Below are 72,089 nucleotides of genomic sequence, written 5' to 3' on the forward strand. Positions count from 1 at the left end.
TTGTCCTTACACCACCCGGCCAGGTCTCTGACCTCCTCCCTATAGGCTGTCTCATCGTTGTCGGTGATCAGGCCTACAACTGTTGTGTCATCAGCAAACTTAATGGTGTTGGAGTCATGCCTGGCCGTGCAGTCATGAGTGAACAGGGAGTACAGGAGGGGACTGAGCACGCACCCCTGAGAGACCCCCGTGTTGAGGATCAGTGTGGCGGATGTGATGCTAGTCCTTTTGATGCTAGTCCATGATACTAGTCCATGATACTAGTCCATATGATGCTAGTCCATGATGCTAGTCCTTTTGATGCTAGTCCATGATACTAGTCCATATGATGCTAGTCCATATGATGCTAGTCCTTTTAATGCTAGTCCATGATACTAGTCCATATGATGCTAGTCCTTTTGATGCTAGTCCATATGATGCTAGTCCATATGATGCTAGTCCTTTGGTTAGAAGAACAGAGAATAAACTGGTATCAGTGAATCTACAACAGAAGATACATGGAACTAATGGTCATTGAACTCGTGGTCATGGAACTAATGGTCATTGAACTAATTGTCATGGAACTAATGGTCATTGAACTAGTGGTCATGGAACTAGTGGTCATGGAACTAATGGTCATGGAACTAGTAATGGTCATGGAACTAGTGGTCATGGAACTAGTGGTCATGGAACTAATGGTCATGGAACTAGTGGTCATGGAACTAATGGTCATGGAACTAGTGGTCATGGAACTAGTGGTCATTGAACTAGTGGTCATGGAACTAGTGGTCATGGAACTAGTGGTCATGGAACTAGTGGTCATGGAACTAGTGGTCATGGAACTAATGGTCATGGAACTAGTGGTCATGGAACTAATGGTCATGGAACTAGTGGTCATGGAACTAGTAGTGGTCATGTAACTAGTGGTCATGGAACTAGTGGTCATTGAACTAGTGGTCATGGAACTACTGGTCTTGGAACTAGTGGTCATGGAACTAATGGTCATGGAACTAAAGGTCATGGAAATAATGGTCATTGAACTAGTGGTCATGGAACTAATGGTCATGGAACTAGTGGTCATTGAACTAGTGGTCATGAAACTAGTGGTCATTGAACTAGTGGTCATGGAACTAATGGTCATGGAACTAGTGGTCATGGAAATAATGGTCATGGAACTAGTGGTCATGGAACTAATGGTCATGGAACTAGTGGTCATTGAACTAGTGGTCATGGAACTAATGGTCATGGAACTAATGGTCATGGAACTAATGGTCATGGAACTAATGGTCATGGAACTAGTGGTCATGGAACTAATGGTCATGGAACTAGTGGTCATGGAACTAGTGGTCATGGAACTAGTGGTCATTGAGACTGTGAGAAACGTCACGACTTTCCTTGGTTAATGAAAGTCAAACCACAACTTCTAAAAAGGAAAGGCCTACTGGTCAGAAATGGCTCCTTGATTTGGATTAGTTAAATCATTCACAAATGTGTTTATTGATGGACAAAATGAAAAGTGGAAGATTCATTATAAATGGTCTATTTTGTTGATAACTTTTGTGTGCATCAAAATACATCAAATCTTATATTTGTCCTTGAACCAGCAGAAAGTTTTTGGTCTTCTCTGGTATCGTTGGCATATTTTCCAGTCTGCTCCCCCTCTCATTCCTAGAAGGGCTGACATAATGAGTCAGATGTTATTTTAGAACGACATGTTCTTTCAGAGCCTCAACATGTCAGGGCATGTTATTAAGCCTTATAACCTCCAATAAGTGTTATTAATCATTTATAACTTCTAATTAGTACAAATGGAATGACAAAGGCCATTAAGTCATTAAAGTTTACGATTAAAGTCAAGTTATCCACTTGCTTCAAAGAATGGGATGATTATAGACTTTGTAAAGTAATTTACATTGTGATTAGATTTACTTGATGGGTCTCTGGCGACTGGAAATAATTATATTATACTAAATCTTACATGATGCCGTCTCATCAGTCTCACAAGTCTCTCACCGGCTTCATTGACTTTGTAAATGAGCAGGGTAGGATAACGTTGAAGAGTTATAAATAGCCACGTAACCATTCAGTTCCAGTTTATACAGAAAGGGGAAGCCGTCTCTCAAATGGCATCCTATTCCCTTTATATTAGGGGACTACCTCCCCATGGGGCTCTTGTCAAAGGTAGTGCACTATATAGGGAGTAGGGTGGCATTTGGGACGTAGCCCCCGGGGACTGAAGTTCTGTGCTACCACAGATATGTCCTTGTTATTTGGCTCATGTGTTTTTGTTGGCCTCTGGTGGTTGGGTGTGTACACACTACACTGAGCCACAATGGCAGGCCTGTGAACCTAGAGGCTGAGCAGACAGCAGAACACTGAGGCCACTCTCTGAGACCAGGGAACTGCCTGTACCTTGTAGCACAGTCCCCACCTACCTAGATTTTTCTCGTCCACACCACCTCCCATCGCAGGTTCGTATTCACTAGACGCCAAACATAAGAAAACAGACTGAAACAGGGATGGAATAACTGAACTTGTCCAGTAAGAAACGCTTGTTTTGGTTTTCTGTTGCAAAACGTTTTGCTACAGTGTGCACTAATGAATACGACCCAACTCTTATTCCAATCCTGTATGATATCATGTTGACTAACTTGTAAAGGGCAAGCTCATGTGTAACTCTGTGTTGTTGTATGTGTCGAATTGCTATGCTTTATCTTGGCCAGGTCGCAGTTGTAAATGAGAACTTGTTCTCAACTGGCCTACCTGGTTAAATAAAGGTGAAATAAATAAAAAATAAATAAAAAGCTGTATGTAGTCTTGTTTCTCAGGACTGTCCCAGCAGCAATCAGAATGTTCAACAAACAATGTGATTTAGTCCTTTTTCCATGAAACAATCTGTAATTAGAAAGTATTTGAGATATGCATTACTTTTCACTTCATCAACCTTTGACATAAATAGGTTGTGAGCAGCACTATGAAAACAGAGTCCTTCCTTTTCTCTACGACCACAATGAGTGGTAGCCCTACCTAACCTCCATTCATACAGCTGTTAATGGGCCTCTCAATGCTCTGTGGCAGGTTCAGGTAACTTCCCCAAGCTTCCTAAATGAGACAAACTATCAATAAAATACCATTTATTGAAGATCACAGTATGAAAAAAAAAATCATTCAATAATGCAAAAGTATCTTCAGCATTTGGAAATTGTTAAGAGCAAGTTGTCCACTCTTTTATCGTTCCCGGCAAAAATACTGAAATATAAGACAGCATCTTGAGTAATGCAAAACCAATGTAAATACTAGGCTTGCTGACCTTCCACATCTTCCAATACAGTATACATTCCACTTCTTTAGCAGTGTATTATCATCATTATCTTACAAAACATGATCATTAGTGTTCCCTGACAGAACTATCTCACTGTTTGGCCAGTTCCCCTTTCACTCAACAATCACATTCCAACTATAGAATTCTAGTTCTATGATTCCAACCTCTAGTTCTATGATTCCAACCTGGCCCTTCCCTCAAACAATCCTAGGGAACCAGTGAGTTGTCAAGCAACCAATGAGAGCAGCAGCCTCTATGGATTGGCACTCCGGTGGGCCTATCATGGCCTCTGGACCAGCTTGCTCTTGCCCTCCTCCTGCTCTGCCAGCTTGAAGTGGGTGTAGGAGAGGATGCCAGCGAGGGTACAGAGGATGCCCAGGCCCTGGTTTAGAGACAGGGGGTCCTGGAAGAGAACATAGCCCCCCAACAGGGTGATGCAGAACTTGAAGTGGCCAAACATGTTGTAGCTGTAGGAGTTCACGGTTAAGGTCAAATTAAAAAAGAAGGCGCACACAGTGAATTTGAAATGTATCACATACACAACTTTGTAATATTGACCCCAGAGTTATACTAGTTGTCATGGTGATTCCTCACATCATATCTCCTCGCCTCCTTATCAACAATATTGGAGGAGAAGGTCAAAGGTCCCTCCACTCTGACATTCTTCAATGAGTTTTGAGAAGGAGAGATGATGTGAGGAATCGAGGACAGATGAATTGACATTTTTGAGACAGTCCTGTGGTTGACCCTTGACCTCCAGCCAGAACAAAAGGATACGTGACAGCAGAGGTGTTCCCTATGATCCAGTAGATTGACAGGTTGACTAGGAAGGCTATGAGGCCAGATAGCATCACCATGGCCTGGAGGAGAGATACAACAACATGTTAGCATCATCCTGGTCTGAAGGTAGAGATACAACATGTTAGCATCACCATGGTCTGAAGGTAGAGATACAACATGTTAGCATCACCATGGTCTGAAGGTAGAGATACAACATGTTAGCATCACCATGGTCTGAAGGTAGAGATACAACATGTTAGCATCACCATGGTCTGAAGGTAAGAGATACAACATGTTAGCATCACCATGGTCTGAAGGTAAGAGATACAACATGTTAGCATCACCATGGTCTGAAGGTAAGAGATACAACATGTTAGCATCACCATGGTCTGAAGGTAGAGATACAACATGTTAGCATCACCATGGTCTGAAGGTAGAGATACAACATGTTAGCATCACCATGGTCTGAAGGTAGAGATACAACATGTTAGCATCACCATGGCCTGGAGGAGAGATACAACATGTTAGCATCACCATGGTCTGAAGGTAGAGATACAACATGTTAGCATCACCATGGTCTGAAGGTAGAGATACAACATGTTAGCATCACCATGGTCTGAAGGTAAGAGATACAACATGTTAGCATCACCATGGTCTGAAGGTAGAGATACAACATGTTAGCATCACCATGGTCTGAAGGTAGAGATACAACATGTTAGCATCACCATGGTCTGAAGGTAGAGATACAACATGTTAGCATCACCATGGTCTGAAGGTAGAGATACAACATGTTAGCATCACCATGGTCTGAAGGTAGAGATACAACATGTTAGCATCACCATGGTCTGAAGGTAGAGATACAACATGTTAGCATCACCATGGTCTGAAGGTAGAGATACAACATGTTAGCATCACCATGGTCTGAAGGTAGAGATACAACATGTTAGCATCACCATGGTCTGAAGGTAGAGATACAACATGTTAGCATCACCATGGTCTGAAGGTAAGAGATACAACATGTTAGCATCACCATGGTCTGAAGGTAAGAGATACAACATGTTAGCATCACCATGGTCTGAAGGTAGAGATACAACATGTTAGCATCACCATGGTCTGAAGGTAGAGATACAACATGTTAGCATCACCATGACCTGGAGGAGAGATACAACAACATGTTAGCATCACCATGGCCTGGAGGAGAGATACAACATGTTAGCATCACCATGGCCTGGAGGAGAGATACAACATGTTAGCATCACCATGGCCTGGAGGAGAGATACAACATCATGTTAGCATCACCATGGCCTGGAGGAGAGATACAACATCATGTTAGCATCACCATGGCCTGGAGGAGAGATACAACATGTTAGCATCATCCTGGCCTGGAGGAGAGATACAACAACATGTTAGCATCACCATGGCCTGGAGGAGAGATACAACAACATGTTAGCATCACCATGGCCTGGAGGAGAGATACAACATGTTAGCATCACCATGGCCTGGAGGAGAGATACAACAACATGTTAGCATCATCCTGGCCTGGAGGAGAGATACAACATGTTAGCATCACCATGGCCTGGAGGAGAGATACAACAACATGTTAGCATCATCCTGGTCTGAAGGTAGAGATACAACATGTTAGCATCACCATGGTCTGAAGGTAGAGATACAACATGTTAGCATCACCATGGTCTGAAGGTAGAGATACAACATGTTACCATCACCATGGCCTGGAGGAGAGATACAACAACATGTTAGCATCACCATGGCCTGGAGGAGAGATACAACATGTTAGCATCACCATGGCCCGGAGGAGAGATACAACATGTTAGCATCACCATGGCCTGGAGGAGAGATACAACATCATGTTAGCATCATCCTGGTCTGAAGGTAAGAGATACAACATGTTAGCATCACCATGGCCTGGAGGAGAGATACAACATGTTAGCATCACCATGGTCTGAAGGTAAGAGATACAACATGTTAGCATCACCATGGTCTGAAGGTAGAGATACAACATGTTAGCATCACCATGGTCTGAAGGTAGAGATACAACATGTTAGCATCACCATGGTCTGAAGGTAGAGATACAACATGTTAGCATCACCATGGTCTGAAGGTAGAGATACAACATGTTAGCATCACCATGGTCTGAAGGTAGAGATACAACATGTTAGCATCACCATGGTCTGAAGGTAGAGATACAACATGTTAGCATCACCATGGTCTGAAGGTAGAGATACAACATGTTAGCATCACCATGGTCTGAAGGTAGAGATACAACATGTTAGCATCACCATGGTCTGAAGGTAGAGATACAACATGTTAGCATCACCATGGTCTGAAGGTAGAGATACAACATGTTAGCATCACCATGGTCTGAAGGTAGAGATACAACATGTTAGCATCACCATGGTCTGAAGGTAGAGATACAACATGTTAGCATCACCATGGTCTGAAGGTAGAGATACAACATGTTAGCATCACCATGGTCTGAAGGTAGAGATACATCATGTTAGCATCACCATGGTCTGAAGGTAAGAGATACAACATGTTACCATCACCATGGTCTGAAGGTAGAGATACAACATGTTAGCATCACCATGGTCTGAAGGTAGAGATACAACATGTTAGCATCACCATGGTCTGAAGGTAGAGATACAACATGTTAGCATCACCATGGTCTGAAGGTAGAGATACAACATGTTAGCATCACCATGGTCTGAAGGTAGAGATACATCATGTTAGCATCACCATGGTCTGAAGGTAGAGATACAACATGTTAGCATCACCATGGTCTGAAGGTAGAGATACAACATGTTAGCATCACCATGGTCTGAAGGTAGAGATACAACATGTTAGCATCACCATGACCTGGAGGAGAGATACAACAACATGTTAGCATCACCATGGCCTGGAGGAGAGATACAACATGTTAGCATCACCATGGCCTGGAGGAGAGATACAACATGTTAGCATCACCATGGCCTGGAGGAGAGATACAACATCATGTTAGCATCACCATGGCCTGGAGGAGAGATACAACATCATGTTAGCATCACCATGGCCTGGAGGAGAGATACAACATGTTAGCATCATCCTGGCCTGGAGGAGAGATACAACAACATGTTAGCATCACCATGGCCTGGAGGAGAGATACAACATGTTAGCATCACCATGGCCTGGAGGAGAGATACAACAACATGTTAGCATCATCCTGGCCTGGAGGAGAGATACAACATGTTAGCATCACCATGGCCTGGAGGAGAGATACAACAACATGTTAGCATCATCCTGGTCTGAAGGTAGAGATACAACATGTTAGCATCACCATGGTCTGAAGGTAGAGATACAACATGTTAGCATCACCATGGTCTGAAGGTAGAGATACAACATGTTACCATCACCATGGCCTGGAGGAGAGATACAACAACATGTTAGCATCACCATGGCCTGGAGGAGAGATACAACATGTTAGCATCACCATGGCCCGGAGGAGAGATACAACATGTTAGCATCACCATGGCCTGGAGGAGAGATACAACATCATGTTAGCATCATCCTGGTCTGAAGGTAAGAGATACAACATGTTAGCATCACCATGGTCTGAAGGTAGAGATACAACATGTTAGCATCACCATGGTCTGAAGGTAGAGATACAACATGTTAGCATCACCATGGCCTGGAGGAGAGATACAACATGTTAGCATCACCATGGTCTGAAGGTAAGAGATACAACATGTTAGCATCACCATGGTCTGAAGGTAGAGATACAACATGTTAGCATCACCATGGTCTGAAGGTAGAGATACAACATGTTAGCATCACCATGGTCTGGAGGTAGAGATACAACATGTTAGCATCACCATGGTCTGAAGGTAGAGATACAACATGTTAGCATCACCATGGTCTGAAGGTAGAGATACAACATGTTAGCATCACCATGGTCTGAAGGTAGAGATACAACATGTTAGCATCACCATGGCCTGAAGGTAGAGATACAACATGTTAGCATCACCATGGTCTGAAGGTAGAGATACAACATGTTAGCATCACCATGGTCTGAAGGTAGAGATACAACATGTTAGCATCACCATGGTCTGAAGGTAGAGATACAACATGTTAGCATCACCATGGTCTGAAGGTAGAGATACAACATGTTAGCATCACCATGGTCTGAAGGTAGAGATACAACATGTTAGCATCACCATGGTCTGAAGGTAGAGATACAACATGTTAGCATCACCATGGTCTGAAGGTAGAGATACAACATGTTAGCATCACCATGGTCTGAAGGTAGAGATACAACATGTTAGCATCACCATGGTCTGAAGGTAGAGATACAACATGTTAGCATCACCATGGTCTGAAGGTAGAGATACAACATGTTAGCATCACCATGGTCTGAAGGTAGAGATACAACATGTTAGCATCACCATGGTCTGAAGGTAGAGATACAACATGTTAGCATCACCATGGTCTGAAGGTAGAGATACAACATGTTAGCATCACCATGGTCTGAAGGTAGAGATACAACATGTTAGCATCACCATGGTCTGAAGGTAGAGATACAACATGTTAGCATCACCATGGTCTGAAGGTAGAGATACAACATGTTAGCATCACCATGGTCTGAAGGTAGAGATACAACATGTTACCATCACCATGGTCTGAAGGTAGAGATACAACATGTTAGCATCACCATGGTCTGAAGGTAGAGATACAACATGTTAGCATCACCATGGTCTGAAGGTAGAGATACAACATGTTAGCATCACCATGGTCTGAAGGTAGAGATACAACATGTTAGCATCACCATGGTCTGAAGGTAGAGATACAACATGTTAGCATCACCATGGTCTGAAGGTAGAGATACAACATGTTAGCATCACCATGGTCTGAAGGTAGAGATACAACATGTTAGCATCACCATGGTCTGAAGGTAGAGATACAACATGTTAGCATCACCATGGTCTGAAGGTAGAGATACAACATGTTAGCATCACCATGGTCTGAAGGTAGAGATACAACATGTTAGCATCACCATGGTCTGAAGGTAGAGATACAACATGTTAGCATCACCATGGTCTGAAGGTAGAGATACAACATGTTAGCATCACCATGGTCTGAAGGTAAGAGATACAGGTAACAACAGCACCGTAGCATGTTAGCAGCATTAGCAACATCAGTATTTTACCACTGTTTGTTATAACTAGTCTATCTCCAGGGGGTGGAAGTGGAGGGTTGTGGACCTTAGGGGTCAGTACAACAGTGTTGAAGTGAGCTCCTTTGACCTAGTGGCAGGTTTGGTTGCTGGGCAGACTACTGGCCACGCACAGCTGAACATGCTTTGACATGTCCGTAGAGAACTAGTGCTTGTGTGCCTTCAGTGACTCATCTCATATGAGTAATCCATCACAGGATGTAGTCTCTCACTCATTCTGAAGATAAACTGAAAGTATCAAACACCTCTCTCTCTCTCTCTCAAAATAATTTACATTAACAAAATAAACTATTTGAATATTTAGGCCAAGCCAGGAATTCCCCCAAAGTCTCCCCCTCCTTCTAACCTTGCATGCAAAAGAGCTGATGGTTTCTCTGGCCCATCTGCTTAGGTCTGGTCTTAAAGTATCTTACCCCAGTCATGCAGTATGAGTCAGGTAGTGGGATTACAACTTCACCATCCCTGAACCAACCAAGGCCACGGCATTCATCATGTTCTGAACAGACTCACAATGCTGAGCTCTTCCAAGTATGTTTCCCTGTGTGTCTCAGAGAGAGAGAGAGGAAACTGTAGAATAACTCTCAGTGACAGAGTTAATGCTGAGTTCTTCCAAGTATGTTTCCCTGTGTGTCTCAGAGAGAGAGAGGAAACTGTAGAATAACTCTCAGTGACAGAGTTAATGCTGAGTTCTTCCAAGTATGTTTCCCTGTGTGTCTCAGAGAGAGAGAGGAAACTGTAGAATAACTCTCAGTGACAGAGTTAATGCTGAGTTCTTCCAAGTATGTTTCCCTGTGTGTCTCAGAGAGAGAGAGAGAGGAAACTGTAGAATAACTCTCAGTGACAGAGTTAATGCTGAGTTCTTCCAAGTATGTTTCCCTGTGTGTCTCAGAGAGAGAGAGAGAGGAAACTGTAGAATAACTCTCAGTGACAGAGTTAATGCTGAGTTCTGATTAGGTGTACTATCCATTAGCTAACTGATCGGTGGTCTCTCTTTCCCTCCCCCCCTCTCTGTCTCTTACCAGTGCTGGGAAGGACCAGGGTCCGAAGATGCCCCCCTCCCCAGAGAGAGGTTCGAAGAAGGGCACGAGGGAGAGGAGGAAGGCAGAGGACATGGGGGCCTGGTAGTAGAGTAGCTGCATGGAGTTTACCTGGAGCTCATGCTGTTTCACACCTACCCACTGAGATAGAGGGAGAGAGAGAGGAAGGTGGGGAGGAAGGTGGGGGGAGAGAGGGAGGGAGGTGGGGGGAGTGAGGGAGGAAGGTGGGGGAAGAGGGGGAGGGAGGTGGGGGAAGAGGGGAGGATGTGGGAGGGAGGTAGGGGGAGAGAGATAGAGGGAGGGAGGTGGGGAGAGAGAGAGAGAGAGAGAGAGAGAGAGAGAGATGTATTATCAATCAATTATGAGGCCTGAGATAGTAGTACAATACACCTTGATAATAAGAGGTATGAATAAGGCAAGAAAGTCCACTAACGTGGCTGCATCCCAACTAGCACCCTATTTCTTTCAAGTGCTCTACTTTTGACCAGGACTCATAGGGAATAGGGTGTCATTTGGAAGACAGCCGGTTCACACATAGACTGTAGTGTTCGCCAGGTCCAAGTGCACTTCAAAGCATCACTACTTACCACCTGATAGAGGGAGGTGACGAACACTCCTAGTGTGGCAAAGACCATCCCCAGGAGGTTGAATCTCACATCATAGTAGGAGTTGAGGATCACACCTAACGTTATGGGTACCTAGTAGACAGACACACAGGAAGTCACATCACCTAACATTATGGGTACCTAGTAGACAGACACACAGGAAGTCACATCACCTAACATTATGGGTACCTAGTAGACAGACACACAGGAAGTCACATCACCTAACGTTATGGACACCTAGTAGACAGACACACAGGAAGTCACATCACCTAACGTTATGGGTACCTAGTAGACAGACACACATCACCTAACGTTATGGACACCTAGTAGACAGACACACAGGAAGTCACATCACCTAACGTTATGGACACCTAGTAGACAGACACACAGGAAGTCACATCACCTAACGTTATGGGTACCTAGTAGACAGACACACATCACCTAACATTATGGACACGTAGACAGAAAACTAAGACCTAGTAGACAGACACACAGGAAGTCACATCACCTAACATTATGGGTACCTAGTAGACAGACACACATCACCTAACATTATGGGCACGTAGTAGACAGACACACATGGAACAGTACACATCACCTAACATTATGGGTACCTAGTAGACAGACACACAGGAAGTCACATCACCTAACATTATGGGTACCTAGTAGACAGACACACATCACCTAACGTTATGGACACCTAGTAGACAGACACACATCACCTAACATTATGGGTACCTAGTAGACAGACACACAGGAAGTCACATCACCTAACATTATGGGTACCTAGTAGACAGACACACAGGAAGTCACATCACCTAACGTTATGGGTACCTAGTAGACAGACACACAGGAAGTAACATTACCTAACGTTATGGGTACCTAGTAGACAGACACACATCACCTAACGTTATGGACACCTAGTAGACAGACACACAGGAAGTCACATCACCTAACGTTATGGACACCTAGTAGACAGACACACATCACCTAACGTTATGGACACCTAGTAGACAGACACACATCACCTAACGTTATGGACACCTAGTAGACAGACACACAGGAAGTCACATCACCTAACGTTATGGACACCTAGTAGACAGACACACATCACCTAACGTTATGGACACCTAGTAGACAGACACACATCACCTAACGTTATGGACACCTAGTAGACAGACACACAGGAAGTCACATCACCTAACATTATGGGTACCTAGTAGACAGACACACAGGAAGTCACATCACCTAACATTATGGGTACCTAGTAGACAGACACACAGGAAGTCACATCACCTAACGTTATGGGTACCTAGTAGACAGACACACATCACCTAACATTATGGACACCTAGTAGACAGACACACATCACCTAACGTTATGGACACCTAGTAGACAGACACACAGGAAGTCACATCACCTAACATTATGGGTACCTAGTAGACAGACACACAGGAAGTCACATCACCTAACATTATGGGTACCTAGTAGACAGACACACATCACCTAACGTTATGGACACCTAGTAGACAGACACGCACATCACCTAACATTATGGGTACCTAGTAGACAGACGAGTCACATCACCTAACATTATGGGCACCTAGTAGACAGACACTCACATCACCTAACGTTATGGACACCTAGTAGACAGACACACATCACCTAACATTATGGGTACCTAGTAGACAGACGCACATCACCTAACATTATGGACACCTAGTAGACAGACACACAGGAAGTCACATCACCTAACATTATGGACACCTAGTAGACAGACACACATCACCTAACATTATGGGCACCTAGTAGACAGACACACATCACCTAACGATGGACACCTAGTAGACAGACACACATACCTAACGTTATGGACACCTAGTAGACAGACACACATCACCTAACGTTATGGACACCTAGTAGACAGACACACAGGAAGTCACATCACCTAACGTTATGGACACCTAGTAGACAGACACACGGAAGTCACATCACCTAACGTTATGGACACCTAGTAGACAGACACACATCACCTAACGTTATGGACACCTAGTAGACAGACACACATCACCTAACGTTATGGACACCTAGTAGACAGACACATCACCTAACGTTATGGACACCTAGTAGACAGACACAGAACATCACCTAACATTATGGACACCTAGTAGACAGACACACAGGAAGTCACATCACCTAACGTTATGGGTACCTAGTAGACAGACACACATCACCTAACGTTATGGACACCTAGTAGACAGACACACATCACCTAACGTTATGGACACCTAGTAGACAGACACACAGGAAGTCACATCACCTAACGTTATGGACACCTAGTAGACAGACACACAGGAAGTCACATCACCTAACGTTATGGACACCTAGTAGACAGACACACAGGAAGTAACATCACCTAACGTTATGGACACCTAGTAGACAGACACACAGGAAGTCACATCACCTAACATTATGGGTACCTAGTAGACAGACACACATCACCTAACATTATGGACACCTAGTAGACAGACACACATCACCTAACGTTATGGACACCTAGTAGACAGACACACATCACCTAACATTATGGACACCTAGTAGACAGACACACATCACCTAACATTATGGACATCTAAACTCAGCAAAAAAAGAAACGTCCTCTCACTGTCAACTGCGTTTATTTTCAGCAAACTTAACATGTGTAAATATTTGTATGAACCTAACAAGATTCAACAACTGAGACATAAACTGAACACATTCCACAGACATGTGACTAACAGAAATGGAATAATGTGTCCCTGAACAAAGGGGGGGTCAAAATCAAAAGTAACAGTCAGTATCTGGTGTGGCCACCAGCTGCATTAAGTACTGCAGTGCATCTCCTCCTCATGGACTGCACCAGATTTGCCAGTTCTTGCTGTGAGATGTTACCCCACTCTTCCACCAAGACACCTGCAAGTTCCTGGACATTTCTGGAGGGAATGGCCCTAGCCCTCACCCTCCGATCCAACAGGTCCCAAACGTGCTCATTGGGATTGAGATCCGGGCTCTTCGCTGGCCATGGCAGAACACTGACATTCCTGTCTTGCAGGAAATCACGCACAGAACGAGCAGTATGGCTGGTGACATTGTCATGCTGGAGGGTCATGTCAAGATGAGCCTGCAGGAAGGGTACCACGAGGGAGGAGGAAGTCTTCCTTGTAACGCACAGCGTTGAGATTGCCTGCAATGACAAGAAGCTTAGTCCGATGATGCTGTAACACACCGCCCCAGACCATGACGGACCCTCCACCTCCAAATCGATCCCGCTCCAGAGTACAGGCCTCGGTGTAACGCTCATTCCTTTGACGATAAATGCGAATCCGACCATCACCCCTGGTGAGACAAAACCACGACTCGTCAGTGAAGAGGTGGGTTTGTATGAACCCAGCGACGGTGGGTTCCAAAGTGATCCATTTTTCATTTGGAAGAGTCAGCTTTTTAAAGCAACATGGCTCAGTTTAAATCGTTTTTACATTGTAGTAAAACAATATCTCATTTGATATGCGTTTTGACATAAAATTACTACATTCTGTAGCAATGAATGTTTTTGTGCCCATAGGCGACGTTGTTGCCGGTGATGTCTGGTGAGGACCTGCCTAGCATTAGCGTAATGACTAGAAGTCTATGGATATCTGCTAGCATGCTAGTACGTGTAATGACTAGAAGTCTATGGATATCTGCTAGCAGGTGTAATGACTAGAAGTCTATGGATATCTGCTAGCAGGTGTAATGACTAGAAGTCTATGGATATCTGCTAGCATGTGTAACCGATGTGAAATGGCTAGTTAGTTAGCGGTGGTGCGCGCTAATAGCGTTTCAATCGGTGACGTCACTCGCTCTGAGACTTGAAGTAGGGTTGCCCCTTGCGTTGCAAGGGCCGCGGCTTTTGTGGCGCGATGGGTAACGATACTTCGTGGGGTGTCAGTTGTTGATGTGTGCAAGGGTCCCTGGTTCGAGCCCGGGTTGGGGCGAAGAGAGGGACGGAACCTACACTGTTACACATGCTAGTAGGTGTAATGACTAGAAGTCTATGGATATCTGCTAGCATGCTAGTAGGTGTAATGACTAGAAGTATATGGATATCTGCTAGCATGCTAGTAGGTGTAATGACTAGAAGTCTATGGATATCTGCTAGCATGCTAGTAGGTGTAATGACTAGAAGTCTATGGATATCTGCTAGCATGCTAGTAGGGGTAATGACTAGAAGTCTATGGATATCTGCTAGCATGCTAGTAGGTGTAATGACTAGAAGTCTATGGATATCTGCTAGCATGCTAGTAGAGTAGTAGGTGTAATGACTAGAAGTCTATGGATATCTGCTAGCATGCTAGTAGGTGTAATGACTAGAAGTCTATGGATATCTGCTAGCATGCTAGTAGGTGTAATGACTAGAAGTATATGGATATCTGCTTGTGAAAGTACCTCCAACGTCCTTCATACTGGACAGAGAGATTTTATGACTTTGCCAGCTAGTGACCACTCTGCAAAGCTGCCTCCAGTACATGAATCATCATGATTCAATGTAGAGCGTAATCACTGTACAGTTTTGTGGGAATGACATTGGAACTACGAAACATATTTTAATTTAGCTGTGATTATATTACCACTTTCTGGGTGGAGTTATATTTATTATTTTAAAAGAATATTAATATTGCCAATTTCACATATAATGACGTCAAATTTGGTTTATTCCAAGATGATAATGAATTCAATTTCCTGGTCAATAATTGAATTGTATTATTGAAATTCTGAAACTCACTACTACATTTGAAACATACATGATATGCATCATTTAATGTATATAAGACCTCTGAAAAAGTTAGTTTTTCTTAAAACTTGTGTGCTTGGTTGTGTATAATTCAACTTCGGTATGTTTGTACAATTAGAAAAGTATTTTATATTAAAAATAAAAAGGTATAATGCCAATCTGCCATTCTGTATGGAATGCTAGATACTTTGTAGCAGGCAGCAGCATTTGTACATTGCAAACCCCCTACCTCCTACCTACCAAAGTCAACTTGATCTTGGTGGAGAATGTCTTCTTGTAGTACATTGTCTGTATGACAATGATCACAGGAGTTGTCATCACTTTGGCCAGCTGGTAAGTACCGATGGTGTTGTTTTGTAAAGACAGATTGGTGAAAGCCACGAAGCCACAGAAGCTTAGAGCGAGCCAGATAATTTTGGTGGGTTGGAGACTCTTTGGCGCAAATATGTCCATCTTCTGGCATACCCATAGTCCAAGCCATGTCACAACGAAATGGATCAGAGTTAGAGTCATGTTTGGGAAGCCATAGTGAACATAGATCCATTTGTTGATGAAAACGATGCATATCGATGATAGCAAGTTGGCCAATAATCCAATGACGAGGCGGCTGTTCGAGAAAAGGTCTGACATTCGGTTAGCCATGGTCGCCTTGATAACTATCCTGTAAAATCTACATACAGGTTTCAGTAGTACTGTATAGCATGAAGCTAGCTAGCTAATGTAAACCAGCAAAAATGTCTACCCTCTGCCACACATCAGGGAAAGTTGCGGGGGTCTCTCCAGGCTTCGACACTACCGACTGACCGGGCAAACATCCCCTTCCGTAAACATTTACAGGTCCTATACAGTGGCATTACATTCTATAGTGTTCCGGTCCTGCATGTACAGTTGTACAACGCTTTCATACTTTTCATACCATCGCATGTGGCTCGTCCAGAAAAAGGAGCCTGGTTGCAACTTAACGGGAGTAGTGACGTCAGATGATGCGACCTTTACTTCCGTGTTCTGCAGAGAGAAGCAGCCACGTCAGAGTCCTACAGCGCCTACCCATGGACACCATGTCTTCTCCACCTATACAAGCTGTCTCAAACCTTCCTTATACTCTTCTAGAGTCAGATACATATTTGCATCCTGCCTGTGCAAGGCCCAAAGACAAACAATATTTCAGTCAAGTCACTTTTATTGTATACAAAATGCAGAAAATCATTCACTCCATTTCTTAAATTTGGCAACAAAAAAAACTAGATGATAAAAAATAAATGTCCGGTTGCGGTGTATTTATGGTTGGATCTCGTACCCCAGCGGGTCCAGACCCTTATCCAATAAGAGAAGAGACGACTCCCTCATCTTCTGAAGGAACTTCCTCAGCTCATCCTTGGAGAACACCTGAAAGAGAGCGAGAGACCGAGAGAGAGAACATAGTTAGCAAAAAGAAGAGGATGGGAAAGTAGAAGAGTGAAAGAGGAGAAAGCAACACAGTGACAGGGAGAGAGATGCTGTAAGATAGTGTGTTGAGCTCTAATGTTGAAGTGCTTCTACACCTGCATTGCTTGCTGTTTGGGGTTTTAGGCTGGGTTTCTGTACAGCACTTTGTGACATCAGCTGATGTAAGAAGGGCTTTATAAATACATTTGATTGAAGTCGTTAGGCCAGGCTCACACTCAACCTCCGTCTACCCAGAGATCCAGCTTGACTGGTGGTGCATTCCAATAGTCTAAAGTGGGCTCCTCTCCTCGTCTCATTGCCTTCATCAGTACTGATGTGAAAGAACTGGACACGTGCCAGATGAAGGAGGAGAGGAAGCCACACTAGACTATTAGGTGAAAGTCAATAGTGTTTCCTTAAAGCCACAATAGACTTGAGAAGCACCTCAGAGCAGAGTAGTCGCAGATCGTAGCAGACGAAGGACAGGAGAGAGAAGAGGATGCCCTCAGCCCAGGTCAGACTCCAGTACAGACCATGGAAATATCATTTCTAAACTCCAGACCATGGAAATATCATTTCTAAACTCCAGACCATGGAAATATCATTTCTAAACTCCAGACCATGGAAATATCATTTCTAAACTCCAGACCTCGTAGAGACGGTGTTGGTCTGAGGCGATGACATCAGCCAGTCTGAGACTCTCCTGGTGACGTTGTGTTCTCTGCAGTACTGTCTGCAACAGGAAGGACATCATGGGCAGACAGAGTCTACGGAGCAGCACCATCTGGTGACCTCTCTCTGGGTCCTCCTCCGTATCCTGGAATAGAAGGACAGTGGTAGAAGTAACTTGTACCTAGAAAGAACAGTGGTACTGGAGACAGAGAGCTAATACAGGCTCAAATGCTAACCTAGCGCCCTCATACCACCAACTGTCAGTTACTACCATTAATAGTCAGATACAGACAGACCTCTCGGACGTCGACCATCCAGCCCCCGTCCACAAACAGCAGGACGTTGTAGATTCTCTCCTTCACGTCTTCAGTCAGAGCCTCCAGACGGCCGGTCCAGCTGTCATGTTCCAGCTACAGGAGAGTTTACACACATTTTTACTTTTTCTGGTCAATTACGCTAAATAATAGCATTGTTGGCATTAGCGTTCTTCATCTGATCCAGGAACAGCTACACTAAACAAATTAAACACCTCACCTGTTCTACCATAACACAGAGACTGATCTAGGATCAGACTGTACTGTGTATCTGGTACCCTATCCCCTACATAGTAAACTCATTTTGACCTGGGCCTCCTATAGAGTACACTAGTTTTAACCATATCCCTATGGTGCACTACATAGGGAATAGGGTGTATTGGGTAACCCTATGGTGCACTACATAGGGAATAGGGTGTATTGGGTAACCCTATGGTGCACTACATAGGGAATAGGGTGTATTGGGTAACCCTATGGTGCACTACATAGGGAATAGGGTGTATTGGGTAACCCTATGGTGCACTACATAGGGAATAGGGTGTATTGGGTAACCCTATGGTGCACTACATAGGGAATAGGGTGTATTGGGTAACCCTATGGTGCACTACATAGGGAATAGGGTGTATTGGGTAACCCTATGGTGCACTACATAGGGAATAGGGTGTATTGGGTAACCCTATGGTGCACTACATAGGGAATAGGGTGTATTGGGTAACCCTATGGTGCACTACATAGGGAATAGGGTGTATTGGGTAACCCTATGGTGCACTACATAGGGAATAGGGTGTATTGGGTAACCCTATGGTGCACTACATAGGGAATAGGGTGTATTGGGTAACCCTATGGTGCACTACATAGGGAATAGGGTGTATTGGGTAACCCTATGGTGCACTACATAGGGAATAGGGTGTATTGGGTAACCCTATGGTGCACTACATAGGGAATAGGGTGTATTGGGTAACCCTATGGTGCACTACATAGGGAATAGGGTGTATTGGGTAACCCTATGGTGCACTACATAGGGAATAGGGTGTATTGGGTAACCCTATGGTGCACTACATAGGGAATAGGGTGTATTGGGTAACCCTATGGTGCACTACATAGGGAATAGGGTGTATTGGGTAACCCTATGGTGCACTACATAGGGAATAGGGTGTATTGGGTAACCCTATGGTGCACTACATAGGGAATAGGGTGTATTGGGTAACCCTATGGTGCACTACATAGGGAATAGTGTGTATTGGGTAACCCTATGGTGCACTACATAGGGAATAGGGTGTATTGGGTAACCCTATGGTGCACTACATAGGGAATAGGGTGTATTGGGTAACCCTATGGTGCACTACATAGGGAATAGGGTGTATTGGGTAACCCTATGGTGCACTACATAGGGAATAGGGTGTATTGGGTAACCCTATGGTGCACTACATAGGGAATAGGGTGTATTGGGTAACCCTATGGTGCACTACATAGGGAATAGGGTGTATTGGGTAACCCTATGGTGCACTACATAGGGAATAGGGTGTATTGGGTAACCCTATGGTGCACTACATAGGGAATAGGGTGTATTGGGTAACCCTATGGTGCACTACATAGGGAATAGGGTGTATTGGGTAACCCTATGGTGCACTACATAGGGAATAGGGTGTATTGGGTAACCCTATGGTGCACTACATAGGGAATAGGGTGTATTGGGTAACCCTATGGTGCACTACATAGGGAATAGGGTGTATTGGGTAACCCTATGGTGCACTACATAGGGAATAGGGTGTATTGGGTACCTGGTACTCGTTCTCCTTCATCTCGTAGGCCACCGTCTCAGTGAACTTGGCCTGGGCCGGCAGGCTGGGCTTCTGGGGGGGGGAGTTCATGTGATGGAACCACTCATTAAACGCCTCATGAGCTTCCTGGGGGGGAGGGGGAGGGAGGGGAGGGGGAGGGGAGAGGGAGAAGGGGGAGGGAGGGGGAGAGGGGGGAGAGGGGAGGAGGGGGAGAGGGGAGAGGGGAGGAGGGGGGAGAGAGACACACACACCACTTATACAACTACAGGAGACCTCTCTAAAAACATTCAATATACAGTGGAGCCAATCACAGCGCTGCGAGAGCTTGTCCCCTCACCAGGTAAGCGCGGACACACAGGTGTTCCCTGACGGCGTTCTCATCCTCCGCGGGAAGGGGCGTGTCCAGGCCTAGCTCCTCCCACTGGCGGTATATCTCCCTCATAGAGTCCTCGGGGACCTTAGCGAACACCACCTTGGCTGCATGGTGCTTCTTACAGGCTGGAGGAGACGGCAGAGAGGACAGAGAACAATGGATCAACAGCCTGGTTGAAAAACAAGGAGAGCCAATACAAGGTTTATGTGTGGGAGAACAACGATCTGTTTCAGAAGCTTGTGTGAAACGTACCCAGGAACTTCCTCATGATGGCGTTGCTCTGTTTGAGGGCCTCAGCTCTCTGGGCGGGGTCAAACACCAGCCAATCAATCACATCGATCTTCCTCTGGTCCTCCTGGGGGGTGGGGGGGGTGCAGGGTTAACATGACCACATGGTGTGTGTGTTTCTCCTTCGTACCGCTGAGGTGACGGTGTCCAGTGTGTGTGTGTGTTTCATACCGCTGAGGTGACGGTGTCCAGTGTGTGTGTGTGTTTCATACCGCTGAGGTGATGGTGTCCAGTGTGTGTGTGTGTACTGAGGTGCCAGTGTGTGTGTGTGTGTGTGTGTGTGGGGTGGTTCAGGGTCCAGTGTGTGTGTGTGTGTGTGTGTGTGTGTGTTAGCAGTGTGTTGTGTTGTTTCATACCGCAGGGCAGTGTCCAGTGTGTGTGTGTGTGTGTGTGTGTGTGTGTGTGTGTGTGTGTGTTTCATACCGCTGAGGTGCCAGTGTCCAGTGCAGGGGTGAGGTCATGATGAGCGAACTCCTCAGTGTCTCTCTCTCTGATGTTCTCCACCACCATCTTAGTGACCGCTGCCACGTCCAGACCTGACCACAACACAACAGTTAGATACCTGTACCTTTAAAAGACTGCTGCCACGTCCAGACCACAACACAACAGTTAGATACCTGTACCTTTAAAAGACTGCTGCCACATCCAGACCACAACACAACAGTTAGATACCTGTACCTTTAAAAGACTGCTGCCACGTCCAGACCTGACCACAACACAACAGTTAGATACCTGTACCTTTAAAAGACTGCTGCCACGTCCAGACCTGACCACAACACAACAGTTAGATACCTGGACCTTTAAAAGACTGCTGCCACGTCCAGACCACAACACAACAGTTAGATACCTGTACCTTTAAAAGACTGCTGCCACGTCCAGACCTGACCACAACACAACAGTTAGATACCTGGACCTTTAAAAGACTGCTGCCACGTCCAGACCACAACACAACAGTTAGATACCTGGACCTTTAAAAGACTGCTGCCACGTCCAGACCACAACACAACAGTTAGATACCTGTACCTTTAAAAGACTGCTGCCACGTCCAGACCACAACACAACAGTTAGATACCTGTACCTTTAAAAGACTGCTGCCACGTCCAGACCTGACCACAACACAACAGTTAGATACCTGGACCTTTAAAAGACTGCTGCCACGTCCAGACCACAACACAACAGTTAGATACCTGTACCTTTAAAAGACTGCTGCCACGTCCAGACCTGACCACAACACAACAGTTAGATACCTGTACCTTTAAAAGACTGCTGCCACGTCCAGACCACAACACAACAGTTAGATACCTGTACCTTTAAAAGACTGCTGCCACGTCCAGACCACAACACAACAGTTAGATACCTGGACCTTTAAAAGACTGCTGCCACGTCCAGACCACAACACAACAGTTAGATACCTGTACCTTTAAAAGACTGCTGCCACGTCCAGACCTGACCACAACACAACAGTTAGATACCTGTACCTTTAAAAGACTGCTGCCACGTCCAGACCACAACACAACAGTTAGATACCTGGGCCTTTAAAAGACTGCTGCCACGTCCAGACCACAACACAACAGTTAGATACCTGTACCTTTAAAAGACTGCTGCCACGTCCAGACCACAACACAACAGTTAGATACCTGTACCTTTAAAAGACTGCTGCCACGTCCAGACCACAACACAACAGTTAGATACCTGGGCCTTTAAAAGACTGCTGCCACGTCCAGACCACAACACAACACAACAGTTAGATACCTGGACCTTTAAAAGACTGCTGCCACGTCCAGACCACAACACAACAGTTAGATACCTGTACCTTTAAAAGACTGCTGCCACATCCAGACCTGACCACAACAGTTAGATACCTGTACCTTTAAAAGACTGCTGCCACGTCCAGACCTGACCACAACACAACAGTTAGATACCTGTACCTTTAAAAGACTGCTGCCACGTCCAGACCTGACCACAACACAACAGTTAGATACCTGTACCTTTAAAAGACTGCTGCCACGTCCAGACCACAACACAACAGTTAGATACCTGGACCTTTAAAAGACTGCTGCCACATCCAGACCACAACACAACACAACAGTTAGATACCTGTACCTTTAAAAGACTGCTGCCACGTCCAGACCACAACACAACAGTTAGATACCTGGACCTTTAAAAGACTGCTGCCACATCCAGACCACAACACAACACAGATACCTGTACCTTTAAAAGACTGCTGCCACATCCAGACCACAACACAACACAACAGTTAGATACCTGTACCTTTAAAAGACTGCTGCCACATCCAGACCTGACCACAACACAACAGTTAGATACCTGTACCTTTAAAAGACTGCTGCCACGTCCAGACCACAACACAACAGTTAGATACCTGTACCTTTAAAAGACTGCTGCCACGTCCAGACCACAACACAACAGTTAGATACCTGGACCTTTAAAAGACTGCTGCCACGTCCAGACCACAACACAACACAACAGTTAGATACCTGTACCTTTAAAAGACTGCTGCCACGTCCAGACCACAACACAACAGTTAGATACCTGGACCTTTAAAAGACTGCTGCCACGTCCAGACCACAACACAACAGTTAGATACCTGTACCTTTAAAAGACTGCTGCCACGTCCAGACCACAACACAACAGTTAGATACCTGTACCTTTAAAAGACTGCTGCCACGTTCAGACCACAACACAACAGTTAGATACCTGGACCTTTAAAAGACTGCTGCCACGTCCAGACCTGACCACAACACAACAGTTAGATACCTGTACCTTTAAAAGACTGCTGCCACGTCCAGACCACAACACAACAGTTAGATACCTGTACCTTTAAAAGACTGCAGCCACGTCCAGACCTGACCACAACACAACAGTTAGATACCTGGACCTTTAAAAGACTGCTGCCACGTCCCGAGACCACAACACAACAGTTAGATACCTGTACCTTTAAAAGACTGCTGCCACGTCCAGACCTGACCACAACACAACAGTTAGATACCTGTACCTTTAAAAGACTGCTGCCACGTCCAAGACCACAACACAACAGTTAGATACCTGGACCTTTAAAAGACTGCTGCCACGTCCAGACCTGACCACAACACAACAGTTAGATACCTGTACCTTTAAAAGACTGCTGCCACGTCCAACCTGACCACAACACAACAGTTAGATACCTGTACCTTTAAAAGACTGCTGCCACGTCCAGACCACAACACAACAGTTAGATACCTGTACCTTTAAACATTTGCAATATGCTCTGCCATTTCCTGGTTACTAAAATTAAAATAGTTCACCTAATTTCAGTTTATAGGACAAAATAAGCCAGTATACAGTAGAGAATCATTGTAGCATCTAAACCACTGAAATATATTATCAATAACCAAAAATATTGTATTTTCAGCTGTTTGAAACTGGTGCACAACACCTATAAAGACAAAGAAATTAAACTTAAGAACGGGAAGCATAGAAATAGCACACATAGACCATATATATATATATATATATATATAGACTGTAGGGTTTTCCCACCTTCCTACAGTCCATAGCTGCAGAAAAGAGAACGTCTGCATGGCCTATTTTAATATAGTTACAAACCTCATTGAATTGGCGGCTGTAGAATCTCAGAGGAATGTCAGACCGTGTGACTCTATAGCTTCACACCAAGGGGTGTCAAACATCTGGCCCACGAGCCCATTCAACCCTCGCTGGAGTATTTATCATGTGGTTTTGGTTTTTTATGGGGGTAGATATAAACGATCTTAAATCGACATTGAAATGACTAAAACCAAATATATATGTATTTTTTTTAAATGTAGAAATCTCGCGTCTTGTGACGGCCGGCCGCCCAACAACCTGCCCACTTGACCCTATCCCCTCCTCTCTTCTCCAGACCATTTCCGGAGACCTTCTCCCCTTCCTCACCTCGCTCATCAACTCATCCTTGACCGCTGGCTACGTCCCTTCCGTCTTCAAGAGAGCGAGAGTTGCACCCCTTCTGAAAAAACCTACACTCGATCCCTCCGATGTCAACAACTACAGACCAGTATCCCTTCTTTCTTTTCTCTCCAAAACTCTTGAACGTGCCGTCCTTGGCCAGCTCTCCTGCTATCTCTCTCAGAATGACCTTCTTGATCCTAAGTCAGGTTTCAAGACTGGGCATTCAACTGAGACTGCTCTTCTCTGTGTCACGGAGGCTCTCCGCACTGCTAAAGCTAACTCTCTCTCCTCTGCTCTCATCCTTCTAGACCTATCTGCTGCCTTTGATACTGTGAACCATCAGATCCTCCTCTCCACCCTCTCCGAGTTGGGCATCTCCGGCGCGGCCCACGCTTGGATTGCATCCTACCTGACAGGTCGCTCCTACCAGGTGGCGTGGCGAGAATCTGTCTCCGCACCATGCGCTCTCACCACTGGTGTCCCCCAGGGCTCTGTTCTAGGCCCTCTCCTATTCTCGCTATACACCAAGTCACTTGGCTCTGTCATATCCTCACATGGTCTCTCCTATCATTGCTATGCAGATGACACACAATTAATCTTCTCCTTTCCCCCTTCTGATAACCAGGCGGCGAATCGCATCTCTGCATGTCTGTCAGACATATCAGTGTGGATGACGGATCACCAGCTCAAGCTGAACCTCGGCAAGACGGAGCTGCTCTTCCTCCCGGGGAAGGACTGCCCGTTCCATGATCTCGCCATCACGGTTGACAACTCCCTTGTGTCCTCCTCCCAGAGTGCTAAGAACCTTGGCGTGATCCTGGACAACACCCTGTCATTCTCCACTAACATCAAGGCGGTGACCCGATCCTGTAGGTTCATGCTCTACAACATTCGCAGAGTACGACCCTGCCTCACACAGGAAGCGGCGCAGGTCCTAATCCAGGCACTTGTCATCTCCCGTCTGGATTACTGCAACTCGCTGTTGGCTGGGCTCCCTGCCTGTGCCATTAAACCCCTACAACTCATCCAGAACGCCGCAGCCCGTCTGGTGTTCAACCTTCCCAAGTTCTCTCACGTCACCCCGCTCCTCCGCTCTCTCCACTGGCTTCCAGTTGAAGCTCGCATCCGCTACAAGACCATGGTGATTGCCTACGGAGCTGTGAAGGGAACGGCACCTCCATACCTTCAGGCTCTGATCAGGCCCTACACCCAAACAAGGGCACTGCGTTCATCCACCACTGGCCTGCTGGCCCCCTACCTCTGAGGAAGCACAGTTCCCGCTCAGCCCAGTCAAAACTGTTCGCTGCTCTGGCACCCCAATGGTGGAACAAGCTCCCTCACGACGCCAGGACAGCGGAGTCAATCACCACCTTCCGGAGACACCTGAAACCCCACCTCTTTAAGGAATACCTAGGATAGGATAAAGTAATCCTTCTAACCCCCCCCTTAAAAGATTTAGATGCACTATTGTAAAGTGGTTGTTCCACTGGATATCATAAGGTGAATGCACCATTTTGTAAGTCGCTCTGGATAAGAGCGTCTGCTAAATGACTTAAATGTAAATGTAAATGTAGAAATGATAATGAACCTACATTTATAGTCTCTTCACTCTGTCCAGCTAGATAACAGTCATTAATAGTCTCTTCACTCTGACCAGCTAGATAACAGTCATTAATAGTCTCTTCACTCTGACCAGCTAGATAACAGTCATTAATAGTCTCTTCACTCTGACCAGCTAGATAACAGTCATTAATAGTCTCTTCACTCTGACCAGCTAGATAACAGTCATTAATAGTCTCTTCACTCTGTCCAGCTAGATAACAGTCATTAATAGTCTCTTCACTCTGTCCAGCTTGATAACAGTCATTTATAGTCTCTTCACTCTGTCCAGCTAGATAACAGTCATTTATAGTCTCTTCACTCTGTCCAGCTAGATAACAGTCATTTATAGTCTCTTCACTCTGTCCAGCTAGATAAGTCATCTATAGTCTCTTCACTCTGACCAGCTAGATAACAGTCATCTATAGTCTCTTCACTCTGACCAGCTAGATAACAGTCATTTATAGTCTCTTCACTCTGTCCAGCTAGATAACAGTCATTAATAGTCTCTTCACTCTGACCAGCTAGATAACAGTCATTTAGTCTCTTCACTCTGTCCAGCTAGATAACAGTCATTTAGTCTCTTCACTCTGACCAGCTTGATAACAGTCATTTATAGTCTCTTCACTCTGACCAGCTAGATAACAGTCATTAATAGTCTCTTCACTCTGACCAGCTAGATAACAGTCATTAATAGTCTCTTCACTCTGACCAGCTAGATAACAGTCATTAATAGTCTCTTCACTCTGTCCAGCTTGATAACAGTCATTTATAGTCTCTTCAATCTGACCAGCTTGATAATAGTCATTTATAGTCTCTTCACTCTGTCCAGCTAGATAAGTCATTAATAGTCTCTTCACTCTGTCCAGCTTGATAACAGTCATTTATAGTCTCTTCACTCTGACCAGCTAGATAAGTCATTTATAGTCTCTTCAATCTGACCAGCTTGATAATAGTCATTTATAGTCTCTTCACTCTGTCCAGCTAGATAACAGTCATTAATAGTCTCTTCACTCTGACCAGCTAGATAACAGTCATTTATAGTCTCTTCACTCTGTCCACTCTTCGAACCAAAAGTTAGCCCACAGGGAGAATAGTCCTCTATCCATCACTTTTGGAATTATTTTTAGGAAATTTCAAATGGCGAGGAAATCTAACACATTTTAAATCCGGTCCTCCAGACCTCAGTGAAGACCAAATGTGGCCCGGCAGGGAAAATTAGTTTGACCCCCCCCCCATCCCATCCCAGCAGCCTCTGTGTGAGACACTGACCTGCCTCCCTGGCCAGCTCCAGACAGCGTTGTCTCTGCTCAGCCTCGGTGACCTCCTCCAGGAAGAGAGCGTACTGGGCGGTAGCCAGGTCTGGAGGCAGGTGACTGACATAGAAGGCTATCAGATCAATGTGCTTCTCCTTCATCAACAGAGAGATGTAGGCCTTCAGGACATCCACTGATACCTCCTCCTGATTGGGTGAGGGGAAACACATGAGTGGAGGGATATGTGGATTGTGTGAGGAATGGTTGATGTTTATATTAGGTGTATAACAACAGAAGTGTGTTTCTCTCTGTGTGTGTGTGTGTTACTGTACCTTGAGCTGCATGCCCAGGCTGCAGTAGAACACCAGGTGTGTGTGTGTGTGTGTGTGTACTACTGTACCTTGAGCTGCATGCCCAGGCTGCGGTAGAACAACAGGTGTGTGTGTGTGTGTGTGTGTGTGTGTGTGTGTGTGTGTGTGTGTGTGTGTGTGTGTGTGTGTGTGTGTGTGTGCGTACGACTACTGTACCTTGAGCTGCATGCCCAGGCTGCGGTAGAACAACAGCAGGTGAGTCATGAAGCGCAGCAGGTGAGAGGGCAGAGCAGGACTCCTGGTTAACCAGTTACTGAACTCCTCCAACAGACCTGACACACACACACACAGTTTTATACTCTGACACTTTCATACAGCAGTAACATACCTGCATTAACCACAACCACAAAGTCACTCTGGATAGTGACTGACTACCTCATGTACCTGGTGACCAGAACCACAAAGTCACTCTGGATAGTGACTGACTACCTCATGTACCTGGTGACCAGAACCACAAAGTCACTCTGGATAGTGACTGACTACTTCATGTACCTGGTGACCAGAACCACAAAGTCAGTCTGGATAGTGACTGACTACCTCATGTACCTGGTGACCAGAACCACAAAGTCACTCTGGATAGTGACTGACTACTTCATGTACCTGGTGACCAGAACCACAAAGTCAGTCTGGATAGTGACTGACTACCTCATGTACCTGGTGACCAGAACCACAAAGTCACTCTGGATAGTGACTGACTACCTCATGTACCTGGTGACCAGAACCACAAAGTCACTCTGGATAGTGACTGACTACCTCATGTACCTGGTGACCAGAACCACAAAGTCAGTCTGGATAGTGACTGACTACCTCATGTACCTGGTGACCAGAACCACAAAGTCACTCTGGATAGTGACTGACTACCTCATGTACCTGGTGACCAGAACCACAAAGTCAGTCTGGATAGTGACTGACTACCTCATGTACCTGGTGACCAGAACCACAAAGTCACTCTGGATAGTGACTGACTACCTCATGTACCTGGTGACCAGAACCACAAAGTCACTCTGGATAGTGACTGACTACCTCATGTACCTGGTGACCAGAACCACAAAGTCAGTCTGGATAGTGACTGACTACCTCGTGTACCTGGTGACCAGAACCACAAAGTCAGTCTGGATAGTGACTGACTACCTCATGTACCTGGTGACCAGAACCACAAAGTCACTCTGGATAGTGACTGACTACCTCATGTACCTGGTGACCAGAACCACAAAGTCACTCTGGATAGTGACTGACTACCTCATGTACCTGGTGACCAGAACCACAAAGTCACTCTGGATAGTGACTGACTACCTCATGTACCTGGTGACCAGAACCACAAAGTCACTCTGGATAGTGACTGACTACCTCATGTACCTGGTGACCAGAACCACAAAGTAACTCTGGATAGTGACTGACTACCTCGTGACTTTTGTCTGACTGTACGGTCTTTCCATAGGCTGACACCGACATGGCCATGGACTTAGTCACAGTCCAGTGAAAATCTCACTTTTAAAAGTTAGATTCTGTTAACTCATAAATGTTGTTGACTCATCTGATACTTATTTGTAGCCAAAGCGTAAATAAAAAAAATAAACCACCTCAAATTGGTATCTCAAACAGACCGTTTAAAAAAAGCTTGGCATTTCCTCATAGAACATGATGTCATGATAGAACATGAGGTCACGGTGGCTCATTGGCTGCTCTTTAACATAATTAAAACAATAGTAAGGAAAAACGATTTAACTCACATTGTAATGAATTCTAGGTCCTATTTCATAGAGATGTGGAAACACTAGACAGCTAGTTACAGGTTAATAACAGACTCACCGTCCAGGTCACCCAGGAAACACCAGACAGCTAGTTACAGGTTAATAACAGACTCACCGTCCAGGTCACCCAGGAAACACCAGACAGCTAGTTACAGGTTAATAACAGACTCACCGTCCAGGTCACCCAGGAAACACTAGACAGCTAGTTACAGGTTAATAACAGACTCACCGTCCAGGTCACCCAGGAAACACTAGACAGCTAGTTACAGGTTAATAACAGACTCACCGTCCAGGTCACCCAGGAAACACCAGACAGCTAGTTACAGGTTAATAACAGACTCACCGTCCAGGTCACCCAGGAAACACCAGACAGCTAGTTACAGGTTAATAACAGACTCACCGTCCAGGTCACCCAGGAAACACTAGACAGCTAGTTACAGGTTAATAACAGACTCACCGTCCAGGTCACCCAGGAAACACTAGACAGCTAGTTACAGGTTAATAACAGACTCACCGTCCAGGTCACCCAGGAAACACTAGACAGCTAGTTACAGGTTAATAACAGACTCACCGTCCAGGTCACCCAGGAAACACTAGACAGCTAGTTACAGGTTAATGACAGACTCACCGTCCAGGTCACCCAGGAAACACTAGACAGCTAGTTACAGGTTAATGACAGACTCACCGTCCAGGTCACCCAGGAAACACTAGACAGCTAGTTACAGGTTAATGACAGACTCACCGTCCAGGTCACCCAGGAAACACTAGACAGCTAGTTACAGGTTAATGACAGACTCACCGTCCAGGTCACCCAGGAAACACTAGACAGCTAGTTACAGGTTAATGACAGACTCACCGTCCAGGTCACCCAGGAAACACCAGACAGCTAGTTACAGGTTAATAACAGACTCACCGTCCAGGTCACCCAGGAAACACTAGACAGCTAGTTACAGGTTAATAACAGACTCACCGTCCAGGTCACCCAGGAAACACCAGACAGCTAGTTACAGGTTAATGACAGACTCACCGTCCAGGTCACCCAGGAAACACTAGACAGCTAGTTACAGGTTAATAACAGACTCACCGTCCAGGTCACCCAGGAAACACTAGACAGCTAGTTACAGGTTAATAACAGACTCACCGTCCAGGTCACCCAGGAAACACCAGACAGCTAGTTACAGGTTAATGACAGACTCACCGTCCAGGTCACCCAGGAAACACCAGACAGCTAGTTACAGGTTAATAACAGACTCACCGTCCAGGTCACCCAGGAAACACCAGACAGCTAGTTACAGGTTAATGACAGACTCACCGTCCAGGTCACCCAGGAAACACTAGACAGCTAGTTACAGGTTAATAACAGACTCACCGTCCAGGTCACCCAGGAAACACCAGACAGCTAGTTACAGGTTAATAACAGACTCACCGTCCAGGTCACCCAGGAAACACTAGACAGCTAGTTACAGGTTAATAACAGACTCACCGTCCAGGTCACCCAGGAAACACCAGACAGCTAGTTACAGGTTAATAACAAGACTCACCGTCCAGGTCACCCAGGAAACACCAGACAGCTAGTTACAGGTTAATAACAGACTCACCGTCCAGGTCACCCAGGAAACACTAGACAGCTAGTTACAGGTTAATAACAGACTCACCGTCCAGGTCACCCAGGATTACTAACTTCTGGATGATGTGGTAGTGTTCTTTAGTCTCTTCCAGGACTTTCTGTGGAGAAGAGGGAAGGAGAAATTCAGTGTCTTTCACAGGACTATGGGAGTCCCTAAGACCGGCGCGACGTAGCCAGCCAGCAGACCGGCGCGACGTGGATAGCCAGTAGACCGGCGCGACGTGGATAGTAGACCGGTGCGACGTAGATAGTAGACCGGTATGATGTAGATAGCCAGTAGACCGGTACGACGTAGATAGTAGACCGGTACGACGTAGATAGCCAGTAGACCGGTACGACGTAGATAGCCAGTAGACCGGTACGACGTAGATAGCCAGTAGACCGGTACGACGTAGATAGCCAGTAGACCGGTACGACGTAGATAGCCAGTAGACCGGTACGACGTAGATAGCCAGTAGACCGGTACGACGTAGATAGCCAGTAGACCGGTACGACGTAGACAGCCAGTAGACCGGTACGACGTAGACAGATAATAGACCGGTACGACGTAGACAGATAATAGACCGGTACGACGTAGACAGATAATAGACCGGTACGACGTAGACAGATAATAGACCGGTACGACGTAGACAGATAATAGACCGGTACGACGTAGACAGATAATAGACCGGTACGACGTAGACAGATAATAGACCGGTACGACGTAGACAGATAATAGACCGGTACGACGTAGACAGATAATAGACCGGTACGACGTAGACAGATAATAGACCGGTACGACGTAGACAGATAATAGACCGGTACGACGTAGACAGATAATAGACCCGATGCGCGTAGACAGATAATAGACCGGTACGACGTAGACAGATAATAGACCGGTACGACGTGAGACAGATAATAGACCGGTACGACGTAGACAGATAATAGACCGGTACGACGTAGACAGATAATAGACCGGTACGACGTAGACAGATAATAGACCGATGCGCGTAGACAGATAATAGACCGGTACGACGTAGACAGATAATAGACCGGTACGACGTAGACAGATAATAGACCGGTACGACGTAGACAGATAATAGACCGGTACGACGTGAGACAGATAATAGACCGGTACGACGTAGACAGATAATAGACCGATGCGGCGTAGACAGATAATAGACCGGTACGACGTGAGACAGATAATAGACCGGTACGACGTAGACAGATAATAGACCGGTACGACGTAGACAGATAATAGACCGGTACGACGTAGACAGATAATAGACCGATGCACGTGAGACAGATAATAGACCGAGCGACGTAGACAGATAATAGACCGGTACGACGTAGACAGATAATAGACCGTGCGACGTAGACAGATAATAGACCGATACGACGTAGACAGATAATAGACCGGTACGACGTAGACAGATAATAGACCGGTACGACGTAGACAGATAATAGACCGGTACGACGTAGACAGATAATAGACCGGTACGACGTAGACAGATAATAGACCGGTACGACGTAGACAGATAATAGACCGGTACGACGTAGACAGATAATAGACCGGTACGACGTAGACAGACAATAGACCGGTACGACGTAGATAGACAATAGACCGGTACGACGTAGATAGACAATAGACCGGTACGACGTAGATAGACAGTAGACCGGTACGACGTAGATAGACAGTAGACCGGTATGACGTAGATAGACAGTAGACCGGTATGACGTAGATAGACAGTAGACCGGTATGACGTAGATAGACAGTAGACCGGTATGACGTAGATAGACAGTAGACCGGTATGACGTAGATAGCCAGTAGACCGGTATGACGTAGATAGCCAGTAGACCGGTATGACGTAGATAGCCAGTAGACCGGTATGACGTAGATAGCCAGTAGACCGGTATGACGTAGATAGCCAGTAGACCGGTATGACGTAGATAGCCAGTAGACCGGTATGACGTAGATAGCCAGTAGACCGGTATGATGTAGATAGCCAGTAGACCGGTATGATGTAGATAGCCAGTAGACCGGTATGATGTAGATAGCCAGTAGACCGGTATGATGTAGATAGCCAGTAGACTGGTATGATGTAGATAGCCAGTAGACCGGTATGATGTAGATAGCCAGTAGACCGGTATGACGTAGATAGCCAGTAGACTGGTATGATGTAGATAGCCAGTAGACTGGTATGACGTAGATAGCCAGTAGACTGGTATGATGTAGATAGCCAGTAGACTGGTATGATGTAGATAGCCAGTAGACTGGTATGATGTAGATAGCCAGTAGACTGGTATGATGTAGATAGCCAGTAGACTGGTATGATGTAGATAGCCAGTAGACTGGTATGATGTAGATAGCCAGTAGACTGGTATGATGTAGATAGCCAGTAGACTGGTATGATGTAGATAGATAGTAGACCGGTATGATGTAGATAGATAGTAGACCGGTATGATGTAGATAGATAGTAGACCGGTATGATGTAGATAGCCAGTAGACCGGTATGATGTAGATAGATAGTAGACTGGTATGATGTAGATAGATAGTAGACTGGTATGATGTAGATAGATAGTAGACTGGTATGATGTAGATAGATAGTAGACTGGTATGATGTAGATAGATAGTAGACTGGTATGATGTAGACAGCCAGTAGACTGGTATGATGTAGACAGCCAGTAGACTGGTATGATGTAGACAGCCAGTAGACTGGTATGATGTAGACTGGTATGATGTAGACTGGTATGACGTAGATAGATAGTAGACTGGTATGATGTAGACTGGTATGATGTAGACTGGTATGATGTAGACTGGTATGATGTAGACTGGTATGATGTAGACAGTAGACTGGTATGACGTAGATAGTAGACTGGTATGATGTAGATAGTAGACAGTAGACTGGTATGACGTAGACTGGTATGATGTAGATAGTAGACTGGTATGACGTAGATAGTAGACTGGTATGACGTAGATAGTAGACTGGTATGACGTAGATAGTAGACTGGTATGACGTAGACAGTAGACTGGTATGATGTAGATAGTAGACAGTAGACTGGTATGATGTAGATAGTAGACTGGTATGATGTAGACAGTAGACTGGTATGATGTAGACAGTAGACTGGTATGATGTAGATAGTAGACTGGTATGATGTACACACACACAGCTAGTTTGATAAAGCAGACAAACAGATGCTGACCTTTGACTCTGTTGCCAGCAGCTCCTCAAACACCTTCTCTAGTGTCCAGCTGGAGAGAAAAGGGAGACATGGTAGAAATGTTAGGTTAGGTTCCTGATCCTCAACCCTCCTCTAGAGGCTGGGGATTTTACCTGGACTCCAGGTATTTTCTACCAGAGGCTGTATTTTGTAGGCAGGGCTACCCACTAAAGGGTATGGTCCCTGGGTAAGACTTCCTACTACAGGCTGGGGATCTTACTTGGCCTCCAGGTATTCTCTACTAGAGGGGATCTTACTTGGCCTCCAGGTATTCTCCACTAGATGGGATCTTACTTGGCCTCCAGGTATTCTCCACTAGATGGGATCTTACTTGGCCTCCAGGTATTCTCCACTAGAGGGGATCTTACTTGGCCTCCAGGTATTCTCTACTAGAGGGGATCTTACTTGGCCTCCAGGTATTCTCTACTAGAGGGGATCTTACTTGGCCTCCAGGTATTCTCTACTAGAGGGGATCTTACTTGGCCTCCAGGTATTCTCTACTAGAGGGGATCTTACTTGGCCTCCAGGTATTCTCTACTAGATGGGATCTTACTTGGCCTCCAGGTATTCTCTACTAGAGGGGATCTTACTTGGCCTCCAGGTATTCTCTACTAGAGGGGATCTTACTTGGCCTCCAGGTATTCTCTACTAGAGGGGATCTTACTTGGCCTCCAGGTATTCTCCACTAGATGGGATCTTACTTGGCCTCCAGGTATTCTCCACTAGATGGGATCTTACTTGGCCTCCAGGTATTCTCCACTAGATGGGATCTTACTTGGCCTCCAGGTATTCTCCACTAGATGGGATCTTACTTGGCCTCCAGGTATTCCCCCACTAGATGGGATCTTACTTGGCCTCCAGGTATTCTCCACTAGATGGGATCTTACTTGGCCTCCAGGTATTCTCCACTAGATGGGATCTTACTTGGCCTCCAGGTATTCTCTACTAGAGGGGATCTTACTTGGCCTCCAGGTATTCTCTACTAGAGGGGATCTTACTTGGCCTCCAGGTATTCTCTACTAGAGGGGATCTTACTTGGCCTCCAGGTATTCTCCACTAGATGGGATCTTACTTGGCCTCCAGGTATTCTCTACTAGATGGGATCTTACTTGGCCTCCAGGTATTCTCTACTAGATGGGATCTTACTTGGCCTCCAGGTATTCTCTACTAGAGGGGATCTTACTTGGCCTCCAGGTATTCTCCACTAGATGGGATCTTACTTGGCCTCCAGGTATTCTCTACTAGATGAGATCTTACTTGGCCTCCAGGTATTCTCCACTAGATGGGATCTTACTTGGTGTCCAGGTATTCTCTACCAGAGGCTGTATTCTCTAGGCAGGGCTGCCCACTAAAGAGTATTGTCCCTGGGTAAGGCTACCTTCTAGAGGCTGGGGATCTTACTTGGCCTCCAGGTATTCTCGTGGCAGCTCCTCCAGCTCCTCGCTGCCCATTCCTGAGGACCGGACCTCCTGTTCCACCAGAGAGTCTACCAGGACCCTGAAGTAGGCCCACACACTGTCCTCCCACGACTCACACACTGGGAGCAACTAGAGGGGAGAGACAGAGAGACAAATCACTATTACCACTCTACTATAGTCCCGTCTACCACCACTCTGCTATAGTCCCGTCTACCACCACTCTGCTATAGTCCCGTCTACCACCACTCTGCTATAGTCCCGTCTAGCACCACTCTGCTATAGTCCCGTCTAGCACCACTCTGCTATAGTCCCGTCTGCTATAGTCCCGTCTACTATAGTCCCGTCTACTATAGTCCCGTCTACTATAGTCCCGTCTACTATAGTCCCGTCTACTATAGTCCCGTCTACTATAGTCCCGTCTACCACCACTCTACTATAGTCCCGTCTACCACCACTCTACTATAGTCCCGTCTACCACCACTCTACTATAGTCCCGTCTACCACCACTCTACTATAGTCCCGTCTACCACCACTCTACTATAGTCCCGTCTACCACCACTCTACTATAGTCCCGTCTACCACCACTCTACTATAGTCCCGTCTACCACCACTCTACTATAGTCCCGTCTACCACCACTCTACTATAGTCCCGTCTACCACCACTCTACTATAGTCCCGTCTACCACCACTCTACTATAGTCCCGTCTACCACCACTCTACTATAGTCCCGTCTACCACCACTCTACTATAGTCCCGTCTACCACCACTCTACTATAGTCCCGTCTACCACCACTCTACTATAGTCCCGTCTACCACCACTCTACTATAGTCCCGTCTACCACCACTCTACTATAGTCCCGTCTACCACCACTCTACTATAGTCCTGTCTACCACCACTCTACTATAGTCCTGTCTACCACTGTCCAGTCTACTACCTCTCTACTATAGTCCTGTCTACCACCACTCTACTATAGTCCCGTCTACCACCACTCTACTATAGTCCTGTCTACCACTGTCCAGTCTACTACCTCTCTACTATAGTCCTGTCTACCACCACTCTACTATAGTCCCGTCTACCACCACTCTACTATAGTCCCGTCTACCACCACTCTACTATAGTCCCGTCTACCACCACTCTACTATAGTCCCGTCTACCACCACTCTACTATAGTCCTGTCTACCACCACTCTACTATAGTCCTGTCTACCACTGTCCAGTCTACTACCTCTCTACTATAGTCCTGTCTACCACCACTCTACTATAGTCCCGTCTACCACCACTCTACTATAGTCCCGTCTACCACCACTTATATAGTCCCGTCTACCACCACTCTACTATAGTCCCGTCTACCACCACTCTACTATAGTCCCGTCTACCACCACTCTACTATAGTCCTCTCTTATGTGAACATTGTTGTTAGATATTAACTTTGACAATGCGTTTCACTTTCCATGACACCCCCCCCCATCTTCCTCCTCCACCTGACCCCCCCCCATCCTCCTCCTCCACCTGACCCCCCCATCCTCCTCCACCTGACCCCCCCCCCATCCTCCTCCTCAGGGAGATGACCACACAACATACCCGTTTGAGGTTCCCACTCAGAACAGCGTAGATGGCTCTCTCATATCTGCTGAAGTGTTCATTATCAGCCATCCTCCAGCAGCACACCTTCCATACACAGCGCTGAGGGTTCCCCTCCACCGGTAGCAGCTCTGCACCGCCTGGACACACACAGTTCCATTACAGACCATTCATAGGGATGTGTGTTTAGGGCTGTTATGGTGACCGAATTACCGCCACACCACGGTAACTAAACTTCTCTAAGCTCTGATGCTGCTGATGGTCATTGGTAGTCTACCAAACTCGCTGGTCATTGGTAGTCTACCAAACTCGCTGGTCATTGGTAGTCTACCAAACTCGCTGGTCATTGGTAGTCTACCAAACTCGCTGGTCATTGGTAGTCTACCAAACTCGCTGGTCATTGGTAGTCTACCAAACTCGCTGGTCATTGGTAGTCTACCAAACTCGCTGGTCATTGGTAGTCTACCAAACTCGCTGGTCATTGGTAGTCTACCAAACTCGCTGGTCATTGGTAGTCTACCAAACTTGCTGGTCATTAGTAGTCTACCAAACTTGCTAACTGCCTGGTACTCAGCATTCTATCGGCAGGATTTATTAGACTTTTTAAAATGTAGATGTTCCAAAGGTCAGCATCAGTGTCTTGTAGGCTGTGTGTGGAAGCCAGGAGATGCTAAACGTGTTTATGTTAATTAACGGTCAATTACCGTGAGACCTGCAGCTATTTACAATCACCGGCTGACCAAATGTCACGACGGCCACTCGGTGTTGTACATCTGTTGGTGAGAGTGTACGGTGGAGAACTGACCTCCGTTGATGTTGGGGTCGTGGTACAGCTTCCACCCCTCCAGAGTAGCAGCTCTCCATGCCTGGCCACAGCGCTTACACAGCCTCTGGGCCTGCACACAACCACACATCACTAGAAACCAGTTCAGTATAACCCTCCCATCCACCAGGTGGCGCTGTACTGAGATCAGTCTCAAAACGCCACCCTATTAGCTATACACTGCACTACTTTTGACCAGAGGACTATGAGCCCTGGTCAACAGCAGTGCACTATACAGGGAACAAAACGGTGCCTGTTTCTCACCTCGTCAGTCATGCCCGCTCGGAGGAGGGTGAACAGGTACTTCAGCAGTCTGGCATCATCCTCTCTGTCCAGGTCTGCCAGAGGACGTCTCTGTCTGACGGGGGCGTCAGGGTCCTACAGACACACACACTTACTTTATGTTCTAAGTAAAACCATGTATTCCCTATCATGGCATAAGAGGAGAGCATGTAGGAGAGTGTGTGTGTGAGAGAGAGAGCTAGACTGTGAAGAGTAGGCCTAAAAGTCCCTCTTACCAGCTCAGTAACCAGGGGAACATTGTAGCCTGTGAAGAGTAGACCTAAAAGTCCCTCTTACCAGCTCAGTAACCAGGGGAACATTGTAGCCTGTGAAGAGTAGACCTAAAAGTCCCTCTTACCAGCTCAGTAACCAGGGGAACATTGTAGCCTGTGAAGAGTAGACCTAAAAGTCCCTCTTACCAGCTCAGTAACCAGGGGAACATTGTAGCCTGTGAAGAGTAGGCCTAAAAGTCCCTCTTACCAGCTCAGTAACCAGGGGGAACATTGTAGCCTGTGAAGAGTAGACCTAAAAGTCCCTCTTACCAGCTCAGTAACCAGGGGAACATTGTAGCCTGTGAAGAGTAGACCTAAAAGTCCCTCTTACCAGCTCAGTAACCAGGGGAACATTGTAGCCTGTGAAGAGTAGGCCTAAAAGTCCCTCTTACCAGCTCAGTAACCAGGGGAACATTGTAGCCTGTGAAGAGTAGACCTAAAAGTCCCTCTTACCAGCTCAGTAACCAGGGGAACATTGTAGCCTGTGAAGAGTAGGCCTAAAAGTCCCTCTTACCAGCTCAGTAACCAGGGGGAACATTGTAGCCTGTGAAGAGTAGGCCTAAAAGTCCCTCTTACCAGCTCAGTAACCAGGGGAACATTGTAGCCTGTGAAGAGTAGGCCTAAAAGTCCCTCTTACCAGCTCAGTAACCAGGGGAACATTGTAGCCTGTGAAGAGTAGGCCTAAAAGTCCCTCTTACCAGCTCAGTAACCAGGGGAACATTGTAGCCTGTGAAGAGTAGACCTAAAAGTCCCTCTTACCAGCTCAGTAACCAGGGGAACATTGTAGCCTGTGAAGAGTAGGCCTAAAAGTCCCTCTTACCAGCTCAGTAACCAGGGGAACATTGTAGCCTGTGAAGAGTAGGCCTAAAAGTCCCTCTTACCAGCTCAGTAACCAGGGGAACATTGTAGCCTGTGAAGAGTAGGCCTAAAAGTCCCTCTTACCAGCTCAGTAACCAGGGGAACATTGTAGCCTGTGAAGAGTAGACCTAAAAGTCCCTCTTACCAGCTCAGTAACCAGGGGAACATTGTAGCCTGTGAAGAGTAGACCTAAAAGTCCCTCTTACCAGCTCAGTAACCAGGGGAACATTGTAGCCTGTGAAGAGTAGGCCTAAAAGTCCCTCTTACCAGCTCAGTAACCAGGGGAACATTGTAGCCTGTGAAGAGTAGACCTAAAAGTCCCTCTTACCAGCTCAGTAACCAGGGGAACATTGTAGCCTGTGAAGAGTAGGCCTAAAAGTCCCTCTTACCAGCTCAGTAACCAGGGGAACATTGTAGCCTGTGAAGAGTAGGCCTAAAAGTCCCTCTTACCAGCTCAGTAACCAGGGGAACATTGTAGCCTGTGAAGAGTAGGCCTAAAAGTCCCTCTTACCAGCTCAGTAACCAGGGGAACATTGTAGCCTGTGAAGAGTAGGCCTAAAAGTCCCTCTTACCAGCTCAGTAACCAGGGGAACATTGTAGCCTGTGAAGAGTAGGCCTAAAAGTCCCTCTTACCAGCTCAGTAACCAGGGGAACATTGTAGCCTGTGAAGAGTAGGCCTAAAAGTCCCTCTTACCAGCTCAGTAACCAGGGGAACATTGTAGCCTGTGAAGAGTAGGCCTAAAAGTCCCTCTTACCAGCTCAGTAACCAGGGGAACATTGTAGCCTGTGAAGAGTAGACCTAAAAGTCCCTCTTACCAGCTCAGTAACCAGGGGAACATTGTAGCCTGTGAAGAGTAGGCCTAAAAGTCCCTCTTACCAGCTCAGTAACCAGGGGAACATTGTAGCCTGTGAAGAGTAGGCCTAAAAGTCCCTCTTACCAGCTCAGTAACCAGGGGAACATTGTAGCCTGTGAAGAGTAGACCTAAAAGTCCCTCTTACCAGCTCAGTAACCAGGGGAACATTGTAGCCTGTGAAGAGTAGGCCTAAAAGTCCCTCTTACCAGCTCAGTAACCAGGGGAACATTGTAGCCTGTGAAGAGTAGACCTAAAAGTCCCTCTTACCAGCTCAGTAACCAGGGGAACATTGTAGCCTGTGAAGAGTAGACCTAAAAGTCCCTCTTACCAGCTCAGTAACCAGGGGAACATTGAATCCTGTGCTGGATGTGTTTCTCCTCAGTTTCAGAACATGAAGGGTATTCTCCCTGAAAGTCAAACAGAATATTAGCCAAGGAACATGGTCTTCCTAACGACATACAAGTGCTTGTCTCTCAAATGACTCCAGCTACTTACCAGTAGACAGACTTGGCATAGTATTCAATGTTGTCAGAGAAGTCCCCGATTTCATCTTTGGCGATACTCTCTAACCAATCCACAACCAGCTAAGAGAGAGGAGGTGAAACGATTATGTAAAACTGTATGTCTCCATTACAACCATCCATCAGACTAAACAGGACTGTACCACTAGAGACAGACAGGGGATTACAACCATCCATCCATCAGACTAAACAGGACTGTACCACTAGAGACAGACAGGGGATTACAACCATCCATCCATCAGACTAAACAGGACTGTACCACTAGAGACAGACAGGGGATTACAACCATCCATCCATCAGACTAAACAGGACTGTACCACTAGAGACAGACAGGGGATTACAACCATCCATCCATCAGACTAAACAGGACTGTACCACTAGAGACAGACAGGGGATTACAACCATCCATCAGACTAAACAGGACTGTACCACTAGAGATAGACAGGGGATTACATCCATCCATCCATCAGACTAAACAGGACTGTACCACTAGAGACAGACAGGGGATTACAACCATCCATCCATCAGACTAAACAGGACTGTACCACTAGAGACAGACAGGGGATTACAACCATCCATCCATCAGACTAAACAGGACTGTACCACTAGAGACAGACAGGGGATTACAACCATCCATCCATCAGACTAAACAGGACTGTACCACTAGAGACAGACAGGGGATTACAACCATCCATCCATCAGACTAAACAGGACTGTACCACTAGAGACAGACAGGGGATTACATCCATCCATCCATCAGACTAAACAGGACTGTACCACTAGAGACAGACAGGGGATTACAACCATCCATCCATCAGACTAAACAGGACTGTACCACTAGAGACAGACAGGGGATTACAACCATCCATCCATCCATCAGACTAAACAGGACTGTACCACTAGAGACAGACAGGGGATTACAACCATCCATCCATCAGACTAAACAGGACTGTACCACTAGAGACAGACAGGGGATTACATCCATCCATCCATCAGACTAAACAGGACTGTACCACTAGAGACAGACAGGGGATTACAACCATCCATCCATCAGACTAAACAGGACTGTACCACTAGAGACAGACAGGGGATTACAACCATCCATCCATCAGACTAAACAGGACTGTACCACTAGAGACAGACAGGGGATTACAACCATCCATCCATCAGACTAAACAGGACTGTACCACTAGAGACAGACAGGGGATTACAACCATCCATCCATCCATCCATCCATCCGACTAAACAGGACTGTACCACTAGAGACAGACAGGGGATTACAACCATCCATCCATCAGACTAAACAGGACTGTACCACTAGAGACAGACAGGGGATTACATCCATCCATCAGACTAAACAGGACTGTACCACTAGAGACAGACAGGGGATTACAACCATCCATCCATCCATCAGACTAACAGGACTGTACCACTAGAGATAGATAATAGGGGAGGTGGTGTGTGTGTGTTTGTTTTTGTGTATATACAGTAACAGTCAAAAGTTTGGACACCTACTCATTCAAGGGTTTTTCTTTATTTTTTACTCTTTTCTACATTGTAGAATAACAGTGAAGACATCAACACTATGAAATAACACATATGGAATCATGTAGTAACCAAAAAAAGTTTTCAACAAAACAGATTCTTCAAAGTAGCCACCCTTTGCCTTGATGACAGCTTTAAACACTCTTGGTATTCTCTCAACCAGCTCCATGAGGTAGTCACCTGGAATGCATTTCAATTAACAGGTGTGCCTTGTTAAAAGTTCATTTGTGGAATTTCTTTCCTTCTTAATGCATTTGAGCCAATCAGTTGTGTTGTGACAAGGTAGGGGTGGTATACAGAAGATAGCCCTATTTGGTAACAGACCAAGTCCATATTATGGCAAGAACAGCTCAAATAAGCAAAGAGAAACTACAGTCCCTCATTACTAAGACATGATGGTCAGTCAATCAGGAAAACTTCAAGAACTTGGAACGTTTCTTCATGTGCAGTCACAAAAACCATCAAGCGCTATGATGAAACTGGCTCTCATGAGGACCGCCACAGGAAAGGAAGACCCAGCGTTACCTCTGCTGCAGAGGATAAGTTCATTAGAGTTACCAGCCTCAGAAATTGCAGCCCAAATAAATGCTTCACAGAGTTCAAGTAACAGACACATCTCAACATCAACTGTTCAGAGGAGACTGTGTGAATCAGGCCTTCATGGTTGAATTGCTGCAAAGAAACCACTACTAAAGGACACCAATAAGAAGAAAGGACTTGCTTGGGCCAAGAACCACGAGCAATGGACATTAGACTGGTGGAAATCTGTCCTTTGGTCTGATGAATCCAAATTTGAGATTTTTGGTTCCAACTGCCGTGTCTTTGTGAGACGCAGAGTAGGTGAACGGATCTCCGCATGTGTGGTTCCCACCGTGAAGCATGGAGGAGGAGGTGTGATGGTGCTTTGCTGGTGACACTGATTTATTTAGAATTCAAGGCACACTTAACCAGCATGGCTGCCACAGCGTTCTGCAGTGATACACCATCCCATCTGGTTGCGCTTAGTGGGACTATCATTTGTTTTTCAACAGGACAATGACCCAACACACATCCAGGCTATTTGGCCAAGAAGGAAAGTGATGGAGTCCTGCATCAGATGACCTGGCCTCCACAATCACCCGACCTCAACCAACAAGTGCTCGGCATATGTGGGAACTCCTTCAAGACTGTTGGAAAGGCATTCCAGGTGATGCTGGTTGAGAGAATGCCAAGAGTGTGCAAAGCTGTCATCAAGGCAAAAGGTGGCTACTTTGAAGAATCTAAAATAGATTTTGATTTGTTTAACACTTTTTTTGGTTACTACATGATTCCATATGTGTTATTTCATAGTTTTGATGTCTTCACTATTATTCTACAATGTAGAACATGTTGACTGGTACTGTATGTGTGTGTGTGTGTGTGTGAGAGAGACTAACCTGACTCTGGCGTACTACAGCATCTCTCTGGAAGAGTTGTTCCATCACCACCTTCTCACTAACACCGGGAGCCTGTGGAGAGATGGTCACACACACAGGAGACAGGAAGCTTACTCCATTTCCTTCTCCGTCTCTCCATCACACAGCAAGAAACACCTGTAGTTCCCTAATGACATCATAGTTCTAGAGGTGTACTCACAGCCACATCCACCATGATGTCATCCTCCAGCTCTGACTGGATCCTGTCTCTGAGAGGGGGGGGGACACACACAATGATGTAACAAAGTCAAACCACGCGTCTCCATAGCAACACCATTCCTCTATGTAGTGATGAGGAAAATAAATGCAAAAATCGATAGTTACATGTGGGGATATTATTTTGGACGACATACCGTATCGACATGTTTTTGTGCTAGTTGGCTGTACCTAAACTTTTCCTTCATAGCTTGTTCTCTTTCAGCATTAAAATGATTTTTTTCATGGCTCTAACTTGTCCCTCTGCAGCAGACATATGGTGAGCATATGTTTGGAACATCGAATCGCAATAAAATCCCAATACATATGGTATCGGCATGTAAGTATTGTAATATCGTTTTGTGAGTTCCCTGGTAGTTCACAGCCCTAATGTATATTAAAACATGTAAAAAACGAGAGAGAGAATGGAAGGCACGAACAGACAGATATGCGTGGAGAGAAAAATATGGGGTTTCCCAGAAAGAGAGACAGGGAGCTAGAAAGAGGTAAAGAGAGAGAGAGACAGACCGCCAGACGGACACTAACCTGTATAGAGAAGAGGTAAAGAGAGAGAGAGAGGCAGGCAGGCAGACACAGACAGACACTAACCTGTATAGAGAAGAGGTAAAGAGAGAGAGAGGCAGACGGACCGCCAGACAGACACTAACCTGTATAGAGAAGAGGTAAAGAGAGAGAGAGAGGCAGGCAGGCAGACACAGACAGACACTAACCTGTATAGAGAAGAGGTAAAGAGAGAGAGAGGCAGACGGACCGCCAGACAGACACTAACCTGTATAGAGAAGAGGTAAAGAGAGAGAGAGGCAGACGGACCGCCAGACAGACACTAACCTGTATAGAGAAGAGGTAAAGAGAGAGAGCCAGACAGACAGACACTAACCTGTATAGAGAAGAGGTAAAGAGAGAGAGAGAGGCAGACAGACCGCCAGACAGACACTAACCTGTATAGAGAAGAGGTAAAGAGAGAGAGCCAGACAGACAGACAGACACTAACCTGTATAGAGAAGAGGTAAAGAGAGAGAGAGAGGCAGACAGACCGCCAGACAGACACTAACCTGTATAGAGAAGAGGTAAAGAGAGAGAGCCAGACAGACAGACAGACAGACAGACACTAACCTGTATAGAGAAGAGGTAAAGAGAGAGAGCCAGACAGACAGACAGACAGACACTAACCTGTATAGAGAAGAGGTAAAGAGAGAGAGCCAGACAGACAGACACTAACCTGTATAGAGAAGAGGTAAAGAGAGAGAGCCAGACAGACAGACAGACAGACACTAACCTGTATAGAGAAGAGGTAAAGAGAGAGAGCCAGACAGACAGACAGACAGACAGACACTAACCTGTATAGAGAAGAGGTAAAGAGAGAGAGCCAGACAGACAGACAGACAGACACTAACCTGTATAGAGAAGAGGTAAAGAGAGAGAGCCAGACAGACAGACAGACACTAACCTGTATAGAGAAGAGGTAAAGAGAGAGAGCCAGACAGACAGACAGACACTAACCTGTATAGAGAAGAGGTAAAGAGAGAGAGCCAGACAGACAGACAGACACTAACCTGTATAGAGAAGAGGTAAAGAGAGAGAGCCAGACAGACAGACAGACACTAACCTGTATAGAGAAGAGGTAAAGAGAGAGAGCCAGACAGACAGACAGACACTAACCTGTATAGAGAAGAGGTAAAGAGAGAGAGCCAGACAGACAGACAGACACTAACCTGTATAGAGAAGAGGTAAAGAGAGAGAGCCAGACAGACAGACAGACACTAACCTGTATAGAGAAGAGGTAAAGAGAGAGAGCCAGACAGACAGACAGACACTAACCTGTATAGAGAAGAGGTAAAGAGAGAGAGCCAGACAGACAGACAGACACTAACCTGTATAGAGAAGAGGTAAAGAGAGAGAGCCAGACAGACAGACAGACAGACACTAACCTGTATAGAGAAGAGGTAAAGAGAGAGAGCCAGACAGACACTAACCTGTATAGAGAAGAGGTAAAGAGAGAGAGCCAGACAGACACTAACCTGTATAGAGAAGAGGTAAAGAGAGAGAGCCAGACAGACACTAACCTGTATAGAGAAGAGGTAAAGAGAGAGAGCCAGACAGACACTAACCTGTATAGAGAAGAGGTAAAGAGAGAGAGCCAGACAGACAGACACTAACCTGTATAGAGAAGAGGTAAAGAGAGAGAGCCAGACAGACAGACAGACACTAACCTGTATAGAGAAGAGGTAAAGAGAGAGAGCCAGACAGACACTAACCTGTATAGAGAAGAGGTAAAGAGAGAGAGCCAGACAGACACTAACCTGTATAGAGAAGAGGTAAAGAGAGAGAGCCAGACAGACACTAACCTGTATAGAGAAGAGGTAAAGAGAGAGAGCCAGACAGACAGACACTAACCTGTATAGAGAAGAGGTAAAGAGAGAGAGCCAGACAGACACTAACCTGTATAGAGAAGAGGTAAAGAGAGAGAGCCAGACAGACAGACAGACACTAACCTGTATAGAGAAGAGGTAAAGAGAGAGAGCCAGACAGACAGACACTAACCTGTATAGAGAAGAGGTAAAGCGAGAGAGCCAGACAGACACTAACCTGTATAGAGAAGAGGTAAAGAGAGAGAGCCAGACAGACACTAACCTGTATAGAGAAGAGGTAAAGAGAGAGAGCCAGACAGACACTAACCTGTATAGAGAAAAGGTAAAGAGAGAGAGCCAGACAGACAGACAGACACTAACCTGTATAGAGAAGAGGTAAAGAGAGAGAGCCAGACAGACAGACAGACACTAACCTGTATAGAGAAGAGGTAAAGAGAGAGAGCCAGACAGACAGACAGACACTAACCTGTATAGAGAAGAGGTAAAGAGAGAGAGCCAGACAGACAGACAGACACTAACCTGTATAGAGAAGAGGTAAAGAGAGAGAGCCAGACAGACAGACAGACACTAACCTGTATAGAGAAGAGGTAAAGAGAGAGAGCCAGACAGACAGACAGACACTAACCTGTATAGAGAAGAGGTAAAGAGAGAGAGCCAGACAGACACTAACCTGTATAGAGAAGAGGTAAAGAGAGAGAGCCAGACAGACAGACAGACACTAACCTGTATAGAGAAGAGGTAAAGAGAGAGAGCCAGACAGACAGACAGACACTAACCTGTATAGAGAAGAGGTAAAGAGAGAGAGCCAGACAGACAGACACTAACCTGTATAGAGAAGAGGTAAAGAGAGAGAGCCAGACAGACAGACACTAACCTGTATAGAGAAGAGGTAAAGAGAGAGAGCCAGACAGACAGACAGACACTAACCTGTATAGAGAAGAGGTAAAGAGAGAGAGCCAGACAGACAGACAGACACTAACCTGTATAGAGAAGAGGTAAAGAGAGAGAGCCAGACAGACAGACACTAACCTGTATAGAGAAGAGGTAAAGAGAGAGAGCCAGACAGACAGACACTAACCTGTATAGAGAAGAGGTAAAGAGAGAGAGCCAGACAGACAGACAGACACTAACCTGTATAGAGAAGAGGTAAAGAGAGAGAGCCAGACAGACAGACAGACACTAACCTGTATAGAGAAGAGGTAAAGAGAGAGAGCCAGACAGACAGACACTAACCTGTATAGAGAAGAGGTAAAGAGAGAGAGCCAGACAGACAGACACTAACCTGTATAGAGAAGAGGTAAAGAGAGAGAGCCAGACAGACAGACACTAACCTGTATAGAGAAGAGGTAAAGAGAGAGAGCCAGACAGACACTAACCTGTATAGAGAAGAGGTAAAGAGAGAGAGCCAGACAGACAGACAGACACTAACCTGTATAGAGAAGAGGTAAAGAGAGAGAGCCAGACAGACAGACACTAACCTGTATAGAGAAGAGGTAAAGAGAGAGAGCCAGACAGACACTAACCTGTATAGAGAAGAGGTAAAGAGAGAGAGCCAGACAGACACTAACCTGTATAGAGAAGAGGTAAAGAGAGAGAGCCAGACAGACACTAACCTGTATAGAGAAGAGGTAAAGAGAGAGAGCCAGACAGACAGACAGACACTAACCTGTATAGAGAAGAGGTAAAGAGAGAGAGCCAGACAGACAGACAGACACTAACCTGTATAGAGAAGAGGTAAAGAGAGAGAGCCAGACAGACAGACAGACACTAACCTGTATAGAGAAGAGGTAAAGAGAGAGAGCCAGACAGACAGACACTAACCTGTATAGAGAAGTGGTAAAGAGAGAGATCCAGACAGACAGACACTAACCTGTATAGAGAAGAGGTAAAGAGAGAGAGCCAGACAGACAGACAGACACTAACCTGTATAGAGAAGAGGTAAAGAGAGAGAGCCAGACAGACAGACAGACACTAACCTGTATAGAGAAGAGGTAAAGAGAGAGAGCCAGACAGACAGACAGACACTAACCTGTATAGAGAAGAGGTAAAGAGAGAGAGCCAGACAGACAGACAGACACTAACCTGTATAGAGAAGAGGTAAAGAGAGAGAGCCAGACAGACAGACAGACACTAACCTGTATAGAGAAGAGGTAAAGAGAGAGAGCCAGACAGACAGACACTAACCTGTATAGAGAAGAGGTAAAGAGAGAGAGCCAGACAGACAGACACTAACCTGTATAGAGAAGAGGTAAAGAGAGAGAGACAGACAGACAGACACTAACCTGTATAGAGAAGTGATGAGGCGCCAGGTGACCATCTCCTGCTGTAAAAGCCATCTCATACCAGCAGTCTTAGAGGACTTCTGTTGTCCTGGTGCTGCCCTCGATACCAGCCTCTGGAGCATGCCCACCTGGTACACACAATACACCATTATGACTGTGTTCATAAGGGCAGCATAGCTATACATGCACCATTATCACTGGGTGTTCATAAGGGCAGCATAGCTATACATGCACCATTATCACTGGGTGTTCATAGGGCTGCATAGCTATACATGCACCATTATCACTGGGTGTTCATAAGGGCAGCATAGCTATACATGCACCATTATCACTGGGTGTTCATAAGGGCAGCATAGCTATACAGGCACCATTATCACTGGGTGTTCATAAGGGCAGCACAGCTATACAGGCACCATGATCACTGGGTGTTCATAAGGGCAGCACAGAGCTCTGCATATAAACACACAATGACTCACTCACACACACACACACACACACACACACACACACACACACACACACACACACACACACACACACACACACACACACACACACAGAGGAGCAAACCTCCTGTTCCACAAACTCTTGCACACACACACGGGTTCTATAACACACACGGGTTCTATAACACACACGGGTTCTAAAAAACACACACACTCACTAGCATACACACAGTAGGGGAAGTTGCGTCAGGTAAGTGAGAAAACGGTACCTTATCTTGACAGATGGCTTCATACTCCTCCAGCAGGTCAAAGACAGCAGTGGAGGAGTGTCTGAGATAGGACTGGAGGAACTCTGAGAACAGACTGACTGACGCTGCAGGACACCAGAGCAGCAGGAGAGAGAGAGGGAGGGGTCAAAGGTCAGTGTTGTATTCTATACATTTACAGAACAACACCTAGCCTCTGTACGACACTACCCTCTGTAACCTGTTTCCCTAAATCTGGACCATGAAGTCATTTATACGTGCTGATTTTCAGACCTGGCTGGAACACCAGGGAAATGGAACTGCTGGGGAGAAAATAAATCAATCTGACCAGCCTCTCCAGGATCCTCCTCCTTCAGCATTACAGAGGACATGTTGATGTCGTCAGTAAAGCTGGTGTCCCCCAGTCCCAGCCCGGACAGAGGAGACGGGTACAGGCTGTTCGTCCAGTCACTGTCATCCAGGTTCTGGAGCCCAGAGGGAGTCAAAAACACAGAAACAATCAGCGTGTGGATCGGCCTCAAAGTTGCATACTTGATTAAAAGGTAGTCAGTGAAATGATGTTTCGCACGAGCAGCACCGCAGATATTGCAATGAGCAAGATGCAACACTGACACAGTATCTGCACGGGTTCGCTTCACACTCTTACAACATGGTAGCTACATGACCAAAACGGTGAAGAAGTTAATCCTCACGCTCCAACGCTCTTCAGTTGTGGAAAATTGACCCACTATACTGTTTACTTTGTGCATCTACGTCATATCACTGAGTCTACCTTTAATAAGAGTCAACAGGTGATGAATGGTGATGCAGTGTGGTTTAATTAGCTATTCTATTGGCTAGGTTCTTCTGTCTCCGGATCCCCTCTTTGGAGACAGACAGAACCACACAGTGTCTGGCAGCAGACAAAACACCCAGTCAAGACTGGTATCCATCTCCTCACCATGCTCATACTGCCAAGGGGAGGTCGTGGTGTATGGATGAAACGAGGAGTCCTGCGCCCTGTCGCCAAGATGGCTGACACATCTGGGTTCCTAGCAGCAGTCTTCGGGGTGACTGTAGGGAGAGGAAGTAGGAATAACCACTAGAGTACAATCTGTTACAACAGTATAGCCTTGTCTCCGGTCATTCTGGGAGACACCAACGAGTGGACGGTGAGAGTCTGGGGTAACAAACCGGACATTATTTGATCTAGATGTCTTTATCGTGGTTGACAGTGGTTTTACCTTCAGCCAAACAATGCTCTCCTAGCAGAGCCAGAGGGCTGTGTTGGTAATGAAGAGGACAGACTTACAGGACTGTTTGAAGAGGGATCCAGGTGTGTGGCAGAGCAGGGAACGGGCAGGTGTGGTGGTACTACCTTGGTTGTCATCACGAGGAGAAAGGACTGGACAACAACGGTCAGGGAATATAACTGGATAGTTACTGTAACTAAAAGACACACCTTATGCAGTCATATAACAGCCCCATGAGACTTCTGTTAGCTACCTATTAGTCTGAACAACAGTGTGTGAGCAATGAGCATCAGTAATACAGGTATAATGGTATAACATAGACAAAGCACAATCCACAAAGACAACAGGTAGGTAGGTTTTCCATGTCAACAGCCCAATAAGGATACAGTTGAATTGAGCCTTCTTCTGAACTGAACTCTTTCGGCGTGCTGCTCTGGTCACTTCAGCATCCCGTACAATAGGCGACAGCAACTCATTCTGGTCCCTACACAGAGGAACCATGTTTGTTCAGATACTGTAAAGCAGGGTTTTGATTCAGCCCTACACAGAGACACGTGGCCTGCTCCTGGCCCATGCTCATTGACCAGAGATAGTTTGACGGTAAACAAAGTGCTCAGAAGTCATTTATTTTGTATTTTGGAGAAACAGCTTGCGCCTACATACACAAGTTCACCAGCGTTCTAGTAATACCTTAACTTAGGTACGTGAACCCTGGCAGTAGTGGTGCCTGGAGAAATTTTGCAAATCATTTCCCCAAACGGCCTGCCCCACGAAAGGAAAGGCGCCCTGTGTGAAAAATTCTATGAGAAAAAGTGACATACTCTGAATGATCTAAAATGATAAATCCCATATTGGGATGAATTAGGCTGTCAGCTGAGTAAGAAAATTCACAGGTTTCAATTTTTTTCTGCACTCTTAAATTCCCATGTTTTCAATTGATTTTTTAATTTTATTTTAAAGGACGTTCTAAGTCCATAACAATGCTTAAATCACAACAGGAAACAACTTGAGGTCTGAGAGAAATCTAAGACATTTTGAGTGTAGTTTCCCTTTAATTCAAGTGTGCAGGCACCTAGCACTGTTTGATTAGCAGTGTTTCTGTAGCACAGGCACCTAGCACTGTTTGGTTAGCAGTGTTTCTGTAGCACAGGCACCTAGCACTGTTTGGTTAGCAGTGTTTCTGTAGCACAGGCACCTAGCACTGTTTGATTAGCAGTGTTTCTGTAGCACAGGCACCTAGCACTGTTTGATTAGCAGTGTTTCTGTAGCACAGGCACCTAGCACTGTTTGGTTAGCAGTGTTTCTGTAGCACAGGCACCTAGCACTGTTTGGTTAGCAGTGTTTCTGTAGCACAGGCACCTAGCACTGTTTGGTTAGCAGTGTTTCTGTAGCACAGGCACCTAGCACTGTTTGGTTAGCAGTGTTTCTGTAGCACAGGCACCTAGCACTGTTTGGTTAGCAGTGTTTCTGTAGCACAGGCACCTAGCACTGTTTGGTTAGCAGTGTTTCTGTAGCACAGGCACCTAGCACTGTTTGGTTAGCAGTGTTTCTGTAGCACAGGCACCTAGCACTGTTTCTGTAGCACAGGCACCTAGCACTGTTTGGTTAGCAGTGTTTCTGTAGCACAGGCACCTAGCACTGTTTGGTTAGCAGTGTTTCTGTAGTACAGTCACCTAGCACTGTTTGATTAGCAGTGTTTCTGTAGCACAGGCACCTAGCACTGTTTGGTTAGCAGTGTTTCTGTAGCACAGGCACCTAGCACTGTTTGGTTAGCAGTGTTTCTGTAGCACAGGCACCTAGCACTGTTTGGTTAGCAGTGTTTCTGTAGCACAGGCACCTAGCACTGTTTGGTTAGCAGTGTTTCTGTAGCACAGGCACCTAGCACTGTTTCTGTAGCACAGGCACCTAGCACTGTTTGGTTAGCAGTGTTTCTGTAGCACAGGCACCTAGCACTGTTTGGTTAGCAGTGTTTCTGTAGTACAGTCACCTAGCACTGTTTGATTAGCAGTGTTTCTGTAGCACAGGCACCTAGCACTGTTTGGTTAGCAGTGTTTCTGTAGCACAGGCACCTAGCACTGTTTGGTTAGCAGTGTTTCTGTAGCACAGGCACCTAGTGCACATTGCTGCGCCTAAAATGTTAAGAAACAATATTTTATCAACATTTTAAGCTAAAAATTCTGGGCCCGGTTTCCCAAAAGCATCTTAAAGAGCGACTGCTTTTATAAAGCAACAAATCCCTTTGAAAACAGCCCATGTGGCATCGATATGAATCAGAAACAGTTAGCTTACTCTAGTGTCAAAATGGACTACACAGTGTAAATAGGATCATTTTGGTCATAAAGTCAGTCTCGTCTAAGACAGAGTTTGAACTTTGTGTGTCACAACAGGTAAATGAAGTTTGGGTTTTGAGCCCACTAACATGAGGTTAACAGCTGTGGTGATTGCTCTGTCTGGCAGCTGACTTAGTTCACATAAAAGACAACACATTGCATTTTTTTTTTTTTTTACTTGAGAAATACTGCACCAAACATCTTAGATGTGAAATAGCACAACTAAAACTCCACTGGCAAACACGTCAACATGTATCTTAGATTCATTCTAACTTAGTCTTAAGATGCTCTAGGGAAACCGGTCCCAGATCTATTCCATCAGCCTTAAAGGATTTTACGTATAACTTTACCTCCACTACACTACTTTAATACGCATCATGGGGATTAAGAAAGTCATAAACGCAATGCGCACTGAAAAATAAGTGGGTGTCTGGCAGTCACTAAACTAAAACGGGGGGGATCCTCTATGGGGGAAATGAATGGGAAGATGAATGGCGTTGAAGCAGCACATAGCGCCCTAGACCAGAACTAAAATTACGCTAGCTAGCTGTGATCCAGAATCAATATATTAAGTTAAACAAGTTACTGAACACTTCAAATGAACTAAAACGCCAGCAAACGTGAATTACTATAAAAGACCCATTAGCTAACTAGCTGGTGGTACAAACAAACCACTTACTAGACAGCTGCAAGACACGTTCAAACGACTTGTTAGCTAGCTAACTTAGCTATATATTATTATACCTGCCATTACAAATCTACAGACCGCGTAGTCATGTAGTACAATCACTAAACACTGTAACAATGTCACATACGTCCCTGTAATTCATCTTTTTCTATCAGCATAAAAAGCATTTTACCAGTCCATGACAGCAGGATATCAACTCCACAGCAAGATAATCCTGTTTGCTAGCTTCTACTTTTGGTTCCCGCTCGACAAGGAATTACAATCGAGCTCCAATACTGTTTAATACACCCCCATTAAATAGAGCCAATCTCCTATTATTTTGCGACGCAAAATCATTCGTAAAATCTAAATAAAGTAATTTTAAATGGGCAAATCAGTGTTTACTAGTCATTAAATCATATTTGAGATTATACTCGATTACTTTGGACTGATGACCAAAAAAAGCTGCTACCATAGAGATAGATAGAGAATTCATGTTTTTATATATGTGCCATTATAGCGTCTGTGAGCACACGGGCAGCGCCATTGAGGCCATTTCTATTTGAAGTAGTCAATTTTCTTATTCACGATTGTCTGATCCCTCCTGATGACCCAGTTAGACATGACTCCAACAGAGTCATCAGGAGGGACCAGACAATAAAGTTGGAAGTCTCACCCAGTTAACTACATTACAATGGTGGAAACCCTCAATAGAGCTACACACGCTAAAACAGTCTCTTGGCCATTACAGGTCTCTATTATTCTCTATGACTGCAGCGCGTCATCTACTCCACAGGCTGTGAAGGAAGAGTCGTCATGTTGCGCTCAGTAGCGGACCATTCCTACAGCGCCACCCTCGGGCAGCAACAGTTAAATGTCCGTATTCTTCTCTTTTTTTCCCTCATGAACTGGTTATTCTCTCGGCCTACACTTCTTTAAATGATCTCATTTACCAAGGCATTCTTTCTTGATATCATGGCAATGTATTAAACATGAACTTGTAGCACGTAAAATGATATAACATATAGCTATGAGTGCAGAATGTTTCACTTTGACACAATTTGTCTTAAAACATAAAACAAAAGTCCATGTATTTTCATTTTATTATAATTTTTTTTTTTCATGTGGTCAGTAGCAGTCCATTTCAGACGGAGAGTGCAGGGCCATATCAATGTTTCATCAAAGTCCATGTTATTTTCCTGCATGTTGAAGAACAGGAAGTCTATCTGTCCATAGAGTTTCCTGGAGGCCCAGAATAGCACCGTTGTGTTGTGTGTTTATATCATTCAGGCTTTCCAAGGATGCTGTGTGTTTCTGAGACAAACGTCAGACAGGCTGAGTGGTCACACCCTGCGAGAGGCTGGAGAAGTCCATAGATTGAGTCCCAAATGGCACCCTATTCCATATATAGTGAACTACTTTGACCAGAGCCTGGACGCACCCTATTCCCTATATAGTGAACTATTTTTAACCAGAAACCTATGGAACCTGGTCAAAAGTAGTGCACTATATAGGGAATAGGGTGCCAGGGCCCATAGTGTTCTGGTCAAAAGTAGTGCACTATATAGGGAACAGGGTGCCATTTTAATACACACGCATGGCGTTTCCAGCACAGAAAGGACAATACTGACAGTATAGAAGAAGTTCAATAACTGTTGAGGAACAACAGAAGGACAGTTGTAAAAACTGTTTATTAAAAAGGTATGTGTCGTGGAACAGACTCAAGGGAGAATATTTATCCCAGTAACACATTGTGTTTATGTAGGCTGTTATTGTAAATAAGAATTTGTTCTTAACTGACTTGTCTAGATAAAGGCAATATAATATATATATATATATATATATATATATATATATATATATATATATATATATATATATATATATATGTGTGTGTGTGTGTTCATCTGATAAAAGACCACTCCCTCTCCTAAGGGACCAGACTGTTATTTGCTCATTGCATGTTACAGTCTGCTATGAACCTAAACTGTATGGAGTTACCTCACTCTGGGCAAGTCACTTCAGGCCAGCGAGTTCCTCATCATTTTAACTATAGTACGCTTCCTTAGCCCGACTTACTTTATTCCCAACCCCAAGGAGTCCAATCATTGGCCTGAATGACTCCATTTCTCTGATCTGACAGCTGCTTCCACCTATCCCTGACAGGCATATCAGTTACACTAGGCTTAGCTGTAGATTCTGCAGCAGAGGCCCAGAGCAGCTGATGAGTTCATTTGCTACTGGCTTATTGTATGTACACTAGAGAGATAGAGATTACACTAGACATGACTAGTGTATCTCTACACTGCCCCCCCCCCAGTCTCCATAGACATTCCTAAAGACCCATCCCGCTGAATAGCAGCCCTACAGGAAGTAATGCGATGACAGGACCAGAGGGCCTCAGATCCTCAAATCAACATGTCATCCACAGGATTAAAGAAGAAATTGAATTATTCCAGAGTCGAGATCAGCAAGCATATTTTCAATAGATCATGTGCTCTGTGTTTCTATACACAAAGAGATGTAGGATATGTAATGTATGGAGTCTAACAGTCCAGCAGGCAGCTCTGCTCTAGCCACAGTCTGATAATGACTTTTCCCCTGACGGAGAGAGATATGGAGAGAGAGAGAGAGAGAGAGAGAGAGAGAGAGATATGGAGAGAGAGAGAGAGAGAGAGAGATATGGAGAGAGAGAGAGAGAGATATGGAGAGAGAGAGAGAGAGAGATGGAGATATGGAGAGAGAGATATGGAGAGAGAGATATGGAGAGAGAGATATGGAGAGAGAGATATGGAGAGAGAGATATGGAGAGGGGGAGAGAGAGAGAAAGAAAAAGAGTGAAGGAGAGAGATCGTGATAGGGAGAGAGAGAGTGAGAGCATGAGAGAAAGAGAGTGGGAGAGAGAGCAATAGAGAGGGAGGGAGAGAGCATGAGAGTAAGAGAGTGGGAGAGAGAGCAATAGAGAGGGAGGGAGAGAGAGAGAGAGCGAGAGAAAGAGAGTGGGCGAGAGAATGAGGGAGAGAGATAGGGAAGGAGAGTGATAGGGAGAGAGAGGTACATGAAACAGAATATCTGCCAATGGAGTGATAGATGACTTCTATATGAACCCTGGTCTGGGCTGCTCTGCTGTGATCTTGTATTTAACAAGCCATCTGACTTCCTGGAGTACGGTACCTAGTGTGACTGGTGGTGCTGCTAACTATGCTGTCTTTCAACTGCTTACTGAAAGATTTACATTACAGAGTAGGAACATTTCTGAAACTTTCCTTCACGTCTTCCTTCTATTCGTGTATGTCTGTGTATCTGACTATCTCACCCTCCTCTACCTCAAAGCTACTGAGGAATAAAGACCAAAGCAGTACTATTACAGCAGGGGTGTCCAACTCATTCCATGGAGGGCCTAATGTCTGCTGGTTTGGGGTTTCCTTTCAATTATGACCCAGACAACCAGGTGAGAGTTCCTCACTAAGACCTAGACAACCAGGTGAGGGTTCCTTACTAAGACCCAGACAACCAGGTGAGAGTTCCTCACTAAGACCTAGACAACCAGGTGAGAGTTCCTCACTGAGACCTAGACAACCAGGTGAGAGTTCCTCACTAAGACCTAGACAACCAGGTGAGAGTTCCTCACTAAGACCTAGACAACCAGGTGAGAGTTCCTCACTGAGACCTAGACAACCAGGTGAGCGTTCCGAACTAATCAGTGACCTTCTTTTGTCAATCAAGTAGGAGTGAAAACCCACAGACACTCTGCCCTCCGTGGAATGAGTTTGAGACATGTGCATCACAAGATGGGGAGGTGGTTAAACCACAGAGATAAAACAATCTGTATGGCTGAACCACAGAGATAAAACAATCTGTATGGCTAAACCACAGAGATAAAACAATCTGTATGGCTAAACCACAGAGATAAAACAATCTGTATGGCTAAACCACAGAGATAAAACAATCTGTATGGTTAAACCACAGAGATAAAACAATCTGTATGGCTAAACCACAGAGATAAAACAATCTGTATGGCTAAACCACACAGATAAAACAATCTGTATGGCTAAACCACAGAGATAAAACAATCTGTATGGTTAAACCACAGAGATAAAACAATCTGTATGGCTAAACCACAGAGATAAAACAATCTGTATGGTTAAACCACAGAGATAAAACAATCTGTATGGCTAAACCACAGAGATAAAACAATCTGTATGGCTAAACCACAGAGATAAAACAATCTGTATGGTTAAACCACAGAGATAAAACAATCTGTATGGTTAAACCACAGAGATAAAACAATCTGTATGGCTAAACCACAGAGATAAAACAATCTGTATGGTTAAACCACAGAGATAAAACAATCTGTATGGCTAAACCACAGAGATAAAACAATCTGTATGGTTAAACCACAGAGATAAAACAATCTGTATGGCTAAACCACAGAGATAAAACAATCTGTATGGCTAAACCACAGAGATAAAACAATCTGTATGGTTAAACCACAGAGATAAAACAATCTGTATGGCTAAACCACAGAGATAAAACAATCTGTATGGCTAAACCACAGAGATAAAACAATCTGTATGGTTAAACCACAGAGATAAAACAATCTGTATGGCTAAACCACAGAGATAAAACAATCTGTATGGTTAAACCACAGAGATAAAACAATCTGTATGGCTAAACCACAGAGATAAAACAATCTGTATGGCTGAACCACAGAGATAAAACAATCTGTATGGCTAAACCACAGAGATAAAACAATCTGTATGGCTAAAACAACAACAACAACACAGAACATTCCGGCGGCGGGCCGGCGTCATGGCAACGCCCTTGCATGGCAATCCAATTTATTGAACTACAGATGCTGGGTTATACAAAATACACCACTTCAATTAAGGCTTTTAGTTTACATTTGGCCACCCCTCTTTTCCCTCCCCACCCCTCCCCTTGCCCATCCCATAATAGGCAGATGACGTTGCATTTCCAATACTGTGGCTCTGTAAGGGGGACATGGTACACATGGTCTATCCACCAGGACTGATGCTGTTGGTTAGCATCACAGCAACACAAAGCAACAAAGGCATTCTCTTACAAGAGGTCAACAGAGGTCACGCAACTCACAACAAACGTGCAACTTTAACCCCCCCTCCCCTCCCTCCCTGCGTCTCAAATGGCAACCTAAGCCCATAGGGCTGTGGTCAAAAGTAGTGCACTATGTAGGGAATAGGGTGCCATTGGGGACGCACACCCCGTCTCATCCAAGTTCTGCCTGTTCCTCCTCCTCCTCCTCATCATCTCTACATTGCTGTGGTTCTTATTGTATTTCAGTCTTATTCCCTGCTGCTTCAAACACATTAGTTTGTCCCCCCTCCCCCCACATTCACTATAGAACAGATAACCCCACACGGTTACTCTTCATCACTATCATCATCATCACCATCATCATCATCCGACAGACTGACAGGAAACAGGTCAAACCAAGTATTACACAGGTGAAATAGTCACTAACAGGCAAGTTTCTTTACTGACAGGATCCAATATTTGGTTTTCATATCCTCAGCTGACAACAGATGCATTAGCAAGGGGACAGGGGAGGGGCTGGGGAAGAGGGGAGGGGCAAGGGCTTGGGGAGAGGGGAGGGGCTAGGGGAGAGGAGTGAGATGGGGAAAGAGACTAGAGGACAGGGGGAGATAGGGGAGAGGGGCTAGGGGAGGGGCTGGGGAAGAGGGGAGAGGGGCTAGGGGAGAGGGGCTAGGGGAGAGGAGTGAGATGGGGAAAGAGACTAGAGGACAGGGGGAGATAGGGGAGAGGGGCTAGGGGAGGGGCTGGGGAAGAGGGGAGAGGGGCTAGGGGAGGGGCTGGGGAAGAGGGGCTAGGGGAGAGGGGCTAGGGGAGAGGAGTGAGATGGGGAAAGAGACTAGAGGACAGGGGGGAGATAGGGGAGAGGGGCTAGGGGAGGGGCTGGGGAAGAGGGGAGAGGGGCTAGGGGAGAGGGGCTAGGGGAGAGGAGTGAGATGGGGAAAGAGACTAGAGGACAGGGGGAGATAGGGGAGAGGGGCTAGGGGAGGGGCTGGGGAAGAGGGGAGAGGGGCTAGGGGAGAGGGGCTAGGGGAGAGGAGTGAGATGGGGAAAGAGACTAGAGGACAGGGGGAGATAGGGGAGAGGGGCTAGGGGAGGGGCTGGGGAAGAGGGGAGAGGGGCTAGGGGAGAGGAGTGAGATGGGGAAAGAGACTAGAGGACAGGGGGAGATAGGGGAGAGGGGCTAGGGGAGGGGCTGGGGAAGAGGGGAGAGGGGCTAGGGGAGAGGGGAGGGGCTGGGGAAGAGGGGAGAGGGGCTAGGGGAGAGGAGTGAGATGGGGGAAAGAGACTAGAGGACAGGGGGAGATAGGGGAGAGGGGCTGTGGGAGAAGGGGAGAGAGGCTGGTTTAGAAAAGGAGAGGGAGTACAGTGGGAATCTACAGCAGCGTTTCCCAAACTCGGTCCTGGGGCCCTCCCTGGGTGCATGTTTTGGTTTTTGCCCTAGCACTACACAGATTATTTGAGTAATCATCAAGCTTGATTATTTGAATCAGCTGTGCAGTGCCAAAAGGTGCCCCCCTTGGGGTCCCCAGGACCCAGTTTGAGAAACGCTGCTCTACAACAGAAGTGTGGAGAATAACATCACCAATGACAAAAAAAAAATCTATACTTCCTGTTGTAGATCGCAGATTCTGTGAGAGGGGATTGGCTAACTGGACAAACCAAACCAATGAGAGACGGCCTTGGAAGGATGAAGAATAAAAAACATGATGAGGATCGCCCAGTCACGTCGGCCACTGGTGTCTCAGAAGTTGGGTAGCTTGTTAAAATGTCAAGTCCCTCTTTGACCACAACCCCAATTGAAAAACCCCACTGTACAAACATCTTTGTAAACAACACAAGGGCTGCCTCCAAAATGGCACCCTAATTCCCTATATAGTGTACTACTTTTGACCAGGGCCCATAGGGAAACCAATAGGGAAACCCATTGTGCTCTGGTCAAATGTAGTACACTTGGGTGCCATTTCAGACGCACACAAGGAAACCCAGGCATGACATAGAAGGATGATTGGATCATAGTTGGATTCTCCAGAAAGAAAGATGATTGGATCATAGTTGGATTCTCCAGAAAGAAAAAAACCTATTTGAAGGCAACATCATCAGGCTAAAAGACAATTTCATAGTTACTGAAAAAACATGATACTTTTTTTCTTTTTACACATATAATAATCACTGTTGTATCCACAGGTTTACTCCTCAAATAAAAGTCATATCAATAGCTGTCGCAGTATAGCATCTCTCAGTGGAGACCAAACTAGTCATTTTAAAAGAAATAAAAAGACAGAAAAATTATGTTGAATGATCGAAGGAAAATCAAAAGGTACAAATAAAATGTTAGAAAATAAACCACAGGAGCAAGTTAGCTGTATGAACCGGACTATATAGGTGCTCTTTGGGACTCTCTCTTTTCTCTGGCTAATATAGAGGCGCTTATAAATACCACATCATTGTAGCTACTCACCATGGCAACGTGCACATTCTGGTTAGACATCCGTTTCTACGGCTACTGTCTCCGTTAGCAATAACACTGTGTGTAGGGATCCGGATTTTTATTTTGATTCCTATTGACTGATTTACCTATTTTATTTATTAAATTTACTTTATTTTATGAACTGAATTTTTTCATTTCAGTTGCATACAGTTAGAATATCTATATTTCTAAGTAGAACTCTTGTTCTCGTGACACTGGAGAGAGATAATGGTTCATCTGTGTGTAAAAAGTGATGTATTGTAGCTTTGAATCCGTTGGTGGGTTTGTTTGTTTGTTGTTGTTGTTAAAGGGGCTTCACCACACAGGAAAGTCCATTCCATCTTAGGTTTTAGTAACGTCGGAATGCTGGCACTGCTGAGAGAGACAGCAGCAAATCAGACCTGAGAGAGAGAGAGAGAGAGAGAGAGAGAGAGAGAGAAGAGAGAGAGAGAGAGAGAGAGAGAGAGAGAGAGAGAGAGAGAGAGAGAGAAGGTGGGTAGAAAGAGAGAGAGAGAGAGAGAGAGAGAGAGAGAGAGAGAAGGTGGGTAGATGGAGAGAGAGAGGAGAAGAGAGAGAGGAGAGAAAGAGAGAGGAGAGAAAGAGAGAGGAGGAGAGAGAGAAAGAGAGAAGAGAGCGAGAGAGAAGAGAGGAGGAGAGAGAATGAGAAAGAGGATAAGAGAGAGAGGGAGAGAGAGGGAGAGGATAAGAGAGTGGGAGAGGGAGAGGGAGAGAGAGGAGGAGAGAAAGGAGAAGAGAGAGAGAGAGGAGGAGAAGAGAGAGGAGAAGAGAGAGGAGGAGAAGAGAGAGGAGAAGAGAGAGAGGAGGAGAGAAAGGAGAAGAGAGAGAGAGAGGAGGAGAAGAGAGAGGAGAAGAGAGAGGAGAAGAGAGAGGAGAAGAGAGAGAGGAGGAGAGAAAGGAGAAGAGAGAGAGAGAAGAGAGAGGAGAAGAGAGAGAGGAGGAGAGAAAGGAGAAGAGAGAGAGAGAGAGAGAGAGAAGAGAGAGGAGAAGAGAGAGGAGAAGAGAGAGAGGAGAAGAGAGAGAGGAGAAGAGAGAGAGAGAGAGAGAGAAGAGAGAGGAGAAGAGAGAGAGGAGGAGAGAAAGGAGAAGAGAGAGAGAGAGAGAGAAGAGAGAGGAGAAGAGAGAGAGGAGAAGAGAGAGAGAGAGAGAGAAGAGAGAGAGAGAGAGAGAGAGAGAAGAGAGAGGAGAAGAGAGAGAGGAGGAGAGAAAGGAGAAGAGAGAGAGAGGTATAGAGACATTAATGACACTTCTAACTGCACCATATGATGTCTCTTAATATGAAAGGGAGAAGTTCTTGCTCAAGATATTCCTCAGGTTTAAGACAAGGAGGCCGCAGCCAAATGCCTACAACTGTCTTTTCAATTAGGCAGTGGCATTCTGACTCCTACAAGTGCTTTTCACCTGGCTCAGTGCGACAGAGCAGCTGTGTATTAGAGGAGCTGACAGTTGGACTTTTTGCGTGTCTTCCCAGGTACTGGGGTTTTCCTGTTGATCTGCCTGACCAGGTCATAGAAGATCTGAAACACAGAGAGACACAACAATAGTTAGATACAAGTTAGCCATGGGTATCGTGTTAAGAAACGGCGGCTAGCCATGGGTATCGTGTTAAGAAACAGTGGCTAGCCATGGGTATCGTGTTAAGAAACAGTGGCTAGCCATGGGTATCGTGTTAAGAAACGGTGGCTAGCCATGGGTATCGTGTTAAGAAACAGTGGCTAGCCATGGGTATCGTGTTAAGAACCAGTGGCTAGCCATGGGTATCGTGTTAAGAACCAGTGGCTAGCCATGGGTATCGTGTTAAGAACCAGTGGCTAGCCATGGGTATCGTGTTAAGAAACAGTGGCTAGCCATGGGTATCGTGTTAAGAAACAGTGGCTAGCCATGGGTATCGTGTTAAGAAACAGTGGCTAGCCATGGGTATCGTGTTAAGAAACGGTGGCTAGCCATGGGTATCGTGTTAAGAAACGGTGGCTAGCCTGTTAGGGCTAGGGGGCAGCATTGACACGGCTGGATAAAAAACATACCCGATTTCATCTGGTTACCACTCCTACTCAGTAACTAGAATATGCATATACTTATTACATATGGATAGAAAACACCCTAAATTTTCTAAAACTGTTTGAATGGTGTCTGTGAGTATAACAGAACTCAAATGGCAGGTCAAAACCTGAGAGATTCCTTTACAGGAAGTGGCCTGTCTGACCATTTCTGGAACTTCTTTGCCATCTCTATCATTTACTAAGGATCTCTGCTCTAACGTGACACTTCCCACGTCGTCCATAGGCTCTCATAGCCCGGGAAAAAACAGAATGTCGTCATTCCAGCCCCAGGCTGAAACACATTATCGCCTTTCTCAAGTGGCCCATCAAGAGACACTAGCTTATGCGCGTGACCCCGACCGCCCCGCCTTTGGGATTTTTTCCTCTGTTTGCCGAAAAGGAGATTCCCTGTCGGAATTTTACCGCTTTTCTACGAGAAAAATGACGTAAAAATTGATTTTAAACAGCGGTTGACATGCTTCGACGTACGGCAATTGAATACTTTGAATTTTATTGTCAGGAATTGCGCCAAGCGCGCGACACTTCTTTACTATTTCGGATAGTGTCTGGAACGCACGAACAAAACGCCGCTATTCGGATATAACGATGGATTATTTTGGACCAAACCAACATTTGTTATTGAAGTAGACGTCCTGGGTGTGCATTCTGACGAAGACAACAAAAGGTAATGACATTTTTATAATAGTAAATATGATTATGGTGAGTGCTAAACTTGCCGGGTGTCTAAATAGCGAGCCCGTGATGCCTGGGCTATATACTTAGAATATTGCAAAATGTGCTTTCACCAAAAAGCTATTTTAAAATCGGACATATCGAGTGCATAGAGGAGGTCTGTATCTATAATTCTTAAAATAATTGTTATGCTTTTTGTGAACGTTTATCGTGAGTAATTTAGTAAAATGTTAGCGAATTCCCCGTAAGTTTGCGGGGGGTATGCTAGTTCTGAACGTCACATGCTAATGTAAAAAGCTGGTTTTTGATATAAATATGAACTTGATTGAACAAAACATGCATGTATTGTATAACATAATGTCCTAGGGTTGTCATCTGATGAAGATCATCAAAGGTGAGTGCTGCATTTAGCTGTCTTCTGGGTTTTGGTGACATTATATGCTGGCTTGAAAAATGGGTGTCTGATTATTTCTGGCTTGGTACTCTGCTGACATAATCTAATGTTTTGCTTTCGTTGTAAAGCCTTTTTGAAATCGGACAGTGTGGTTAGATTAACGAGAGTCTTATCTTTAAATGGCTGTAAAATAGTCATATGTTTGAGAAATTGAAGTAATAGGATTTTGAAGATTTTGAAAATCGCGCCACAGGCTGGCAGTGGATGTTACGTAGGTGGGACGAATTCGTCCCGCCGGTCACATAGAGGTTAACCATGGGTATCGTGTTAAGAAACGGTGGCTAGCCATGGGTATCGTGTTAAGAAACGGTGGCTAGCCATGGGTATCGTGTTAAGAAACGGTGGCTAGCCATGGGTATCGTGTTAAGAAACAGTGGCTAGCCATGGGTATCGTGTTAAGAAACGGTGGCTAGCCATGGGTATCGTGTTAAGAAACGGCGGCTAGCCATGGGTATCGTGTTAAGAAACAGTGGCTAGCCATGGGTATCGTGTTAAGAAACGGCGGCTAGCCATGGGTATCGTGTTAAGAAACAGTGGCTAGCCATGGGTATCGTGTTAAGAAACGGCGGCTAGCCATGGGTATCGTGTTAAGAAACAGTGGCTAGCCATGGGTATCGTGTTAAGAAACGGTGGCTAGCCATGGGTATCGTGTTAAGAAACAGTGGCTAGCCATGGGTATCGTGTTAAGAAACAGTGGCTAGCCATGGGTATCGTGTTAAGAAACAGTGGCTAGCCATGGGTATCGTGTTAAGAAACAGTGGCTAGCCATGGGTATCGTGTTAAGAAACGGTGGCTAGCCATGGGTATCGTGTTAAGAAACGGCGGCTAGCCATGGGTATCGTGTTAAGAAACGGTGGCTAGCCATGGGTATCGTGTTAAGAAACGGTGGCTAGCCATGGGTATCGTGTTAAGAAACGGTGGCTAGCCATGGGTATCGTGTTAAGAAACGGTGGCTAGCCATGGGTATCGTGTTAAGAAACGGTGGCTAGCCATGGGTATCGTGTTAAGAAACGGTGGCTAGCCATGGGTATCGTGTTAAGAAACGGTGGCTAGCCATGGGTATCGTGTTAAGAAACGGCGGCTAGCCATGGGTATCGTGTTAAGAAACAGTGGCTAGCCATGGGTATCGTGTTAAGAAACGGCGGCTAGCCATGGGTATCGTGTTAAGAAACAGTGGCTAGCCATGGGTATCGTGTTAAGAAACGGTGGCTAGCCATGGGTATCGTGTTAAGAAACGGCGGCTAGCCATGGGTATCGTGTTAAGAAACGGTGGCTAGCCATGGGTATCGTGTTAAGAAACGGCGGCTAGCCATGGGTATCGTGTTAAGAAACAGTGGCTAGCCATGGGTATCGTGTTAAGAAACAGTGGCTAGCCATGGGTATCGTGTTAAGAAACAGTGGCTAGCCATGGGTATCGTGTTAAGAAACGGTGGCTAGCCATGGGTATCGTGTTAAGAAACGGTGGCTAGCCATGGGTATCGTGTTAAGAAACGGCGGCTAGCCATGGGTATCGTGTTAAGAAACGGCGGCTAGCCATGGGTATCGTGTTAAGAAACGGCGGCTAGCCATGGGTATTGTGTTAAGAAACAGTGGCTAGCCATGGGTATCATGTTAAGAAACAGTGGCTAGCCATGGGTATCGTGTTAAGAAACAGTGGCTAGCCATGGGTATCGTGTTAAGAAACGGTGGCTAGCCATGGGTATCGTGTTAAGAAACAACGGCTAGCCATGGGTATCGTGTTAAGAAACAGTCACAGGTGTCTTGGTTTCAAAAAGCAAGACCATGAGAGAATACATGTAAATAGCAGAGCGTGCCATTGGACTAGATCGATTCACACACTGTCAGATAGATGGTTTTAGAGAGTCAGTCAGGCTCAGACCAGATCTCAGTGGACAGCGTGAGTGATGTCATCCACATCCCAACCAGACAAGATGACACCTCAGGCCACAATATTTACTAGACAGACAAATCACGTCTCAATCTGTGAGAACTCACCCAAGGTTTTATTTATGGATAATGATAGATAATGACTCCTTCAGGGCAATTGTATGTACAGCACCAGTCAGAAGTTCGGACACACCTAGTCATTCAAGGGTTTTTCTTTATTTTTAAGAATGAAGTATCTTAGACAAGAATGAAGTATTTTAGACTATGTGAAGTATCTTTGACAATAGTGTATTTATAGTATCACAAACTGGTCAGAATGAATGAATGGTCTGATTATTTTATTTCACCAGACAAAGCTGTATGACTAGGGGTAACAAACAAAGCTGTATGACTAGGGGTAACAGACAAAGCTGTATGACTAGGGGTAACATACAAAGCTGTATGACTAGGGGTAACAGACAAAGCTGTATGACTAGGGGTAACAGACAAAGCTGTATGACTAGGGGTAACAGACAAAGCTGTATGACTAGGGGTAACATACAAAGCTGTATGACTAGGGGTAACATACAAAGCTGTATGACTAGGGGTAACATACAAAGCTGTATGACTAGGGGTAACATACAAAGCTGTATGACTAGGGGTAACATACAAAGCTGTATGACTAGGGGTAACAGACAAAGCTGTATGACTAGGGGTAACAGACAAAGCTGTATGACTAGGGGTAACAGACAAAGCTGTATGACTAGGGGTAACAGACAAAGCTGTATGACTAGGGGTAACAGACAAAGCTGTATGACTAGGGGTAACAGACAAAGCTGTATGACTAGGGGTAACATACAAAGCTGTATGACTAGGGGTAACATACAAAGCTGTATGACTAGAGGTAACAGACAAAGCTGTATGACTAGAGGTAACAGACAAAGCTGTATGACTAGGGGTAACAGACAAAGCTGTATGACTAGGGGTAACAGACAAAGCTGTATGACTAGGGGTAACAGACAAAGCTGTATGACTAGGGGTAACAGACAAAGCTGTATGACTAGGGGTAACATACAAAGCTGTATGACTAGGGGTAACAGACAAAGCTGTATGACTAGGGGTAACAGACAAAGCTGTATGACTAGGGGTAATTGTAGTTGTCTCTGTCTACTCCCAGAGTGTTACATAACTCACATACACACACCACATCACATCCATTTGGAGCAGACAGCCTCCTGTCCTGAATCTGCACTCTTTGGACATAAAAAAAACCCCTTGGACATAATCAATGGTTACAGCTCGAGCCAATTGCAGAATTATAGTGATTAAACCAATATCAATCAGGTGTGTGAGAGAGAGAGAGAGAGAGAGAGAGAGAGAGAGAGAGAGAGAGAGAGAGAGAGAGAGAGAGAGAGGAGAGAGAGAGAGAGAGAGAGAGAGAGAGAGAGAGAGAGAGAGAGAGAGAGAGAGAGAGAGAGAGAGAGAGAGAGAGAGAGAGAGAGAGAGAGAGAGAGAGAGAGAGAGAGAGAGAGAGAGAGAGAGAGAGAGAGAGAGAGAGAGAGAGAGAGAGAGAGAGAGAGAGAGAGAGAGAGAGAGAGAGAGAGAGAGAGAGAGAGAGAGAGAGAGAGAGAGAGAGAGAGAGAGAGAGATCATGCCAAGAGACAAGGATACATCTTAGGCTGGTATTACCCATAAAGCCCATTTCCTGTTGACAATGACATCTCTCTAATGGAGCCAGCTCGTTGTCAATGACACTGGTTGTGGATCAACCAAAGACCTACAGTCTCTATTAGAAGTGAGTCATCTCCATTAGAATGGGGTCCTCTCCATTAGAATGGGGTCCTCTCCATTAGAATGGGGTCCTCTCCATTAGAATGGGGTCCTCTCCATTAGAATGGGGTCCTCTCCATTAGAATGGGGTCCTCTCCATTAGAATGGAGTTCTCTCCATTAGAATGGGGTCCTCTCCATTAGAATGGGGTCCTCCCCATTAGAATGGGGTCCTCTCCATTAGAATGGGGTCCTCTCCATTAGAATGGGGTCCTCCCCATTAGAATGGAGTCCTCTCCATTAGAATGGGTCATATCTATTAGAATGGATAATCTCTATCACCACCTAAACCAAGAGCATTGCTCAGACCAGCTAGAGACTGAAGCTTAATGGGATAACCGGTTAATAGTAGTGTAACTCCCCAGGGGTCAGGAGTCAACCCACATTAAACCTGGTTTATAGTGGTATAACGGGTCAGGGGTCAACCCACATTAAACCCCACTGACTGACCTCACAGCTACTGTAGCCTATCACAGTGGTGAATGAGTGAATAAATGAATAAGGCGTGGCGCAGGAAAGTGCTTCCTGGGCTAGTGGACTCTTGACTCAGAGCAAAACAGGGTTTGGCCTTTGTTGATGCTGAGACATGACGCCCAATGTCATCTCTTCATTATCTAAGCCCAACGGCATCTCTTCATCATCCAACTATATACGCACTATACAGTCGTGGCCAAAAGTTTTGAGAATGACACATATATACATTTTCACAAAGTCTGCTGCCTCAGTTTGTATGATGGCAATTTACATATCCTCCAGAATGTTATGAAGAGTGATCAGATGAATGCAATTAATTGGAAAGTCCCTCTTTGCCATGCAAATGAACTGAATCCCAAACAAACATTTCCACTGCATTTCAGCCCTGCCACAAAAGGACCAGCTGAAATCATGTCAGTGATTCTCTCGTTAACATAGGTGCGAGTGTTGATGAGGACAAGGCTGGAGATCACTCTGTCATGCTGATTGAGTTCGAATAACAGATTGGAAGCTTCAAAAGGAGGGTGGTGCTTGGAATCATTGTTCTTCCTCGGTCAAGCATGGTTACCTGGAAACACGCGCCGTCATCATTGCTTTGCACAAAAAGGCTTCACAGGCAAGGATATTGCTTCCAGTAAGATTGCACCTAAATCAACCATTTATCGGATCATCAACAACTTCAGGGAGAGCGGTTCAATTGTTGTGATGAAGGCTTCAGGGCACCCAAGAAAGTCCAGCAAGCGCCAGGACCGTCTCCTAAATTTGATTCAGCTGCGGGATCGGGGCACCACCAGTACAGAGCTTGCTCAGGAATGGCAGCAGGCAGCTGTGAGTGCATCTGCACGCACAGTGAGGCAAAGACTTTTGGAGAATGGCCTGGTGTCAAGAAGGGCAGCAAAGAAGCCACTTCTCTCCAGGAAAAACATCAGGGACAGACTGATATTGACAGACTGATATTCTGCAAAAGGTACAGGGATTGGACTGGGGTAAAAGTCATTTTCTCTGATGAATCTCCTTTCCGATTGTTTGGGGCATCCGGGAAAAAAAAGCTTGTCCGGAGAAGACAAGGTGAGCGCTACCATCAGTCCCATGTCATGCCAACAGGAAGCATCCTGAGACCATTCATGTGTGGGGTTGCTTCACAGCCAAGGGAATGCGCTCACTCACAATTTTGCCTAAGAACACAGCCATGAATAAAGAATGGTACCAACACATCCTCCGAGAGCAACTTCTCCCAACCATCCAGGAATTGTTTGGTAACGAACAATGCCTTTTCCAGCATGATGGAACATCTTGCCATAAGGAAAAAGTGATAACTAAGTGGCTCGGGAAACAAAACATTGATATTTTGGGTCCATGGCCAGGAAACTCCCCAGACCTTAATCCCATTGAGAACTTGTGGTCAATCCTCAAGAGGCGGGTGGACAAACAAAAACCCACAAATTCTGACAAACTCCAAGCATTGATTATGCAAGAATGGGCTGCCATCAGTCAGGATGTGGCCCAGAAGTTAATTGACAGCATGCCAGGGCGGATTGCAGAGGTCTTGAAAGAGAAGGGTCAACACTGCAAATATTGACTCTTTGCATCAACTTCATGTAATTGTCAATAAAAGCCTTTGACACTTATGAAATGCTTGTAATTATACTTCAGTATTCCATAGTAACATCTGACAAAGATATCTAAATACACTAAGCAGCAAACTTTGTGGAAATTAATATTTGTGTCATTCTCAAAACTTTTGGCCACAACTGTACACACATACTTAGTACTGTAGATATGTGGTAGTGGTGGAGTAGGGGCCTGAAGGCACACAGTTTGTGGTGAAATCTGTGAATGTATTGTAATGTTTTTAAAATTGTATAAACTGCCTTAATTTTGCTGGACCCCAGGAAGACTAGCTGCAGCTTTGGCAGGAACTAATGGGGATCCATAATAAACCCCAGGAAGAGTAGCTGCTGCCTTGGCAGGAACTAATGGGATCCATAATAAATACAAATACAAAGGCTTGCTGCTGATTCTGAGACATTAAGCCCAATGCCATCGGTTTTATGACACCTCACGTCAATCGTAAATCTTACGCAGCAGAGAACCTGGTCTTCAGTACCAACCAAAAGGAATGCCTTTGTCCTACAGGAAACTTTTACTGTCAAAACTATATCATTACAAAAAAAGTAAATATTGGAACAATTATTTCTAAGATAGGAATGATAAGAATGGTCAGTGGGGATCTAAAGAATAATCATGTCATATTGTTGTTCATTTTGTGATGTTATTAAAAACGGTATCAACCAAATAGTGTAATTTAGGAAGGAAACCCCCCATTTGGCTGTTAAGTTTTTATCCAATATGATGTTAATACAATATTATGAACGATGAAACTATTTTTGTTAAGATAGGAATGTGATTTTAGTTTTCAAACGAGATCATAGCTTTTATGTCCCTTGCGCATTAAACTAAGCCACGCCCGAATGAGGTCAGAAGAGCGTGTCAGTGTGATGGCACCGCCCTTTTCGACCTGAGTGTTTCAAAGGACTCGCTAAGAATTAACATGCGGACTAGCAGACGTGGCTACACGTTGAAATGGTAGGAAAAACTCACTAGACCAAAAACATTGACAGTCTGCAGCTGTGCATGTAAAGGGTTCTAGAACTTTGACTAAAGATACGAGGTGGGAAGGAAGAAAATCCCATCTCAGACAATCAACGAGTATCTGTTCTATTTGAACACTCCACTATAATGACCAAAACTAAGAAGGACATTGTGACCTCTGATGGACAACCAGAGCATTACACCCATGGAGCCATTCCCCATGGAAGGATCGATTGGTTTCAACAGACAGACGACAGATAAAAGACATCTACATGTAAATACATTGCATTTCTTACCCAAATGGGAGGCGGCTTGTGTGGTAATATGGTTACTGTGAGCGTAGTTACCAAATGTACCATAAGTGTCCCCACCCCCTTTTCCCTATTGTCCACACCCCCTCTCCCTCTTGTCCCCGCCCCCTTCTTCCTATTGTCCCCGCCCCTTCTCCATCTATTGCCACGCCCCCTTCTCCCTATTGTCCCAACCCCCTCTCCCCACCCCCTTCTCACTCGCTCTATTGTCTCCACCCCCTTCTCCCTCTTGTCTCCGCCCCCTTCTCCCTCTATTGTCCCCGCCCCTTCTCCCTCTATTGTCCCCGCCCCCTTCACCCTCTATTGTCCCCACCCCTTCACCCTCTATTCTCCCCGCCCCCTTCACCCTCTATTGCCCCCGCCACCCTCTCTCTCTATTGTCCCCACCCCTCCCGCTCTCTCTATTGTCCCCGCCCCCTCTCTTTCTATTGTCCCCACCCCTTCTCCCTATCCATTGTGTAACAAGCCGTAATATCTTGTAAGTCCACTAGGGA

The 72,089-nt window shown here is 45.4% G+C and overlaps 3 protein-coding genes and 1 long non-coding RNA gene across 5 annotated transcripts in view; all 4 read right to left on the reverse strand.

The window, feature by feature from the left end:
• Positions 1 to 3,098: 3,098 nt before the first annotated feature.
• On the reverse strand, positions 3,099 to 16,753 carry LOC106598669 (solute carrier family 35 member E3). Its single transcript, XM_045700193.1, has 5 exons — positions 15,998 to 16,753; positions 10,930 to 11,040; positions 10,325 to 10,483; positions 4,079 to 4,161; positions 3,099 to 3,768 (listed from the first exon to the last, which is right to left on the reverse strand). Exons 1-5 carry the CDS (start codon positions 16,397 to 16,399, stop codon positions 3,582 to 3,584), a joined length of 942 nt encoding a protein of 313 aa, XP_045556149.1. The 5' UTR covers positions 16,400 to 16,753; the 3' UTR covers positions 3,099 to 3,581.
• Positions 12,266 to 13,416, reverse strand: LOC123728280 (uncharacterized). The gene is made up of 3 exons (XR_006760195.1): positions 13,380 to 13,416; positions 12,575 to 12,590; positions 12,266 to 12,319 (listed from the first exon to the last, which is right to left on the reverse strand). It is a non-coding gene; the product is annotated as an uncharacterized lncRNA (long non-coding RNA).
• Positions 16,754 to 16,919: 166 nt separating the features above from the next.
• LOC106598668 (nuclear pore complex protein Nup107) lies at positions 16,920 to 54,260 on the reverse strand. Of its 2 annotated transcripts, XM_045700191.1 has the most exons (26): positions 53,970 to 54,259; positions 51,166 to 51,263; positions 50,839 to 50,931; positions 50,488 to 50,600; positions 49,876 to 50,011; positions 49,551 to 49,654; positions 48,836 to 48,963; positions 44,129 to 44,177; positions 43,930 to 44,001; positions 40,944 to 41,032; positions 40,777 to 40,855; positions 38,447 to 38,560; positions 38,165 to 38,255; positions 37,360 to 37,499; positions 35,762 to 35,907; positions 34,343 to 34,391; positions 31,188 to 31,257; positions 27,938 to 28,053; positions 27,427 to 27,616; positions 21,034 to 21,146; positions 20,575 to 20,677; positions 20,287 to 20,447; positions 19,950 to 20,075; positions 18,151 to 18,264; positions 17,832 to 17,999; positions 16,920 to 17,143 (listed from the first exon to the last, which is right to left on the reverse strand). In XM_045700191.1, exons 1-26 carry the CDS (start codon positions 53,975 to 53,977, stop codon positions 17,036 to 17,038), a joined length of 2,778 nt encoding a protein of 925 aa, XP_045556147.1. In that variant the 5' UTR covers positions 53,978 to 54,259; the 3' UTR covers positions 16,920 to 17,035. The 2 variants fall into 2 exon arrangements, with proteins under 2 accessions (XP_045556147.1, XP_045556148.1); XM_045700192.1 differs by lacking the exons at positions 27,427 to 27,616; positions 27,938 to 28,053 and having other exon boundaries at positions 53,970 to 54,260.
• Positions 54,261 to 61,416: 7,156 nt separating this feature from the next.
• Positions 61,417 to 72,089, reverse strand: part of LOC106593497 (ras-related protein Rap-1b) — a 125,043-nt gene continuing 114,370 nt past the window's right edge. Inside the window, exons 7-8 of the mRNA XM_045700194.1 lie at positions 62,739 to 62,854; positions 61,417 to 61,720 (exon numbers count right to left, since the gene is read on the reverse strand). Of these exons, the coding sequence (XP_045556150.1) occupies positions 62,768 to 62,854 (87 nt within the window). The 3' untranslated portion in view covers positions 61,417 to 61,720; positions 62,739 to 62,767. The remainder of the gene's footprint in view (positions 61,721 to 62,738; positions 62,855 to 72,089) is intronic.

This window comes from Salmo salar, chromosome ssa17, assembly GCF_905237065.1.
Source record: "Salmo salar chromosome ssa17, Ssal_v3.1, whole genome shotgun sequence".
Classification (NCBI taxonomy): Eukaryota; Metazoa; Chordata; class Actinopteri; order Salmoniformes; family Salmonidae; genus Salmo; species Salmo salar.

Coding starts and splice junctions, on each gene's coding strand:
- LOC106598669 (XM_045700193.1), bottom strand. CDS start 16,399: ATGGCTAACCGAATGTCAGACCTTTTCTCGAACAGCCGCCTCGTCATT. Junction 11,041..15,997: donor CCAAGATCAAGTTGACTTTG/GTAGGTAGGAGG, acceptor TCTGTCTACTAG/GTACCCATAACGTTAGGTGT. Junction 4,162..10,324: donor CCTGGTCCTTCCCAGCACTG/GTAAGAGACAGA, acceptor TCTCTCCTCCAG/GCCATGGTGATGCTATCTGG.
- LOC106598668 (XM_045700191.1), bottom strand. Junction 50,012..50,487: donor CCCTTGGCAGTATGAGCATG/GTGAGGAGATGG, acceptor TCTGGGCTCCAG/AACCTGGATGACAGTGACTG. Junction 48,964..49,550: donor AAGCCATCTGTCAAGATAAG/GTACCGTTTTCT, acceptor TGTGTGTACCAG/GTGGGCATGCTCCAGAGGCT.